The sequence below is a fragment of the Lissotriton helveticus genome, chromosome 7, assembly GCF_964261635.1.
Source record: "Lissotriton helveticus chromosome 7, aLisHel1.1, whole genome shotgun sequence".
Taxonomy (NCBI): Eukaryota; Metazoa; Chordata; class Amphibia; order Caudata; family Salamandridae; genus Lissotriton; species Lissotriton helveticus.
The window spans coordinates 174,476,780-174,548,868 of record NC_136068.1 but is presented as its reverse complement, the minus strand read 5'-3'; the positions used below and the strand labels follow the sequence as shown (position 1 = coordinate 174,548,868).

The following is a 72,089-nucleotide window of genomic DNA, read 5'->3' as shown; positions in this document are numbered from 1 at the left end:
GAACTGTTGACATGTTTACTCCAGTTTCAACGACAGTGAGGTCCTTTGATCCATCTTCATTGTGCTATGAGGTCTCAAGCTCTATTCCTGGCTCCCACAGCTTCCTATTCCCTAACTTTAGACCTGCTTTGACACTGTAAAGCTCTGTTTTACAAACTGATTCTACCACGAATAGTTTCATCAAATGGTTTTTTATTTCTGACTATTTGGCACTAGTTTGCAATTCCTTCACCTTTGTAACGCTTGTTGCTGTCAGGACTGAGAATGTATTTGCAAAGAGTCTGCTTTATTTATGAAGTTTATGGTTGACCCCATTGTCCAGTGGTTGACAAGAAGAATCATAATCTAGATCTTGTGGATCCTTTTATCCAGTTTTGACGGCCTCATAACCAGGATGTTGAAGGAGGAGCGGCAGAAAAGATTGGTCAAGATGGTCCACAGTCTGCACTCCAAATAATATTCAGACAGATGCAGGTTCCTTTGAGTGTATTCTCTTGACAAATTGATTGGAGAGCATTAAACAAGAAGGCATTGCACTGGAGCTAGTGACAGCATAGGTTATTTGACTTTGCGGTTCAATGCGCCATTGGGAATCCAGAGACCAGAAACAGGAATTAAAGGTCTTGAGCATAGGATGGCCGCTTCATTCCATTTTTTGGGCTTTAGTTAATAAGCTAATGCATTCTGTTTGTAGTCTTATGTTACTCTCTTTAACTTAATAATTCGAACACACCTGAGAGTACTGACTTGTAAGTGATAAGTCAAAAACTGGACAAAGTGTCTGTGATGACATGGAGTGAGGTGTTTCCTGTTTTGGTGTAGGAATGTTGTAAATGGAAAATTAGAGTAGTATTCTATTCCCTTGGTTTAGGATTGTGTTATGTGTTTCTCTTTCCCATGAGAGCATTGACATCCGAGAAGATTCTCTTACTCAGATTATACTAGATATAGGGATCTTGCACCACTGCACATTTTACACCTGGCCTTTTACTGATATGTATGAGGTCCTGAACTGTCCGAACATCACACTGGTGGATTTTCATTTCCCTCCATATGGTATCCTAACATTGTGGCCTAAATATCCTACAACGAAAATATAGTGTTCTGAATATTATTTGCAAAAATATTGGCAACTGGAGTCAATAGTAGAAAATCTACGCCTAAACCTATGACATTTTTTAAATACTGTTAGGGATACGATATTTAAGACAGACGATTTTTTTGACAGTGATCATTTTTATATACAACCATTTTCCTACTATTTCCCTAACGTCCAGATTACCTTCCACTCCCATATCTTTAACATGTCTGCTGACAGTGAAGATGACATCGCCCCTAAGGTTGTGCTTTGTTCAAATGGTCATTTTTTTCGTTGTTCTGCTTCATGGCATATTTGTAGTGTTCTCTGTCTATACACTCAAAATAAATTCAATAAATACATACATAAGCAAAGGAGTAGTAAGAGCACACAACTGTTTTGCAGACTGATGGCAAATGTGCAAGTCACATGGACCTGAAGGCCTTCACTTGCAGTCCAAAGCTTTGTTTCTATACAAATGTCAAAACATAATTATAGAAGGAAACAACCAAAATATTGTTTCATGTAGTGAAGCAAGGGGAACATAACTAAGATCCTTGTTTAGAGTTTAGAGCATACTTCTTCACAGTCATTGCAGATGTCCTTTCCCCATATTTCAATTGCATCATAGCACTTGTAAAATATACAGTGTATGGGATGTGCACCACGTTTTGATGGAGTATCCTGTCTGCCAAACTCTAAATGCGGTCCGAAGACTGAATCAAAGGTTTTCATTTCCAATTTGTAAGCTATTTTTTCAAGGCTGATTGTCTGGCCTGCCCTACTCTACTAGACCAATAGCAATCATGTTATAACAAGTAGTATTTAGACAAGAGATAGGGAGTGTATCATATAATATATCTGAAGAATCTGACAGGCAGAGGAAATGATTGTCAGACTGCTCTGCAAAGAAACTTAGATGTGCCAATGGACAAAAAGAATGCTGTGGCAACATTTTTTTAAAATAATTAAATCCGACATAATCCAAGAATCTAAGAGGGAAAACATTGAAAGAAAATTGTGTTGTAGAATATGTCTCAATGGAAATGCCAGCACTAGTTTTCTATTTTGCATAGATTGTTACAGAGTTAAACCACAAGGGTAAAATCAAAAATAGTAGAGAAAAAGGAAAAATAAAGCAGGCCCAATTAGTAACCACAAATAGGAAACATATTTTCTGTGATCAAAGCCAGCATTTTCCAACAGAAATACTAGGTAGAACTAAACCTTGTCATGTCATTTGTAGCTACTCTACTTTAAAGATTCACGATGAAGTGTGCCTTGTATAGTTCTCGTAGTAGTCATCCACCTTCTTGTCATCACAGTATGGACTCTAACAAGTTACCACAGTATGGACTCTAACAAGCCAATCTCCATACACAGATTTCCACTTTTCTTTCATTACCTTGGGTGAGGTATTGATGCCCAAAGAATGCATTCCTTTATAAAAGATGGCTGATGACATTGGGAGTGAATGTATGCTCAGAAGGCAGTGGTGTAAGAAAACATAGATTGGAGGTTCATCCACCATTTTTTGTTGTGGGCAGCTACACCAGCGGAGGTCACCAACAATAACCTCCTTTGTTGGGGGAGTTATATTCCCACTGCAGGGGGAAGACCCTGAACGCTCTGCTTCTGCTGTGCTGGTATTGCATGAACACTGGAACCCCAAACTACTTGTTAACCGCAAGCGCGCTAGCGGGTTTTCCCGCTGCGCGCTGAGATTTTGAAAATCGCGCGTTACGTGACAAAGTCAGCTCATCATGCGCGTAGCGCAGGTAACGCCCACGGCGAGCTGGCTTTGTCATGCGCGTCGAAGGGGTTAAAAGGGGCAGAGACCTCACCATAAAATGGTGAAAACTGTGAGAATACCCCTCCCTCCCCCCACAAAGGGGGGCTTCTCCAGATGATTAGTGGGAACCTTCTTGCTCCCTGTCAAATGGTATCATGGGGTGCACTAAGAACATCACTGATCAAGGGCGATGCGTTTTGCGCACATCCTAAGATTCTTTCTAAGGAGTTTTAGCGCCAGATTACGACCCTTTTTAGCAGTTGCAAATGGGAAATGTGCCCATTTGCGACCCCTAATAGGTCTGTGGCATGTACAAACCCTATTTTGCAAGTCGATAAATTATTAACGACTCACAAAATAGAGTTTGCGACTCACTATTAGGAAGGGCCATGCCAAGGGCTTCCCTTCCTGATAGCGACTCGCAGTGCCATGTACAAATGTTTTGCGACCGAAATGCGGTCGCAAAACATTCACATTTCACCGGCAATGGAAAGTTGGTAGTAGACCAGTTGAAAATTGGAAGGGGTGACCAAGAGACTCCTTCCCCTTTGTGAATGTGGCTGCAAATATTTTCTAAGAGCTGGCAGAGGTTTCACGGACCACTGTCTGATCTTAGAAAATTAAACTGAGGCTTTTCATTTTTATTTTTGAAACGCATCCGGTTTTCCTTTAAGGAAAACATGCTGCATATAAAAAATGCTTCATTAAAAAAGCCGTCACAGACACGGTGGTCTGCTGACCCCAGCAGACCACCATCTCTGTGAGTTCGTTCCATTCTCAATGGGTCGTAAATTGCGACCTGCCTCATGAATATTAATGAGGCCGGTCCCTTGCGACCCATTTGAGAATCACAAACAGTGTCTCAGACACTGTTGTACATTCCATTTTGCGATTCGCAAATTGGAAAGTTTTGTGACTCACAAAATGAAACGGTCGTACATCTGGTCCTTAACCGTTGTTCTGAAGTGCCAAATTCAACATCAAATCACAGTTATTGTGCTTCAAATAATATAAGATATGCACATACATGAAATATTTCTCGCAATTTAATAGATGTTAGATATTTTGAGGAACACCCATTGCCCCACGAGACGTTTGACTATTACACTCAAAACATCAAATAACATTGTAATCTGTACACAACTGTCATACAAGTATCTATTTAGCCAGAGGAAACTAAATTACTACGGCACTACTCAATTCTGCCATTAATCCCATTACGTTTAAAATGCCACTCTTTGTTTCTATTTTGTGGAAGAATTATCTCGAAGTGCTCATGTCATGAAAGTCTCAATTTATTATGTTTCATTTTATGCACAAACGAATCCAAATGCATTCATTAAAATCAAGTATTTACAACGTTTACAACAATGCAAGGAGTTCTTTGTCTACTTACACACACAACACTTTTACTAACTCTGCTCTTTTATTGTCATATGGAGGATTATTTAAGGAAAACAGAATAACACAACCATTCCCTGTAGAACTCCTGATCTATTCTCAATTAACCTCCTTTAAAGTTTCAACCTGTTTCAGTCTTTTATATTTTTTTCAGGCCTGCTCAGGACAACCAGATAAAGACCGATGATAAAATCACCTTTGTACATCTGAGATCATAAACAACATGGACAGACAGTATGTTTCAGCTAGTCATTGTTTCAACAATAACACTGCCAACTCAATTTATGAACAGACTTAAAAAATAGTTCATAGCCTTATAAATGGTTGGGCTTTGGTATTTGCAGCACCTCTCCCAATGTGTACACATCCATATTCTACCAGAGGTTCTCATTTGTATGTGGTGACTTAAAATGATCACTAGGACAAAACAGCTTTTAGATTTGACTCCTCACACCTTTCACTCCTTTTAGCAAATTTTGAGTTCATACATTGTTTTTTTTTTATTGTTTTTTTATTTTTTATTTATGGTATTTGCATATAAGTCATTAAACTGAGAGATTATATTCACTCACAATTTTAACCATTGCTGTGCCCCCCCGTAAGCACAGTGGACTCATGTTTCAGGTTGGAATCCAACACGACTTCATTCCAAAAGTTAACAATCATCTGTAAGGCTACAGTGTTATGTACATGTTAAGAAGGTGATCCATTGGATTAATGTGATCACCTTTAGTATATTCACAATTTATGTTTCCCAGTTTATATGTATAGGTGCCAATTTGCATTCAGTTTCCACAAAAGCCTCTTTTCGTGCACAACGAATGCATCAATCCCAGTTTAGCTGCTAAACAAACTTACAAATACACAAGGCAAGCCACCTTTGAACACCCACACCCACCCCTTGAGTGGGATTTACTACTTCAGATTACAAGATAGATGGATGGATGAATGGATGGATGGATGGATGGATGAATAGATGTGTGTGTCGTAGTGTATTGTGGGTGTAACTGTGTGCGTCTATGCATGCGTGGATGTGTGCACATGCGCACACATGCTTCTGTGCGCGTACACACATTCCGCTGAAATCCCATAGACTGAAACGTGCTACCTTGCCTAATCTCTGAAGGGTTGATTTTAATTCCATGAGAAATGGATAATGAACGCCTTAGCAGGAGCCTTAACACGTGCCGGATTTTCAGAAATCGAGCACTCAGGTCGGACGTATATATTACTTGAGAAAGCCTTTTATTTTAAAACAAATGATTGAAATATGGCAGTCGTTGTGAGGGTAATGGATTTACTCTGACAATGCAATCAATTGCAGGTATTAGATTTCAGAGCACTGACTATTTATCATTCTTCATGTCAGGCTGGAGCTTCATCAGTCTGGGTGGATACCAGGACCTATGTCTACCAAGGACAAAAACAGAGGCAGCAAAAAAACTAATCATGTCCTACAGGGATCTATCATCATTTCAAAAGGTTTTCCCAGTCCAGAGCCTGTGGGGGAAACACTTTAAAAATTACAGTCGAGCAGGATTAACAGGGGTACTTTCCCCGAACGAAGATCACAATGTCCATGAAAAATACAAAAATGTTTTCATTTTAAATGCCATCTCACCTAAATATCTGTGTTATATCCAGCAGCCTCTTCGTTCCTGTAAATCAATCTAATTAATAGTTTTCCTCTTTAATATATTACTCCTTTGCAATAACCTATAATTCACTAGCTGTTAACGTAGAATTTAAACTCTCATTTGAGTAGGTTTGGCTAAATGGATGCCAGCTCGGGTGCACAAGATGTTATTTAAAAATGGAAAATTAGTCTTTAAATGTGTTTTTCAAGAAACAGGGGTTCTGAAAGCAATGCCGCGGCTCTACTTCAGGTGCTTTTATAGTGAAAAATAAGAGTAAAAAAAACATGGTTCAAATGAAAAATGTTGGCTTTTGGAGTCCAGTGCACTCAATTTATACAGAGGTGGTAATAAAAGGATTAGTAAGGAGCGTAAGTGTTTTTTTACCTCATTTGCAGAGGATGTGGTGTAATGGCCAGAGCAGGCGACTTGTTTGGAGCTGAGGAACTAGGTCCCAATGTTTGAATTTGGCTCCACAACCTTTGACTCTTGGCAAATCACATAGGGGCCTATTACGATGGCAGGACGACTTGCCTCAGCTCAACACCGTCTCGGAAACGGGACCAACCGCCCTCTTGTCGGGGTTGCAACCGCCTGATTAGGGTGCGACCAAACAATGTTCAGTCGCATTCGACATTTCCCTAAGGAGCAGGTGACGGCCATAATTTGGCTGTAGTACATGCTCCTATAGGGAAATGGGAGGTGGTGTTAATCCTTGCACCCCATGGCAGGCCTTTTTCAGGTGCCTGCCACAGGTGCAGGAATAAATGCCCCCTCGGCCCCCAACCGGTGGCCGCAAGACAAAGGGGCCCTGCTAGGGGCCCCCAAACACGCTTTCTGACAGAGTTTCCCAGTTGGAAAGACCGGCATGGAATCCCTGACGGAAACCATGCATTATAATCCGCACTGCATAAACCGCAGTCCACTTGGATTATGGGCCAGCTCTGACTGGCCGACGGAGCGCGTCAGAGGACAGCCGGTAAGACCGGCCAGTTTCAATTCTGACCGGCTGAATCAAAACCATGTCGGCCGTCTCAGGTCAGAGGCCTTATCACCAACATCTAATAGGCCCCTTAATCTCGCCATGTGTACGGAAAGAAGTAAATGTGTCCTTGTGTAATGTAACTGGTGCTCATGTAAATAAAGCTAGCCAATACCTTCGGGGCGAGTTGGCGCTATATAAAACTGCGAAAAAAGATTTTTAAAAGTGCATGCACCAAGATTCTTTTTTTTTTTTTCATTTTGCACTGATGACGTGTCTGGGCAAACCTGAGGAGGTTTAGATGGAAACAGGAGACAAATGGCAAAACAAACACAATTGAGTGCTTTTAAAACCTTTTACGCATGCTCTGCATCATTTCTAAGGTAAACAACTTGGAACAGGATTCATTTGATGCACATAAAATACCACCCTTCTTAATATTGATATAGATGGGGTGAGCAAATATTTCACACGTTTCTGACATACTCGGATTATGAGCTTTTCTGTGGGGAGTTACTGCCAGTTAATATTGGTAAGTAACTGGGGGAAATGAAGTGAGAACAATCTCTTAAAAGGCCCTAGTGCTGATGAAGCCCAAACACCGTCTGTGCCCGTTTTAACCTCACGAATTAGGTCTAAGACCACCCTTTGTGTTTCCGATTGAAAATCGATTAAAAGCTTATGTTAACATAATCAGGCTAATGTGAAAGGTGTACTACACATGATGAACTGCAGATGCTCGGTGCAGTGCCGGCAGGAGAAAAGATTGAGGCACTCCAGGTAGAACTGGAATAGGAAGCAGCTTAACTATCTCCACGATTAGGTACCATTGGGCCACTTCTAAATCAACATTAATACAGCCCCATACATTTCATTAGCACAAACAGAAGCGGTTTCAAAATCTATAGGTCTCAAGAATCACATTATTCCCGTTCAAGCCCTGAATAATATGGTAAAATTACACGGTCTTGGGTTTATGGAGCATTTATAAGCCCCTACAAACATTTACAAGCCCCTACTTCACAGGAAAGATTTAATACTTGTGGATTATTTTTCATAATGTGTGGAAATCCATAATTCTTGTGAATTATGGAATCCAAACAGGGACACTATAGTATGTTTTTCTTCATGTTTTAATCTGTAATGTAAACTAATCCTCGATGTCAGAGAGGGGATATGTGCCTCACAATGAAAGACTTAGACCTCAGAAATAAAAATATAAACAAGCTTTCATCTCCCATCTTTGCCAGGAGCAGCCCAACCTCCCCGGAACTCCAACCCGGCTGAAATGGAACCTAAAGAAGACTGTCTCAGATTTTGCAAAAAACAGAAAACTTTTCTATTCAACTTTCACTTCTATCATTAGCTAGTAAGCTCCTACACCTTCCCTACTGTCTACATTCTTTTTTCCCACTTTCTCCCACTTCTTTCTTTGCCTTCTACCCTTCCTTATGCTCTGTTTCCACTTGCCTTTTCTCTGCCATGTCTCCTCTAGACTTCCCCTCCTATCTCTCTACACCCCCCACCACCCTACAACATAATTTCCTATTCCGATCAGCCCCACCATATGTGAGCACTGCAGTCCTCTGTACCCATACAATCCCGAATCAAGGGATCAGAAAATGGGCATTCCAAGACTTAGATGTTTGGCAATACTCTCAAATGTGCTTTGTGGGACATTCACAAACTCCACCCATTTCACTTTCCACCCTCCAAGTGGAAAGATTTTTACTGTACGCATTGAGTGACGTAAATCCTTTTCTCATTCCCTTTAAGACCCTGCAAATATTTGGATTTTTACTCCTATTATGGGCAAGCATAAATACCTTTCAATTGTATAAAGAAAGTTGGATCATCCCTAAATATGCTGGTGGTGTAGGAACAGGGTTTTTCCACAGGGAAAACTATTTTCTCCACACTTAAAATGTATATTTGCAAAGAGTGTCCTGCGTACAGAAAGAGCATAAACAGTTGTTTTAAGCCCAGATACATTAAGAACGACATCCCTCTTTGAAATAAATATGCTTTTATTAAATTTTACATTTTTAGGACCTGCCAGACTCGAAAATAATTTTCTTGTGTGAAATGAAGAAGAGGGGGCATTGGAGGGTGTGAGTTATGGAGAGGGGGCGGGGCTTTGAGTACATCACTGCTCTTCCAGTCATGGGGTACACCGCCCAAACCTACACAAAAATCACAAACACACTGGTGCGTCCACATAGACTGGGAGCCATCCCAGCCATCAAATGTACAACACATTTGCAAAGACCACAGACTATTATAGACTTAAGAAATTTAAAAGGGAAAACACAGGCAAAATGGCAGTAAAAAAAAAATTCTTTTTTGCTCTAGTGTAACAGCATGCAGGCCCTTTGTCAGTGACAGATCAGGGTCTTAGATCCAGCCTGGGGTTAATGACGATGACGCTTTTTATCCAGCTCAAATCATAAGGTCAGACTTCCCACATTCCCATTTGTACAAGAAACAGAGTCGGGCCTGTCAAGGTCAGACAGGGCACATGTGTTACTGACTGTCAGACACACAATGGATGCAGGCGGCGGGAAATCATTTTTTCAAAGTGTGGCAGTAAACAAAGAGTACTGCCCTGCCAAAACCTTTGACTTTGCGTGAAAACGCACGCCTGAATGCTGGAGCGTGGCAGGGTTCACATAACAATCATGAAAGACAAGAGCTTCTGTGTTGTAGATTCATGCCAGCCACCTTTCTAGAATCTTTCCTCTGCTACCCCTCCTTATGCAATCCATCTAACAGACTCACATGTTCTCTGCTCAAATTAACTCATATTTCCCTATACTATTTCCCTATACTAATCCACCACTAATCCTTTTGGGTTCTGGAGTAGCATGCCACTCACCGAGAAGTGCTTCGAAGCCTCATCAGGGGTAGTAAGCGCAATATAAATACAATTAGAGTTACAGTTGCAGTCTGGAGTGCTTGCGACTTCAGAAGAAATGCTGAGCAGCACAGCTATGTGACAATAATCCATTGCATTGATCACAGCTAGGAGACCAGGACTATGTGGGCAGGAGTGGGGGGGGGGGTCTAGTGCCAGAACTATCATACAAGTTATACTTCAGCCAGAAGGGCTCTGTAATGGCCAGCACCAAGGAACGCAGTCAGGTGGTGGGCGCTACACAATGCTGCCAGTCAATAAGTAGGTCAGCTGTAAAAACAACAGCTGGGTAAGCAGAATAACGATGGATTAAACCCAGATCTGTGACTGGGGGTGAATGTTTTGCCATTGTGCAACATTCCATCCATCATCTTGGGTGTTTTGCCAGTCAATAAGTCAGTGGCATGGTCCTGGATTATGAGTGGGTTGGATTTCTGAGTTGAGTGGTATTTACAGCACACAGTAATTTACCCTTCATTACCTTTCAGCAGGCCTACCTGCACAATGTAACAGATGGAAACAGTACATCATTTACCTGGCTTTCGGAATTAGGTATTGTAAGCACCAACATGTGCATGTTATATACCAGAAGGAATAGGCACTATTTATTGCATCTGATAAATAAGGGACATCTCGGTGTCGGATTTCATCGCATGAAATCTTGGCCACTGTTAATCAGGGCCTTCCTTATTGGCAATGTTGCGTGCAAATGGTAAAAGAAACCAAAAAATAGAAAGCAAATAGTAAGCTTGAAGAGATGGTCCTTTTATAAGACATATAAAAAGTAACTTTTAACACCCTGCCACAAAATTTAATGTGCCCAACAGGTCAAGGCAAATACATCATACAATTTAAAATGGCATTGTGAAATAATCTATTGAAGTGATATTTTGCATTTCTGTATTCTCCACATTGTTGTTGCCAAGACTTTTACAGCAGATTTGACACCTAATTAGTTATTTAGGTACTTCTAGTGAAATGTGTAGCGTCGCGCTATTAAATAACACGGACACAGTGTGCTGGTCAAGGAGCTTTATTCTCTGTCTTCTTACTCGGACCCCGTCCCTACTCTGACTGCCCTTTCCTGTCCTGTCCCCTCCTCTTCCCCTCTGCCCACCTAGCTCCGCCCACCCCAGCTACTGGACTGCTAACTTCGTTACATCTCCCCCTTTCTTAATAAAGTAACAAATGAAATAGAGATTAGTCCATCTCTGCAATCAGTCTCTTGGGAGGCCGCACGTGACGGCGGGGCCTCGCTGGTGTGGACACGATACCTTCAGGTGAGGGTTCTTCTATAGGTGAAGTAGTGTGGCTCACTGGTTAGAGGCGGCAGACCTGAGAGCAGAGGACGGCCCGGGACCAGGGTTCGATTCCCGGCGCGGCAGGTTTCTGGACCAGGGTCAGCGGACTCGATAATTCTCTCGCCTCGGTGCCCACCCTGATCAGCGTTCACACTCGGCAACTCTGGGCATTAGCTTGCCTCATCTTCACTAACGGCCCCACCAGACCGCCGGGGATGCCTGGTCTCACCCTGGAGATACCCATTAAGGGACCATCTCTCAGGGAAGCCAGGAAGGGTTTCGCAGCGGTCGAAGCGCCTTGGGACCCTACGGGTAAGTAGTGCGCTATATAAATGCCTATACATACATACATACATACAAGGTCCGGTGTCGGGTGCGACAGTCTCAGGGTTGTCCCGGCTTTCAGGTGTGAGGACCACAGGTGTACTTTCATGGACTTCAGGAGAGCACTTCTTGAAATGAGAAGCGTTGCGGGTGATTCTTCGTGTCTCTGATTCTGCGGTCACCATGGTGCCCTTTTGTTGGGTAATTGTTAGGGGCTCATCCTTGAAACGACAATCAGTCTTTTGCCGTTGTTCCTGTTTGACGACAACTCTGTCGCCTTCCTTCAGGGAGGGGGACCGTGCCCTTCGCTTGCGGTCCGCATACTCTTTCATCTTGTCTTTGCGGTGCCGATCTGTTATGGCCATTTCTCTGTGTTGTTGATCCGACGGAGGTTTTCTCAGTGCTCCGTCCCATGTGGGGATCCGATTCCTCATTGTCCTCCCGAGCATGAGAGTCGCAGGGCATTGGCCCGTTGTAGAGTGGGGAGTGGTCCTGTAGGCACTAAGGACCTCGTTCAGTGCTGACTGAAGATCTTTCTTTTCGGCCGTGGCTTGCTGGAATGTTCTCTTAATGGTGGACATGAATCTTTCCACAGTGCCGTTGGCCTGAGGCCAGAGTGGCGTGACTTTGCGATGTTGAAAGTCCATGTGTTTCGCGAAGTCGCTGAATTCATGACTATTGAATGGGGGCCCGTTGTCCGTCTTGATGACCCTGGGAACACCCCAAGTCGCGAAGACTTCTTCAAGCACCTTGAGGGTGCAGGCGGCACTGGTGGATGATATGAACTGGGCCACTGGGAACCTGGAGTATTCATCCAGGATGACGACTACATACTTCCCGGATTGCAGGGGGCCATAAAAGTCCATGGCAACTTCTTGCCATACCCCATCAGGCAATGGGGTCATCTGTAGGGGTGCAGGTGGATTACTGTGTCTGGTCAGTTGACATGGGTGGCAGTCTTTCAATGTGTCCTCAACCATCTGGTCGAGGGCTGGGAACCAGACACGTTCTCTCAGTGCTCTTTTGGTAGAGACGACTCCTCGATGGCCTTCGTGGGCCAAGTCGATTACTCCTTGTCTCAGTGTCGCTGGTATAACTAGTCTGTGGTCTCTGAGGAGGAGGTCGTCACCGGTTACAGAGAGTTCGTCGGAGACATGTCGGAATGCTTGGAGTTCTTTCTTGACAGCAGGGCTTTCCTCTTCCTCCTGCGGGTGGTATCTCCATCTGTTGGTTCGGGTACGCTTTATTACTGCTTGTAGGATGCTGTCTTGATTGGTCGCTTCCCGAATGGCGTGCATGGGGATGGCTGGTGGACGAGCATGATTAGTCACAAAGTGAATGTATTCTTCCGCAATGGAGGGCGCAGTCTCTGATGAGTCTCGGGGGTGGCGAGACATATAGTCAGCTGGATTCTCATCCTTCCCCGGTTTGTGAATGATCGAGAACGTGTACTCTTGCAGCCGCAAGCCCCATCTCTCGATCCTGGGGGGCATCTTGCACTTGGGATTCCCATAGATTGTGACAAGCGCCTGATGGTCGGTTATGAGTGTGAAGTGTTTCCCGTATATGAAGATGTGGAAGTGTTCGCACGCCCACACGACGGCCAGGCTCTCCTTCTCCGGTTGGGAGTATCGTTTCTCAGGGTCCGTTAGGCTCCGACTGGCATAGGCGATGATCCTCCTCTGATCCGACTCATGGTCGTACTGTGCCAGGATGGCCCCTAAGCCCACGGGGCTTGCGTCCACGGTGATTTCCGTTTTCCTCTTGGGATTGAAATAGGAGAGGCACTTGGCCGATTCCACGGCGCGTTTGATATCCTTGAAGGCACGCTCACACTCCGGGGTCCACACAAATTGCGCGCCAGCTTTCGTGATGAGCCTCAGAGGGTGACTTACGGTGGCGTAATCACGAATGTAGCGGGCGCAGTAGCTGGCCATCCCAAGAAAGGAACGCAGGTCGTTGACGTCCGCCGGACTCTTGGTGTTGTTGAGCGTGGCGATCTTATCCGGGTCTGGTTTCATGCCACTCGCCGAGAAGATGTGTCCGAAGAATTTCAGGGTCGTCTGATGAAATTCACATTTGTCCTTGTTGAGGGTTAACCCAGCTTCCATCAGAGCGAGGCAGACACGATCGAGGGCGGTGTCATGCTCCTGCGTGTCCGAACCGTAGACCAAGATATCATCGCTGTAATTAAGGGCGTTAGGGATGTGGTGAATGACGAGACGTATGGCCTCCTGGAAGATCTCGGCGGCTGATGAAACACCAAAACTGAGATGTTTGTAGCGGAAAAGACCAAGATGGGTGGCAAACGTCGTGATGGGGCGAGAGCTGTCGTCTAGCTCGAGCTGATGGTAGCCCTTGTTCAGGTCCAATTTAGAGAACACGGTTGCCCCGTTGAGGGCCGTGATCATGTCGCTCAGGAGTGGGCCCGGGTGTCTCTCCCTCTCAATAGCCGTGTTCGGCAGACGCATGTCCACACAGAGACGGACTTTGTTTTGGGACCCTTTCTTGGGGACAATAACCACCGGGGACACCCATGGAGTGGGGCCCGCAGTGCGCTCAATGATGTCGGCGTCCAGGAGTTCCTGCAGTTCACATTCAACCGCGGATTGCAAGTGAAATGGCACTCTTCGCGGGTGTTGAGCCACTGGTTTGATTTGCTCGTTGATATGCAGGTGGATTTGACGGCCTTTCAGTTTCCCCAAACCTCGGAAGAGGGAAGGGAATTTTCCAGCGCAGTCCGAAATGTCATGGACGTTGAAGAGGATGTGCACCAACTGAAGACGTTCAGCCGTGGGGAGGCTCAGCAGACAGTCAGCCTCAGGTCCTTTAATTACATGGATAACTGCTGGGATGGAGAGCTTGCCATGCGTGAGGGTGGTGTCAAACTTGCCCAAGCATTGGAGAGGTTTCTTCGCCATCCAGGTGTAGACGCGGACGGGCGCGAAATGCAAACGTGGTTTGGGGTCCATACGGTCATGTTCGGCAACTGATATGTAGTTGAGCGATGCTCCGCTGTCCATCATGAACTTGGCGGCATGGTTGCCCACTTTGATGTTGAGGCGTGGATAACGTTTGAACTGATCATGGTCAGCAAAGTTGACATATTCGGTGGTGTAGGAAGAATGTCTGGATGAGGACGATCTTGAGTCTCTTGATGGAGAACGACGGTCCCATCGGGAGCGCCGAGAGTCGTGACTGGAGTGTGAGGACGTGGGAGATCTAGGAGGCTCTTCTTGAACTGCTCTGATGTGATGACGCTTGGCCTCTGATCGTGAGGGCCGCTGCGACCCATCCTGTCTGTCACCGTCGTTGCGTTTTTCTTTGTGGTAATCCCCACACATGGCCTCAAAGTGGTTGGACCGTCCACATTTTCTGCACCGTTGGCCCATGGCAGGGCAGGAGTCGATGTGAGGGTAGTCGTATCCACACCTGAAACATCGTCTCGTGCGTTCAGGTCGGCGATCTCTCCTTTTGGATACTTTCCTCCTGTAGTCCGGGCGTCGCCTGGGCGAGTACTTGGAGCGCCGCGATCTGTCTCGCGGGTGACGTCTTCCACTGTCGCGCCGATCCTGTCGTCCCTGCCGTCTCTCTGTGATACAGTTGCCGTGTTCACGGCTGGTACTGGGTCCTGTTTCAATTTCCGCCGCATTTTCTTCAGCTTGATCGTACAGTCGGGAGTTTTCTTCAATCTCTGCTAGTTCCTGTGGTTTTCTCAGCAGTCGCCGTCTCAGTGACTCCGAGTGACACCCAGTGATTATTTGAGATTTGATGGCTGCATCCGGCGAGAAGTTGGTAAAATCACAATGTTGGGACTGCCGCCGCAGTCGATGTATGAAGGAGCTCAGTGGTTCTTCCTTTCCCTGGCGCTGCTGGTGGAACTTGTGTCTCTCATAGTCGACATTTCTCTTATGCAGAAAGCGGTTATTTAGAACGGTTCTTACTTTATCATAGGTATCACCATCTGTGGCTGGGATCTCCCGTACGATCTTGCTTATTTCACGCCCCCCTAGATTGCGAAGGGCTATGATCTTGTCTTTGTCTGGTTCAATTTTGGATCCCTCAATGTAGTCCTCAAAGTCCTCTAGCCATTCTTGCCACTTCAGGCCCATGCTGCTTCCTGTTGTGACTGACAGTGGCTCCGGGGCTCGCAGGTGGGTGCCTCCCTTGACTTCCTTGTGTGCGGGAGGGTTGGACATCTTGGCGGTGGGTTTTGACGCCCGCGTCTGCTTCTTGCGTCAGTGACTGGTATATGTCTCCGAGGTTTGTCTTATGTCCTCTTGTAGCTATCAATGCTTGTTGGTTTATGCTTGGTCTTTTTTGCCAGTGCTTGTTTTGCTTTCTATCACCAATGCTTGTTTCCTGCTTAATGCCTGACTTCAAGATGGCCGCCTGTATTCTGCACAGGGAGGATGTCCTTGAGGACGCCTGACTCAAAGATGGCCGCCCCCAGTCAACCACGAGGTCTGAGCTCCTCTGCACTCCCAGCCACACTCGGTCTCTTTTGGCACTCACCGAGGGTTCTTCCTCCCAGTAGCCAGGATTTGGCAGTTCCCCTTCACTTTCTGGCCACTTTCCACCGCTCAGGTAGGCCAATGCAGGTTCCCGCGTCTTGCTTGCCGCAGCGTGCCGTTCCTCACGCATCGGGGGTGAGACCCGGTGTCGGCGGCATCGGCGCTTTGTCCTGGCGCCTCCGCGAGTTCTCCTCGCTTCGCGCTGCACTCCTCACTCGTGCAGGACGCTTCAGGAGGGCTGGGGTAGGCTCCCAGACCCTTCCTTCTTGATTCCTCGTTTCAGGGCACACTCCCCAGATTTTGGCGCGAACGGAGCGCCGGACACCAGAGGGGCAGCGTCTTGTTTTCCGCTGCTCTAGCGTGGCCACACACGATCTCCTGGTCGTGAACAGTTTCTCCACCGCTGGCCTCAGGCTGGAGGCGGCGGCAATCACGGGGCACAGGCGCCGCAGGTAGCGGTCGCGTTCGGCCGGTGCTCTGGACGGGTCAGCTTCTCTTCTCGCTCTCCGGTGTCGCTGGTGGGTCACCTCATCCCATCCTCGTCGCCAGCTGTAGCGTCGCGCTACTAAATAACACGGACACAGTGTGCTGGTCAAGGAGCTTTATTCTCTGTCTTCTTACTCGGACCCCGTCCCTACTCTGACTGCCCTTTCCTGTCCTGTCCCCTCCTCTTCCCCTCTGCCCACCTAGCTCCGCCCACCCCAGCTACTGGACTGCTAACTTCGTTACATCATGTAAAACCCAACAAATAATAAGGATTATAGATTTTTTTGTAATTATTTTCTTGCTGTATCCCTGGAATTTACAAGATCTTCCACATCCGTTTTTTATTTCCTTTCTCGTACTTAAAAAAAACACCTTTATTTACCTGTTTTTTATTAATATGCGCACAAAAAAAGAAATGAAATTTCAAAGCACCATGACCGAGTTATTACAGCAATATTTGTGAAAGAATAATCCATACTTCTTGGTCTACACACCAATCACAAGAATAGATACAATCAGAAGTGCATACTTTCTCACACCTTCCAAGACTTAACCCGCCCCTTATTGGAACCTGTCAGATAACATAGTTAACACACTTTCTGCATGTTAAAAACCAAGCAGTCTGGTACAATACACATCTTTAAACATGAGCTTAACCCACACCAGTGGGAACAATACCCGCAGGTTGTGTTGTTCCCTTTCTCGTACTTCGGCAGTAAATATACTATATATTTTGTTCCAAAATATACATGTCAGTGTGAATAAATAGTGCAAATCTCGGTTGCGGCGGGAGGACGACATTGCCAGAAGTTTTCCGTTTCATGCTAGGGAAGTCTCTGACACTCCCCTGGGGGTGGTTGACTTGCTGCTTCAGGTAGAGGTAGATACCCTAAAGTAGAGCATGGAAGTTAGTGGTGTCAGTGGTGTAACGCAAAATGAGGAGCCCACCTGCAGAATAGGCTCAGTGCCCCCAACAGTTGGGCCACCCTACACTGCAAGGGGCTTTCCCGAGAATGTAACTATTTCTTAGTCCATGTCATTTCACAGATTCTGTAAGGCATGCAATGGCATGGCTTAGAGGGTGAGGGCCCCCTCCACAACACGAAACCTGACCCCCCAGCACCGCGGGGCAGGGCCGACTTTAGGGCAGTGTGACTGGTGCGCCCGCACTGGGTGCTGACCTGTGGAGGGGTGCCGACCTCAGGGGGGAGTGCTGTGTTTAGCAATAACTTATGATTGGAGAGAGAACGCCCACATATGCCCGGTGGTAGTTAGAGAATCTGAGGAGGCGGTCATGGGGTGTAGGGGCGCCAAAAATGATTGTCGCACTGGGCACCAACATTGCTAAAACCGGCCCTGCCTGATGAAAGGAGGCATAGTTGTATTGGCTGGTCCTTCAGGGTCTGAGCTGGCGGCTGCCTTTTTCTTCCCTCCCCAGTCAATAAGTAATCCAAGGGGATTGCTCCTGAAATTTCATATGGCCAAGAGCACAGAGAAGGTCCTTTAAGGATGCCTCCTCCCCCTCCATGAGGCTTGTGGAATCCAATTGATTACGTTTTGTGTAAGGCATGCGTCACTGTTGATCCCTGATATATCCCATGTTTTTCTCCCAGACCCACAGGGGTAGAATACCATGAACCAATGAGAGGGATTGGCCATAACATTCTTACTAATATTAAATAGATTGAAAACATAAGTAGGAGAGAAGCACACCAAATATTTATAATCAACCCTCACTACATCCATTATCTGTAATTACAATTTCATTTGTTCCTCTAGTGAGGGTCATAAAGTAATCTATGCTCAGTCCATCAATTAATTCCAAAAGACCATCGTGTATGGAAAACCGAGCTATTCATTTATTTTTCATTCTTCTTAATGACATTAATAAACCAATTTCCTGCTTAGCCAATGCATTTCGTCCCTTCCAGAGTGCCTTAGCATAACCTGGGTCTGGCTTACAAGAAGTGTGTGCAAGTTACAGCTACTGCACGAAAACATGCATTGTGCCCCCTTTTCATATGGTTTTTGGAGAGGTACATAATTTGCTAGTTCTACTTGGAACCTGTATATTTTGTACACTTATTGCATTTCAAAAGTAATTTTTTTGCCAAATACTTTTAATTGTGTAATTCATAAAGAGCCTCTCACCTACAAGTAATCGTTATTTGTATCTGAGCCTTGATTCTTTTTATGAATTAATCACATAAAACGTGTAATAAAAATGCTTAATTTTAATTCTGTATCCCCAAAAAGAACAGGGCAGTAATGGGGGACCAAAAGCAACCTTGGCAAAAATGCTTAAACACGACTTCCCCATTCAACTCCCACAGTCTTTCTCTTTCAATCCTTCCATTATCTCTCTCACTCCGTCCCTCTCCTCCCTTTCTGACCACTTTCTCTCCTCTATTCCCGTCCCTCCCCCTTCCCTCCCCATCTTTCTTTCTCTCTTTTTGGAAGCCTCCACTTGCCTGCTGCAGTTAACCTGAGAAAGCTGAGGAAAGTGACTCAGGCAACAGCAGGGCCCTCGGATTCAAAATCAGCCTTCAGGGCTCCAGCCTAACGGGGAAATGTTTTATGGACTAAACAGCCTGTCCAGTCGTAAAAAAGAGATAACTTCCGGTTCACAATCCAGGCAAAGTAACACAAAATAAAACTAATTTAATTAAATAATGCTGCAAAACAGGCCAATGAGTTGAGCACTCTTTGTTGAACATTGTTAATAACCAGCAGGTAGATGGGGGCATGGCTAAGCGGAGCAGTATGGCAGATACATAAACCCAGATCTCCACATCGGCCCGCATAAAACATGACTGAAGCACATCAAATCGGAGGCAACGGATGGCAGTGGCCACCATTTACCTCTACATGGACAAGCATTGGTGCCAACGATCACTGATGTGGGAAGGAGGACCTGAGCGGAATGGACGTGCTGAGAAAGGAGATTCTGCAGGTCCTCACAGGTAGGTCATTCGGGGTGGGGGCCTTCCTGCCAGGTCCTGAGTGTGGTCGCCATGGCTGCGGGGGCACCCCCGCGAGAAGCCATTGTTAGTCGGCATTGGAGTGAGCTCCCCACCTGGCACAGTGGCCTCCCCCGATGGAAGACTGCGCGGGAATATGTGAGTGGGCCCGGAGACTGGATGCATCGAGCGGGGCCACCGTAGAGGTATCCAGAAATCCTGAAGGAGCCCACAGTGAGATCTTGGGGTGCCTGTTGTCATCCCTTTACCCATCTAGGGTCACACGACCAAACTCAATGTAAGTGAAGACTTGGCATTGGGAAGTAGTGGTAAGACTGCGTGAGGGCCAGAGAGACAGACAGAGTGCAGTAGACAGATCAGACCCTGGAGAGTGCAGTAGACTGCCGGGTGCAGCACATGAACGGCTCCTATAGAGCAGGACTGATGGAGGAGATGCCTGGAAACAGGGTCCACTGGGTGAAGCAGCAGGAGAGACCAATTTTCAGGAGAGGCCCGGGGAGGGTTAGTTTGGCCCGTGAGCATATACAGTCTGAAAAGTCCCCCAGACGGGAGCCTGATGAACTTTTGGCTCTGGTCCTATCCACACGCCTGGAGTCAGAGATGGGCAAACTAAAGAACAGGGCTCAGGGTCCACCACATGGTGCACAGGAAATACATCCCAACACACACAGAAGGGGAGAGAGGCACAAGTTCCTTCCTGTATGCATGAACTAAGCCTGGGCTGAGTTCGCAGAGTTCCACGTAGCGCAAAACAAACTTTGACGGGCAACAAGGAGCTCCGCAAGCGGAGGAGTGGTTAGATAAATGCTGTTTGCAGTGATTTTCAGTGCCGGGTGCTTGTCCGCAGTGTGCCTCATCGTGAACGGCACCATGCACGGTGCAAGCAATTGCGGTTTCCTTTCTACTGCTCGAGTAGATTTTTTACTCGAGCAGCAGCTTTCTCAACGCGAATGGACGGTTTCTCAACGCCAGGGGTCAAGAGCATATGGGACCACTCGCAATGAGAAATCCGACCACCCGAATTGAGAAATGTCGCCGGGAGGTTGATTTTCCATGTTCGTCCTCGCCAACTTGTCGTTGATGATGGCGAAACAGAAAAAATATCACCGGGAGGTGGATTTTCCTCGTACGCCAACTTAATGTTGACGAGTGCGAGCAAGGTAAAAAAACTCCGCTACACGGAGCACAGTTTTTTGGAACTCCGCAAGTTCTGGGTAATGCGGAGTGCAGAAAACTCTGCAAACTCCGCGAGCGGAGTTCACCACCCAGGGTTAGTATGAACTGTATACCTGTTATAACAATGTTATACCACTACGCTGCTACTGAGCAGGGTAAAGCAGTAAGCCATTAGAGGTTATTAAGTTGATGCCGAGGAATGTCATCATTTAAGCCATCCTCATGGCTACGGATCCTATAAATCCATTTTGGTTCCCTTTTTAACAAAAAGGTCTTAGTATACATGGTGTTTTGGCAATAGTGGGCTTATCTAGTACAGTCTAATGGATGTCTTTCACTGGGTGATTCATTTCAGCAAAGTGTGGTGTGAGCTTGGTCATGTTTTTTTTGTACTTCACATAACTTTTATGCTTTATTATTCTCACCTTCCGAGTCATCATTGCTATATTGAGAAGATTGCAGGGGCACCGGATCAGATAAATGACATTCTCCGAGTTGCAATTAGTGTGAGACGGCAGATGGCATGAGAGTCTGGATGGCACACTGGGAAATGGAGGTTGTCTGGTGCACACAACATGCTTTAGACAGAGACTACTCATATTACCGCAACATGTACGTGGTCCACACACTTTTGGACTGTTAAATCTGCTTGAGGGAGCTGAGCAATTTTGTAACCCACACTGAATGCCTAGAATGCACTCTATCGGATCACTGCCCACTCCTACTGTCGTTTTAACCGATAGATGAATGCTCCACGATCCCAACATGGCAAATGCGCACAGCAGCCCTTAAAGATGTCCCCTATGGGCACTTTGCAGAAACAGAAAGTGCAATACTTTTCTATGAATCTTGGGTCAGCCTTAAACTGTCTGGCAGAGTGGGAGGCATTGAAGGCAGTGGTGCGAGGGCACTGCCTGATTTAGACAGTGAGGATCCACCGGAAGCTTGACTAAGAATACACACTCCTAGATGACACCCTCCATAGGCAAGATAATGAGCAGGCCCAACCCTTTGCCCTTCAATGGTTGTTGGAAGCCAAGGAACAATATAATATGGCCCTGGAGTGCCATAGAGGCCATAATTATGAAGAGTATATTAATTGCACTCACAAAGACAAGCAGAGGCCACGGTGACTTCTGGCCTGGAACATTCACCCAGAGGGCAGAAGCACCCCTATCACCTGATTGCTGATCCTGAGGTGAAAAGTGTTCTATTCTCCTTAACTCAGCATTCCGGGACTATTATGTCTCCCTCTACCACTGGACGATAACCTACCGGGCGCTTGATGGCCTCTTGAACCGACTGCTGCTCCAACGCCTCTCCGAAGATGTGTCAGAACACCTGGGGGTCTGATTACAGTCCAGGAAAAAAAATACCATTACATCAATGGCTACTGTTAAGTCCCTGGGACCAGGCGGACTCCCCCTAGAGTTCTACACAGCATATATTGGAGTGATGGCTCTGAGCCTTGAGGTGCTGTAAGCTGGGGTGCTTGCACTGGGGCATCTCCCAGACATGGCAAGGGAAGCATTTGTTTGTTCCGTTGCACAAATCCAGCTTCCCAGGGGCCAAGGCCTTGGACTTCCAACCCCTCTCCATGCTCAATAGTAACTTTAAGGCCCTTAGCGAGGTGCTATCCACCAGGTTACAGTCGTATATGCAAGAGCTGATCCTGGTGGTATGGAATCATATACAGTAGCAAGATGTGAGACAGCCCGCAGGCCATGATCATGTCAGTGGACCTGGAGAAGGTCTTTGATACAGTGCAGTGGGACTTCCTGCAGGTGGCCATGCTCCATGTGGGTCTGGAGGGTGAGGCTGTGGTACGTGTATCCCACGGAAAGGGTCAAAACAGGGCGCACTATCTTAGAATCATATGACACATTCCTATGCATGAGTCAGGGTTGCCCATTGTTGCCCCTCCTTTTTGCCATTGCAATTGAGCCACTGGCATAGTGGTTCTGAATGGTGTGCAGAGGTAAAGCATTCACAGTGGAGGGAAGAGAGCATGTTATCTCCCTCTACACAGGTAATCTGCTGAGTTACCTGCAGGATGGTGAGGTGGACATACCGCATGCATTGCAACTCCTCGAGGAGTTCGGAACTTACTTGGGCATCTGGGTTAACCGTGCAAAGATGTGTGTCTACCCGGTGGTTCACGATACCCCTCGGTCCATTGGCTGTCTACCTGACATTCTCTGGGCACCACAGACCTTCCAATACCTGGGCATCTAGATCTTCCATGAGGCCGATGATTTGCGGGAGGGAAACCTGGAAAAGGCGATCGGTTCCCTCTAGACCTATGTCCCTTTCTGGCGATCGCTCAGACTGTCCATAATGGCATGTATAGCGCTCTCCAAGATGGTTATGCTCCCATGGTTGCTCTACTACTTCCCAAATCTCTTAGTTAGGGTTCCGGCACCCTGGTTCAGACAACTGGGCTCTCTCCTGTGGTAATTCATCTGGGACGAGAGCCACCAAAGGGTATCACTTGCCGCTTGTCACCGCGCACCACTCGAGGGCGAACTGGGAGTTCAAGATTTTGAGTTATATTTCAGAATGGCAGAATTCGAGTGAATCACCAAGTAGCTGGATGGGGCAGGTCTAGTGGAACATGGCCCGATCGGCTCTGGACCAAACCAGGGGACCCTGCTGGTGAAACTACTCCTGCCGGCACTGAAGAACTCTGGGCAGGTCTGTCTGTAGTCCTGCACTGCTGGTTGCGCTGTGTTAGGCGAGTGGGCTGCTCAGTGCTTTATGTCCCTGTGCTCCCATTTGTAGGGTTACCACATAGGGATCCAATAACTCTCTTACAGGCAGGACAGATGAGTGCTTAGACGGAAGCAGGTATAGTGACGGTGAGTTTCTGTTATCACCTGGGCACCTTTTTGGATTATCTAGTCCTTATTGTCAAAACAGCAAAAAGACTCTCTGGTAGACTTTTGAAAGAAATTGATGAGTGCGAAAAGGAATTAAAGAAAGGTATCAACCCCTCAATTTATAAAAAAAGATTGGAAGAAATCAATAAAGAAATGGAGGAAACCCGTGAGTTTATCATGCAGAGTAAATTGCAAAAACTTGGTAAAGACCTAAAAAAGTTTAGCCAAGAAAAAATGCACCCCTATACATCAGATGAATACACTCCGCAGGAAACAGGTTCTGATAATGATTCAATAGGGAACAACTCCTCAAACAACTCTGTCAATAGCTCAGATGATTATATTCCGAAAAGAGGCCGTAATAACTATAGGTACCAGCGCCCTAGAAGAGGAAACAGATGGCAGAGACCTTACTATCCAGGTTTCAACATGCCGTTCTACCAACCGTTTGTTCCCCCATATGGAGGATGGATGGATCCTTTTAACCCAGGAATGCAACATATGCCACAAATGGGAGAACAACAAATGGCAGCCAACATGAATGTAAACCAACAAGAACTGCCTTTTTTTATCCAGAGGCCACAATCAATCAAGAGACAGAAAAAAGTCACTCAAGTGGCAAGACCAACAGAGGAATGTACAAACCCGCAGCATGGTAGCAATACAACCCTTTACCAGCAAGACCAATCCCTCGTAGTCAACCTCTCTGGAGTACAATTGCCAGAAGAGCAAATTGAAATCCTCAATAAAGGATTAGGATTTGTGCCTACACCTCGACTCGACACTTTTAAATTGAAATGCGAATTGGCAGAATTTTGCAGAACGTTGAAACTGAAAGCCTATTTTGCGAACAACACTTCTACTAGGCAAGAGGGTGATACCTCCTTACGTAAAAGATCAACTTTCAATCTTCCAAACTCAAGTGTCCCTCCAGAATTACAGACCTTCGAACAAGCCCTGTTGAATGGAGTAGACAGATTAGAAAAGAATAAAAAAGTTTATCACAATCTCAGTAAAAAGGAACACACAGCCCTGGAGTCTCTTCGGCTGAATGACGAAATCGTGATCAAACCAGCAGACAAGGGGGGAGGCACAGTAATTTTGAGTAAAAATGGATATAACTAACAATGCCTTGCCCTCCTGTCTGATACAAGATTCTACCAAAGGATCACTATTGATCCAACTGAAAGACTTAAGAACACCATCTCCATCATGGTATATGAAGCAGAGACAAAGGGGTGGATTACACGAAAAGAAGCCGAATACTTGATTACAAAAGAGCCTAGAACACCCTATTTCTATTCACTGCCAAAAACACACAAGAATAGGTCCCCACCACCTGGCCGACCGATAGTTTCTGGTATCGGATCAGTACTAGAGCCCCTTTCAAAATTTGCGGACGAATACCTTAAACCATTAGTCCAACAAACACCTGCATCCCTAAAAGATACCCGAGACCTTTTGGTGCAGATCCAAGATAAAGTATTTGACCCTAGCAACATGCTTTTGGTGGGCCTAGATGTGGAAGCTTTATTTACTAGTCTCCCACAGGATGATACCCTCCATGTTCTGGAAGACGTCCTTTATATGGAAGAGTGGCAATACAACACACCGAGACACTTCGTCCTCGAATGCTGCAAACTAGCATTAAAAGAACATTTTTTTGCTTATGAGGACAATCTATATCTCCAAACCCATGGCACCTCTATGGGCAGTGCTTTTGCCCCTTCGGTGGCAGGACTTTATGTAAGTCATTTTGAAAGCCAATATATCGACAACGAATCTAACTCCTTCTCTTCCAGTATTTTATACTGGAAGAGATATATTGACGATATAATATTGATTTGGAACACTGAACTTGACTTGAATGTGTTCATGAACTGGCTGAATCAGTTGGATCCTTGGCTAAAGTTTACATACACTGCCAACAACAGTAGCCTTGACTTCCTGGACCTCACAATCTTTGTGAAAGATAATGTCCTGCATACAAAGACCTATACAAAGCCGACGGCCAAGAATAGCCTCCTATCGTATAAAAGCTACCACCCGAAGCCACTTAGGGACAATCTCCCTTTTAGCCAGTTCCTGCGCCTGAAGAGAAATTGTAGCAGGAATGAAGACTACCACTCTCAGGCAAAAGAATTGAGTGACACACTGAGAAAAAGGGATTACACGGAGAAGACTATCAGGTATTGCAAAAAAAGAGCAAACAACCAACCTAGGGAATGCCTTTTACAAAATTTCCCTAAAACTCCAATACAAGATTTGACTACGTGTGTAACAACATTTTGCCACTCTTCATACGACATCAAGAAAATGATAAACAAGAACTGGCACATCTTGAATACTGGGGTTTTCAATTGGCCGAAACCAAGATTTGCCAATCGCAGAACAAAGAACATTAAAGATGTTCTAGTACATACACGCCCAGTGAAAAAACACCAACAGGACACAGCGAGAGATGCAATGATGACACCAGTAACTGGGCATTATCCGTGTGGTTCTTGTGTTGCTTGCAAAACAACAACAGTGTCAAAAACATTACAACTTTCAGAGACGCTAGTATGGACACAGCGCCAACACACCAATTGTAATTCCACACATGTCATCTATATGGTAAGCTGCCCCTGTGGAAAGAAATACATTGGGATGACGTGCCGGAAAATAAAAGTCAGAATTGGCGAACACAAAAGTAATATCAAACTCAAAAAGAACACGACCAAACTATGTTCCCACTTCATTGAGGCAGGGCATTCTTGTGACGAACTTCGTTGGACTGTAATTGAAATGCTCATTGACAAAACGTCTAATTGTGAAAAAACATTGTTTGAAAAGGAGCAGAGGTGGGTAGACCGCCTCAAGACTTGTGAGCAAGGATTAAACGATTTTATGCCCTGGCACCAGTTTGCAAATTAAATACCATAATGAGCCTGAACGATGCAATTGTTTTCCACCATTAATTTTTGCGAACACTGAGATGCCTCCCTGCCTCCCAAGTTTACTACTTCCTTTAAACGGATGAAATCATCTTTCCGTTTTTCAGTGGTGTTCGTCTATATGTAAAAGCCTTCAAAATCTGTTGGTTGTTCCCTTCTATGAGTCCCCATCGTAACGCATAAAGTTATATTGAACTTCTCCACTTCAACAAAAGACAGCCCGCCTTTGCAGAGCCTGGCCCCTTTAAATATGAGTGTGCCTTGGAGAAGACACATCCGGGGGCAGAGTCAGCACAAGGCAGAAACCTATCCACACGCGGGTAATGGCGGCGATATTCCCCGAGTCACATCACCTCGGTAAGACGCTTGAGCCGCGGTAAACTAATGCGGTAATCACTCTCTCAAACAGCTCTGGGCTTACTAATAACGGGACCCCGAGGAAGTAGAAGGTACCTCCAGAACAGGTAGGACAGAACTTAATTATCATTACAAACGCTGCACTGCCTGGTAACTGTGTTGTTATTTTGACTTTAAAAGCTGTTTGCATGTTTAAATGCCAAAATAGAATTTTTGGAAAGTAATCCACAATTGTATAACAATCTAATGACTGGTGGCCCCCTGTACGTACGATAATGAATACCACTTCCAATATCAGGGTTTGAACGCTATAAATCTGAACACTGTGCCCAAAAATAGGTTTTTGTAGCCTCAGCTTGATGTCTATAATTACGCGCTTGTACTTAACCAGGCGCTTAACCTTGTGATCCCAGAGCGCAGGCAACAGATTAATGCTTAGGGTTACTTTAGAATGATCTCCCCACGGTTAACCTGTGAGAGATATACCCTATATGTACAAGTAAAATATTTGTAAGTTCGTTACTTTACATATATATCGAGGTGAGGTGATCACACCCCATTTTGAATTAGCAGATTTAATTTTGCTTTTTATCCTTTTAGATCCCGTTAAGGATGGTCATAGCATTAGTTTCTCCTTCTCAATCCACAAGAATCCCCTTCCTTAGTTATGTCTCTAATGTGAATAAAATGTTATTCCACTGTATATCAACCCGATTTTGAATACATTTGTAAAGTGTGTATTTCTCTATGTACTTTCCCCATTCCATTGCAGAATTTGGAGGATTTGTTTTCCAGATATATAAATCAGAAAACAACCAAAATAATACTACACAAATGGTGTGAGTATAAAATTCTTTGTTTGTGAGTCCTGACGAAAGCTCCATGGACCCCTACTGCCCAGAGAGCTGAAACATGTTGACGCTTTATATAATATACTGCTAGATCAAGTAACTCGATCTAATGAGTAGTATCTAATTTTTTAACATCACTGGAAATCACGCCAATATTAAATTTCCCCACGGGTGATTTACCAGCTTTTAATATTTTTTCCTTTTTTGAGAATTTATTTTTCACACTTTTCTATTTCACTTCTCTGGACACTGCACCCAAGACCAGAGGTGCCTCGGGTTGAGGCTGGCAAAATCACTATTTTGGAGTATTCAATGATAACTGCCACAAACATCATTGCGGGGCGGATGAAACAGATATACCGCACTACCACTAAAGCATTGAGTTTTTTGAGGTTACTCTAATATACCCACTTTTTACCAAAGGTCAAAAGGTGTAACTAGTGTCTGTTTCTCATTTGATAAACCATAAGCTTACCCCGGGGAATGAAACAGACGTTCCAATCCCTTATCCCTCCTTTTTGATTAGTCACTGCCTTACCAGTGTGCCAGTTCCTCACTTATGAGGCGCTCTAACTAACATTTTGCAAACTAGGGGGAGTGGGAGATAAAGCCAATGACTCACATTGTTCTCTGACTTTTACTGACGATGGGCTCTGGAGGTCACCTGATTACATGGTTCAACACAGCACTGAACACTATGGTCAGGAAACCCCTGGATGCCCTTAGGACACATTGGATCGCAGAGCTGGGGCAAGACATAGCTGGGGGAGAATACTGGCATACCCACAGAAGGTGTTTCGCAACATACGCTTCAAGTACATTCCATTCAACTGCACGCACAGGACATATTTGACCCCACACATGATCAGGACCTTTTACAGGAGTGAACCTAGACCTTGCACCGCTGCGCAACTCTAGACGCAGACTTCAGACATGTGACGTGGGGGTGCACCTAGCTTCAGGTTTACTGGGTGATGGTGCGGTCAAAGCTAAATGCGACACTGGAAAATAACACAGAGGTATGCATTTTAGGGGCCTTCCCTAGACTCATACCCAAGAGGGTTGGGAACAGGTTCCTTGACCTAGCATTAACACCAGCTAAGAGACAAATAGCAAAGGTTTTGGAAGTCAACTGCGAGGCTTAAGGTGGAAACCTTTATCAGAGATGTGACTTTGTGGGCTCGAGCAGAGGCGAGCGCTCTACAGAGGGAGGAGGCCCTTGGGGCATGCAGGAGACCGATAGTGGACCTGTGGTTGGAGGTGGTGGATTAATTGGAACCGCCCTCGGATGCCGAGGTCCAGACTGACGACCCTCGAGAAGAGGATGGGCGCAAACAAACCAGCCCCAACTGAATGACTGGGAGACCACACTGGGATGACCTAGGAGAGAGGGATGATTAGACCGAATGACTGATGGGTGTGTGCCCAGGTGGGCGCCTCAGTCTACTTGGTGGAAGCGGGTGCCAGTAGACTACTCAATGAGGAGCCGGGAGGGTGCAAGTGAGTGAAGATGGACCCCGTTTATGTGGAGGAGGACCCCACAACCCCCTACCGCAGAATTAGAGAATCATATTCCCCCGAGACAGAAGTTTGAAAGTTGTGGGTTTGGTCAGTTTTATCACATGGTATACCCGGTATACCCGACCAACAAGCAGTCACGGATAGACGATGCAAATCACCATGTGGGCTCAAGTCCATTGGATAATAACTAAGCCCCGATATCTGGTGGCTAGGCACAAGGGTCGCCCTAGCCAGATCGATCTCACACTCAATTCATCTGGTTGATGGGAATGCCACGAACACACCAGTGAGATCAGTAGACATTAAACTGTGGGCTGTGCTGCCGGGTGAAGTCACGGTATCACAGTAGACAAGTGTTTGAAAGATAACGTAATGTACAATTGTGCAATGTATCAAAAAACTAGCAGGTCGAGATTTCGAAATCCCAAGATGCTGCCTCGAACTTTTATTTTTCCAAATTAGACACATTGATTAGCATTCAGTTGCACATTACCTTAACTTACTGCAATATGAAACAGAGAATATGCAGTACCATGTCCCATATATTACATATTTATGACTGGATAAGTCAATAAACTGACTTCTGCTCTGTGTGGTGGGCAGATATTAACAACCTAATTTCTATAAAACCTTTTGTTATGCAGTTTTGTGGTATTTTTAAGTGCTATAAATAGCTGGTGTTACTATTAATCATTTAAAGGTACTCACTTTATCGACCTCAGAAAGCTGACGTGCCAAATTGGTCTTGTCATGATTTAAGCTTGTGATCCTCAGCTCAAACTAAACATCAGCAACAAGCGATTAATTGGTGAGTGATCCAGCAGGTTGAAAGATGTGTAACCTTGGGCTCGACCTTACATAACTCCAGTCTATCACCCCACTACCCATTCCTTAGGCCTATCTTTACAATAAGGTATATTGAGATGAAGGCTTTTAGCAACCAACCTTTCAAAGGGAAATACTTGCAACCTCTTGTTGCACGTGTTTGTTTGAGCCGAGATAGAAAGTTTTGTGCTGTGGATGTATCTGATTCTCTAAGAGCTAAAAACAAGAGGGCTACATAGAAGCAACCTGCTTGAATTTAACATCAAATAAGAACGTCTTATGTTCTTCACTAACAGGAAAAATTATGACACCTCCCTTTTTTTCCACACCCTTTACGTTACAGAAATTACACAGAAAATAAACAGCACGTTTCTTTGAAGCACTCTAGCAGCGATTGGACATACACAGGAATGAGGCTTTACAGTCGGAGAACTGACAGGCTGTCTAAAAACTAGAGGACTTTCAGTCAAGCTTAGAGAGGTCAAAGGGAGGTGTGTTTGTTTTCAAGCAGTTATTAAGTTAGTCACTCAAAATGAAATGCCCCTCTGCAGAATTGTTACTGCAGTCTTATCTCATCAGAAAAGAAAATACTCAGTGATGTGCTGTCTGAGGAATGGAATCCTGGCCAAAGTTCACCAGAAAGGGAAGAGTACGTGTGAGGAGTCTACATGACCTTGTCACTCTGCCTCATTTTACCATTTTTTTATGTGCGATTTTAACCTAAATGAGAGCAGCACTTTACTTCAGAAGAGTAGTGCCTTCAGTTTTTGTGTAATTGTACCTGTCAAAGTCCCAGACTGTATGTCAAACCTACAGGAATTTCATTTAATGTCCTTTGTGAATATATATTTACATAGTTTCCATTATTTCTATGTAGAGATTTGGGATTACTTGTGTGTGGGTGGGGCCTGGGGCGGATAGTGCCTGTAAAGGCATGTCTTATTGCTTTTGTAACCAGACTCCCTTCTTCGCTTCCTCATCATCTCCTCCATGCCATCTTTTCCCTGTTGTCAGATGAGACTAGACATGAATCTTTAGTGGATTTTGTATTGCAGATCTCTTCTCGGCCACTAGACTGTGCCAGTACTGTACATCCTTCCAATTTACGTTCTCCAAGATCAGAGGAGAATATATACGTTTGTGTCACCCTGGCACGGGAGAAGTTTGGGAAGGAGAGTGCTACTCTAGGTGCAATCCTTGTCTCTCTTCCCCTTTCAGTAACTTGACCAAAGGATCAATGCCTCATGGGCTGTACAGTCATTGTCGTTTAGAATACCTATTTCCATACACGATGTTACGATTTTGGGAAGGTTTAGCAAGGCTGTCATAGATGAGCTGAGTGATCCAGCCATGAAGAGTGAAGACCTCTTCGGGCCTTCTCTGACAGCACATGCATGATCACCTCACTCTTTCTCTGGATCCAAGGAGATGCCTTTTCTTGCTTTCAGGATTCCTCATTAGTGAAAATCGTGAGCAGACTTCCTTGGCAAGACAAACACAAGGAGACGATGGACGGAGCGCTGAAACTTTTCAGACACACACCGCCAGTCACAGATCTGGGTTGAATGCATCATCGTTCATTAGCTCACTTCACCACCCCAGTTCAGACCCAGCCATATGCACATTAGTCTTGACCCTGTTCCTCATGGGAACAGTCCAGCCCGAAATGCCAAACCAGGTCTTCCCTGGACCGGAAACAAGCATCCTGGGACCAGTTTCGGGGTAACACCCCTCATCAGACAGGCTAGCTTGAATCTAGTGGCAAAGAGAGCAAGGGACCCACGTCTGGGCAAACCCTGCCAACCTAGGGCAAAAAAAGCAAGGAGATGATGGAGGGAGTGCTGAAACATTTCAGACACTCACCCCCAGTCACAGTTCTGGGGTAACACCCCTCATCAGCCAGGCTACCTTGAATACAGTGGAAAACTTAGCTTAAAGAACAATGATGCATTAAACCTAGATCTGTGACTGGGGGTGAGTGTCTAAAAAGTTTCAGTGCTCCGTCCATCATCTCCTTGTGTCTCCTTGGCAAGACACACTGGTTTTAGCACTGCTGACAAGTAAATCAGTTGAGAAGTTGCATTTGCTTTATTGGAGTCTTTGTCCTCATGGAATATGCCATATTTTCAGGATTCAGTCCTGCATGAGTTAGACCAAATCCTAAATGAAATGACCATGAGGATCATCAAAGGTAATCAGCTGATGGATTGTCCCTTGAAGTATTTTACCTGATGGTTGATTTTCTTGGATATGAATTCAACCCTCAACCAGTGCTTATTTGGTAATCCAGGAGAAATCGGAAAGTACTAGTGTTCAGGTTCAACTAGCAAAACATATGTATGTGTTCCTGTAGCAGAGAACCCAGTGTATCCGAATTCAGGGCAATATAGGCCTGACTCCAGGAGGAATTCGGAATGATTATATTTAATGTAACCTTTTCTGGATGAGAATCCTCAACTTTGCATCATAGACTTTATTGTGAAGACCAACCACCTTATCATTAATTAGCTTTCTTCACTGACTAAATACCAATAGAGGAGAGGGTCCATTGATCTGCCTAAATTAAACTTTAGACCTGTCTAACTTAGAAGTTCATCTCAGTCAGCAATTTAATTCTCACTCGCTTGTTCCATTCTGTCAAAATGTCCCTTTTACTTTGTCCTTGCAATTTAATTCTGAGGTCACAATTTTCATTTTCACAGTGCTTTGGGGTTGTCCGAGAATTGCAGTCTTTTGATAATAACCACTCATAACGATATACTTTACTTGCCCAATGGTCCTCATTTTACTTCTCTGCTATTTGAATATTATTGTTTTATCTCATCCCTTTCTCCTCCGAAGGGAAGCCCTAAGCTTAGCCCTACCATTAAAGTAGTGGTAAAAGAACGAAATAATGTCTGCCTTCTGGAATTGTATTGTTGACTGAGTCTGTGAAGTTGAGTACTGTTTGGGCAAAGAGTATGTGGAGTGCCGTGAGCTATAGAGGAGCTATAATTCTTAAGGAGCCTACACTTAATGCACATTGTGTTCTCACACTGAATCAGTCTTCATTTGAATTTGTCATTTCTTTCTGTTGTAGGGTTGTTTATTTTCTCATCTGCCACAGCTACCTTGTTAAAAGAAGCCACTGGAGGACTGAACAGTTGCATTGAACTATTAAAGGTACATTTACAACACGATTCAACTTAGTTGGCTCACTGGATAGTGTCTGACATCAAACAGGATAATTCCATTAAAACATTCAAGTTTCATGAGAGCTTCTATAAGAGTCACAAGTATAGTACTATTCTAGGCTAAAGTAAATGATTTGCATTAAATGTTTGATGTTATAGACCAACATTGAAATTGTGTATTTTGTGCTTCCTAAGAATTGTCCCAGAAAGGATGTTGGCTCCAAAATGCTAAGCAATCGTTTACATCCAGGATATTCCATACTTCGGTAGGACCTGCTTGATTGATGTTTTTCCATCAGCATTCATGTGACACGGGCACTCATGATGGTCCCGATTCAGAAAAGTAATCTGAGACAAAATCCTAACTCTACAACTTTTGGTATTCAGAAAAGGCATTTAGTAGTGAAGAACCGGGTTATTTAAGACCCGGCGGCACCAGGGGCACGCCCAAAGTCTTCGGGTATCACCTGCCCTAGACCACAGAGACACGGAAACGTCTTGGTGACGTCAAAGATCGAATTTATTGGCTGCAGCCAGTAACAGAAGTCCTAGAAGTCAACACGGTATGAGTTCTCAGGAGACTGCTCAATTTTACAAAGCAAGCCCTCCCTTTTTATGCCAGAAATCACATTCCAGACAAATACCTTACATTTACAAACTGTCCAATCACATGCCTCCAGATCAGAGGTATCGTATGACGGTAAAACCCACTTTTCAGTTGCCCAGCCCATGATCAATTATTGGTCGAACCCAACATTCTTCATCAGACAGGTCGATCGAACCCATAATAAAAACGGGCACATCCCCATCGTAAACATACCATAAAGAAAGGAGCAGAGACAGGTGTGAGTAAGATAAGACATATTTGCGTGTAATAAAGGTTTATGATGTCCTGTGCCTTGATCCTCAATCTTGATCAGCTACTGGGAAAGGAACTGGCCTAACAAGTTTGGCTTCAGACAAGAGGGTCGTTCGCTCAGGTCATTCAGAAGTCAGCTAAGATGTACGTGTGCTAAAGACTCGTTCGGCCGCAGTCATCGGCCTATGTGAGGGCAACTACAAAATGGCTGCCATACACAAAATGGAACCCGAGGGTTCAGAACGAATCCCTAAATACGAAGTGTATCCATCGGTGTAACGTGATGAAAACACTCATGCTTGCCGTACTAACTGGTTAAGGTTCGCTAATACCAAATTCGTAATGAAAGCATGACCTTTTATGAAATGAGTTCAGGATTCACGGAACCTCAGACCCTCCTTTTGCCCTTACATAGGCAATAACCTACACTCACGTCAATCTGAGTACAGGTCTATATTCATCAGATCATCAAGATGTTGCTGAAGCATGATCCTATTACTTAGTACCTCCCTTGGGACAGGGCTCCTTGTACACGTAGTAGCACAGAGGCCCCATATGGCAGGAGCGCACTGTACACAAAGACAGAACAGGAAAAGAATCGCTAAAGCCATCCCAATGATCATCAGAATCTTCCATCCCCAGGTGGATAACAGTTCCCAGAACCATCCCATCAACGACCAATCTCCTTTATCCATGTGTATAGATTCGGAGATCTTATGTAACTTGGAAATGGCCTGGTATACTGTCGGAGCATTGTCTGGAATGAAAACGCAGCAGCTCGATTGAATCAATTTACATACCCCTCCTCTATCTGCAAGTATGACATCTAATGCAACTCTGTTCTGGAGAGTCATAAGACGATCCGACTGGAGCTCAGCAGTCAAGTTACTAAGGGCACCGGCAGTTTCAACTACGGTGGACTCAACCACTCTCGTCAATTGCCGTATGTTCCTGCTGTTAACCATCGGTCCCCAAAACGTCAGAAAACCCTTCAAGAAATCTCCTAATTCTTGTCCTGCAGTATCTTCCTTACTGAAGACACCTCTAAAAACTTTCGTCTTGTGGTAATCTGCCGCAGCTGTGTAGGTGGGAGGCAACAGGAACGAGACAAAACATGTGCCCGAGAAATCAGGGGGCAACCATGTGTACGCTCTATCGTAACAGACAAAATAGGTACCCTTAGCTGCTAGAAACTATGGGGAAGTCTGGGACGCAAAAACATACGTCTCAGTGCAGATACTCTTCCCTAACTGAGCTCTTGGATTCTTGCCATTACCTTGCAGACAAAGATGACCCTGATGGGGTACGATCCAAATCGGGGAGGATCTTTTCGCTCGCTGGTTCTCACTCAGACTAACTCCATATCCAGTCATGTTCCATCCAATATATGCTAGTGTCTCATCTTTCGGGATTGTCTCATAGGAACTAACTCCTCTAATCATATCGACTTTACCCTTAACTAGAGCACTATTCTTTGCATTGTCCTTCACAGAACGTAGGGGGTAGACTTCACGAGCATAGATGAACATCGTTCTGTATGCCCACACAGAACCATTATAGCTGAATGGCAGGACCAGGTAAGGAATACCTTTATCAGTAGTATGAGGCATAAGGCCACACACCCAACAGTTAGTCGTGTTCACTACTAGTTGGTGTTAGTGCAGAAGCTGAACAAAGGAGTTATTAACGAATTCCAATCTTCTAATGGATTCATGTTCAGGCAAAGGATGAAAAGAATGCAAAGAAACAGTAGAAGAAGGTATGGGCTGTGTAGTGGGTGCAAACGTCACTTGAAAAGAGAATACAATATATCCCATTAAAAACATCATTAAGCTAAGTAACATAAAAAGACATAATATTAAAAAACACTTTCTACTCATAATTCGAAACATTTTGCTCTTAAAACTTAATTGTTCAACAGGTCTCTCCATCTTGAAAAACTCCATCCTCTAACCGTGCTGTTCGCGGCTGTTGGTTCTTCCTGTGCTAAGGAATGCGTCTGTCAGTCCAGGGAACGCCCTAGGACCAACCAAAACCGTCGACCTAACGTCTTCGGCTTGCACTCCAAAGACTTGACACCGCTACCTTACAGCTGAACCCGGATGGCGGTTCGAAAAACAAAAATCGGCCAAAACAGTTTCTCAGATGGGAGATCCAAATTTAAAAAAAAATAGCAAAAAGGAAAGTTTCTTATTTTAATTGTCCCATGACTCTTGGTCGCAAATTATAACGGCCTTTATCAGGCAATGTCTGGTCGCGGAATAAAAGTTCAGGCTCAGTAGTGTCCAATCGAACTGACGGTGGCACAGCTTCTTGCAGAAGATCGTCGCTTTCACGCTCAGAACTTGTCCCAATTAAACGTGCATCGCTAAAAGGCAGAAAATGAGGCACAGTGTCAGTTTCTGAATCAGGAATACCCTCCTGGACCCACCGGTCGTACGGCAGAGGCAAAGGAACCCTCTTACAATGTACGCCGTGGATCCAGTTCTTCTTTCCTTGCACTCGCACTGCAGATCGCGTAGATAGCAGCACCAAGTAAGGACCAATCCAACGAGGCTGATCGTTCTTTTTCCGCTGAAAATTCCTGATTAGAACCCAGGTGCCAGGATCGATGGCGTGTCCTGGATCTTCAGAAGCCTGAGGCAATGTATCATGAACCTGTTGGTGTAACACACGCAATTTAGCCGTCAGATCATACAGATAGTCAAGCAATACAGGGTGTTCAATCTCGCTGTCGGCCTCGGCACTCCCAATATGTTTGCCGGGCGACCAAAAATTATTTCATAGGGACTAAGTCCCACTCGAGAATGTACAGTCATCCTAGTTGACAAAAGTGCTAATGGCAACGCATCAGGCCATTTAAGACCAGAGCTCGCCTGTATCTTGGTAAATTTTAACTTAAGAGTGCCATTATAACACTCCACTAGACCAGCTGATTGTGGGTGATTTGGAGCGTGGAACTTTTGTCGGATTCCTAAACGCTCACACACTCTCTTCATCACTTGACCCAAAAATTCACTCCCATTGTCACTCCAGACCATTCTCGGTAAACCATACCTAGGGAAAAACTCCTTAACAAGGGCTTTAGCTGTGGACAAGGCAGTATTATCTTTTAGGGGATATGCTTCTACCCATCTCGAAAAGGCACACACAACCACGAGTACATACTTCAAGTTGTTGCACCTCTCCATGTGGATGAAATCTAGCTGCAAAACCTCGAACGGATACGTTGGAGGCGCAAAATGACCAGCTGGAGTTGGAGTTCCCTTACCAGGATTGTACTTCAGACAAACCATACAATACTTGACCACATTCTCTGCGCACTTAGGAATTCCAGTATTTTGCCATACTGGAGCCAACAACTTACAAATCCCTTTCACACTGATATGAGCCATTACATGCGCCATCGTAACCACTGCAAGCACGTATGCATCGGGTAACAACCATCGCTGATGCTCTGACAACTCAACCCAACAACCATTCGCGTCCAATTTACCCGTACTCTCTCTCCACACGCTCAACTCTGTCTGTGTAGCTTCAGCTTGAATAGACTTCACACTTTCTATCGTATCCTCACACATTCCAACATCACCAATCCATCTTGCAGGGCCTGAGACATACATTCGACTCATCACATCCCTCGCCACATCTTTCGCAACTTCATCTGCAAACGCGTTACCGCGACCAACGTCATCGGTAACCTTCTTGTGTGCACTGCATTTCACAATCGCAACTTGCAATGGCAAGGTAAGTGACTCAAGAAGCTCATTCACCAACTGACCATTCTGAATCTTCGTTCCATGAGACGTGAGGAACCCACGTTCCTTCCACAAGCGTCCAAAACTATGAGCCACACCAAACGCATACTGGCTGTCGGTTTATATGGTCAGTCTCTTCCCTTTCGATAACACACACGCTCTCATAAGTGCAATCAACTCTGCTGCTTGAGCTGAATTATGTGGAATACGTGCAGCTTCAACAATCGTATGCAAAGTCGTAACAGCATATGCCGCAGTCGTATCACCATTTGGAAGCTTGAAGCATGAACCATCCACCCATAAGGTACCGTCACACTTCACAAGAGGAGTGTCCCTAAGATCTACTCTCCCTTTCGTTTCCTCTTCTGTCCTGAGAAAGCCATCATGTTGTTCAGAAACATCTGTCTCTACTGAAATCGGAAACAACGTAGCTGGATTCAACGTGTTGCATCTCTTTATGTGCACATGACTCGCTAGAAGTGTCAACTCATAATCTGACAATCAAGCACTAGTTAAGTGCTGTGTCTTGGTACTGTTTAACTGTTTAATAAGTATCGACTGCATGTGGAACCATCACAATTAATGTATTATTCATCACCAAACCAGCAGACTGTCGAATAGAAACAGCTGCTGCTGCTGTGGCTCTCAAACAACTCGGCAACGCTCTAACTACCGGGTCCAAGGTCGACGAGAAATACGCACATGGACGCTGCTTGTCCCCAAAAGATTGTGCCAACACTGACAACGCACATCCCTCTCTCTCGTGGACATAAAGCGTGAAGGGCTTACTGTAGTCGGGGGTACCCAACACAGGAGCCTAACATAATGCATTGCGCAATTCAGAAAAACTTGTCTGGCATTCATTGGTCCAAGGAATAGGGTTTGGAGTATCCTTAACAGTAAGAGCTATTAAAGGTTTTGCAAGAAGCGAAAAATTCGGAATCCACTGTCGACAATACGACGTAATACCCAGAAAAGCACGCACTTCTCTCTGTGTAATTGGCACACTCATTTTTGCAATCGCTTGAATTCATTCTGGGGTCAATCTTCTTCCCTCCTTCGATAAGAGATGACCTAGGTAGGTCACTTCTTGTCGACAATACTGTAACTTCGAAAGAGACACCTTGTGATGGAAGTCAGACAAATGACGCAACAACGACAAAGTAGCTTCTTTACAAATCTCCTCAGTATCGGCAGCTACTAACAAATCGGCAACGTACTGAAGAAGAGCAGCACCATCAGGTAAAACAATCGTATCAAGCTGTGTTTTCAAAGCCTGACTGTATATTGACGGACTCTCACAATAGCCTTGAGAAGCGCGCTTGAACCGGAAACTTCGACCTCCTAAAGAGAAGCCAAAGATATCCCTACTCTCCTCGGCAATCGGGATGCTGAAGAAAGCATTCTTCAAATCAATCACCGAAAACCAAGTGGCCGAAGCTGGAATCATGGTCAATAAGGCAGTGATATCTGGAACAACAGGAAATTGCGGAACTACTATCTTGTTAACCTCTCTAAGATCGATCACAAACCTGTAAACGGGTGGCTGAGAAGAGTCAGTGCGTTTCAAGACAGGCAAAACAGGACTATGGCACACATTACCTCTTGTTTCCTCAATCACATCTTTCTCAATTAAATCTTGGATAATCGCTAGCAACGCCCTTTCACCATCACTAGAGATCCTATATTGGGGAATACGTGGCATTTTAACGTTCGCTTTCAGCGTCACAACATATGGCGGAATTTCCAAAAGACCCACATCATTAGGACCAGTAGCCCAAATAGTATCAGGAAGAGAAGACAATTCTGTCGGAAATTGATCCTTCGACAAATACATCGGAGAGACCACTTTCTTACCCAATGTAAGTTGTACTCCCGAAGGAGAACAATACAACGTTGCATACAATCTTTTCAACAGATCCAATCCCAACAAGTTCTCACCACAACCTGACGTCAGAATAAGGGGTGCTTCGAATTCACGAGGTCCAACAGAAAGAGACAAAGGACTAGAAATCGGGTTTCTAACTGGGGCGCCAGAAAAACCTACGGAAACATTCGTTAAGCCAGACAAAGGTGCGCCTGGGAGTCTAGAGTGCATAATAGAACTCTTCGCAGCACCAGTAGCCAACAGAAAAGGCTCTGACACACCTGATGTAATCACTTCAACATAAGGTCCAATCTGATCCACTGGAACTGAAACCACTCCCTCTCTTTGTCCATGGCTGTCCTAGCAATCATTACCATCCATATTCTCACCTTCGACATAGTAGTCGCCAGCATAGTACTGAGTCGTTCTACCAGACGCATTATTCTGCTGGTCAAAACAATTCATTGAATTTTGTTGAGGAAAGGAACGCGCGTTCTGGGGGAACCCTCCACGTCCCCTACCTCTAGAAGCTTGCGGAACACCTCGACCTCTTGTGCCAGAAACACCATTCATACGCTGTAACAAAACAGGGCAGCTATGTTTAAAATGACCCTCTTCTTTGCAATATGCACATTGATTAGGACCTACAGGAAAACGCGGTTGAGAGGGCTCAAACCTTTGCGAGTTCCGCTAAAACTGCTGAGGTTGCTGATATTCACGTTGGTTATTACGAGGCGGGTACGCTTGCTGTAAAAGAACCTTCGTCTTCAAATCTTTAGTCTTCTTGTCTGCTGTATCCTTCTCATCCTTATCCCTATATTCGTAGTATTGTGCAGTAGCCAATATCTGTGCTGATGAGGAAACAGCCCAAGAACTCTCTGAATCTTTTAACTTGGTACATAACTCGGGAAGTACATTATGCACAAACTTATCAACAAACAACCGTTGACCACCCTCGGTACTCATGTCTTGACCACTATGGTCAATGAACGTTTCTTCAAACCTGGTGAAGAAATCAGATACAGTTTCATCCTTCTTCTGCTTACACGCAGACAATTTGTCCCAATTTACTCGCATAGCAGGCATTAAAGTTTTCATGTAAGTAATGATCTTACCAGGAAGATCTGCAACTAAAGGCTCAGGTTTAGCACCACCAACTTGTCGCGCATCTGCAGCACCAATATTAACCCATGTATCACCTAACTCCGGTGCATGATCAGTATGACGAATCAATCCCCATAAAGGTTGTGGGACCACATTTCCAAACAACATGTATATATCAGCTAGGTTCATAACACATGAGTCTGCGGTCTGTGATAATTCCTTATAATATCCTGCAGGATTTTTACGGGGGTCAGGCAAAGTTTGCTTAAGAGCCAAAACTTCAGCACGTTTCCACGGAACATGTACCCACACACGCTGAAAATGAGCCGGTACGGCATCAATGTTATTAGGGGCATCAGCCTGAACTGCTTCCTTCCATACAGGAGGAACTTCTCTCATGGGGTACTGTCTCACTTTCCTCCTAACAGAAGGGTCAGGCTCAAACAACGACAGAGAAGGAGACTCGCTCCTGAACGAAAGCAGTGTCGCTATCGCTCTTTCGACGTCAAGACCCACAATCGTGCCTTTCGCAAATTCGGACTGTACATGGAACAACTCAGACGGAGTCTGCTCCAGATCACCATCTTCCCATTCTTCACAAAGGAACACACACATCTTGTCAAAAACATATCTCTGCTTCGGTGCTTCCCATTGGCGGAAGACATCCATAACAGACTCTAAATCATATCTTGCAGAATCAGTAACCCATTTACGCGCTAAATGATCTAGTACTGTTCTCTCAGTGGGACCAGGTATTTGGCTACGCAATTGCTTACGTTCAGAAACGGGGGTCGCGCTCAATGACCCAAAGAAAGGAGACAAAAGACTAGTAACAGTATCCTTCATTCTCTGACGAACAGAAAGAGAAGTTGACAGGACAGGAGATAAAGCAGACTGAGAGAAAGTTAATGTAGGAGCAGTAGCAGAGGAGGCAGCGAGAACAGGCGGAAAAGTCGTAGGAATTAAAGACGGAGCAGGTAGCAAAGTCGGCAGCCCTTGAGAAGGCTGCACCAGAGGAGTAGGAGCCAACTGAAGAGGAGCTGGCGGCTGTGCAATAGCAAGAGGCAAAGCAACCGGAGGTTGCGCAACTAAAGGTTGCAGAGGTGCCGTAGCACTCTGTGCATAAGGGGGTGGTGAAGTCAACAAATGTGACATCAAAGGATCTTTCACAAGGTCCTTCATCGCATCTTGCTGAAGAGGCGGCAGAACTGGGTAGCATTTATCAATTTCCATTTTACGTTGCCTGTGCAACTGCTCACTCCCTTGTTCTTCTTCGTTATCTTTAAACTGTATAGCAGCTTGCATTATCGAAATACCCTTTTCTCTTTTATTCCTCTTTGCTAATTTAATTTCTTTCTGTTTGGCTTCCTTTCGCCACAGGCGGAAAGAGTCAAACATCGCCGGCCGGGCTTTCTTCTTAAAAAGTCTAACCTCTAGATTATCTAAAACTTCCGTGTCAAAACGACCATATTGGGGCTATTTGAGGACACCATCCTTTCTAGTGTACCGCATCCACACTTCATTATACGTGATGGGGCCAACGCCATGTTTCACATAGAGCTCATAGGTTGGAGTTCCAATCGGAGGAACCGGACACGAGTCCTCCAATCGGGAATCCCTATTTCGACCACAACAAAATATCCTTCCAAGTCTGCTAAGACCAGGCATCTTCGCCCTCTAGTCTAGCTTAAAACTTCAAGGGAGTATCGAATACGATAGTCTCGTGAATACACAAGTCCCTCGGCTTTGGAGCTTGCAAGTTCCAAATCAAAGATCCCAAGGGATACCCAAAAACGAAGGACTGGGAGACGCTCCACTCAGACTTAACTGAAGTATCGATGACGTTGCCAGAAGATCCGTCTATCGTCTCACTCTACAAATCATCAAAAGGCTCCAAAACAGGGTGAAAGTCAGGGCAGCAGTCCTTCGTAGCCGTCGGAAAGCGGGGAACCTCGCAGCAAAGACTTTCGGACCACGATGACATACAGGGGTCAATGAAGTGGCAGGCCTTCCTCCAGAATTTCCACACGAAGCTCCTCACAATCTTCATGCTTGGACCGGTACCGCTGAAGTCGCCCCACGTGGGCGCCAACTGAAGAACCGGGTTATTTAAGACCCGGCGGCGCCAGGGGCACGCCCAAAGTCTTCGGGTATCACCTGTCCTAGACCACAGAGACACGGAAACTTCTTGGTGACGTCAAAGATTGAATTTTTTGGCTGCAGCCAGTAACAGAAGTCCTAGAAATCAACACGGTATGAGTTCTCAGGAGACTGCTCAATTTTACAAAGCAAGCCATCCCTTTTTATGCCAAAAATCACATTCCAGACAAATACCTTACATTTACAAACTGTCCAATCACATGCCTCCAGATCAGAGGTATCGTATGACGGTAAAACCCACTTTTCAGTTGCCCAGCCCATGATCAATTATTGGTCGAACCCAACATTCTTCATCAGACAGGTCGATCGAACCCATAATAAAAACGGGCACATCCCCATCGTAAACGGACCATAAAGAAAGGAGCAGAGACAGATGTGAGTAAGATAAGACATATTTGCGTGTAATAAAGGTTTATGATGTCCTGTGCCATGATCCTCAATCTTGATCAGCTACTGGGAAAGGAACTGGCCTAACAAGTTTGGCTTCAGGCAAGAGGGTAGTTCGCTCAGGTCATTCAGAAGTCAGCTAAGATGTACGTGTGCTAAAGACTCGTTCGGCCGCAGTCATCGGCCTATGTGAGGGCAACCACAAAATGGCTGCCATACACAAAATGGAACCCGAGGGTTCAGAATGAAGCCCTAAATACGTAGTGAATCCATCGTGTAACGTGACGAAAACACTCATGCTTGCCGTACTAACTGGTTACGGTTCGCTAATACCAAATTCGTAATGAAAGCATGACCTTTTATGAAACTGGTTCAGGATTCACGGAACCTCAGTAGTAGTAAAGTTAGGATTCCTAACTTTACTACTATTATAAGCCTTTTGTGAATACCGAAAGTCGTAAAGTCAGAATTTTTCTCAGTTTAGTAGTAGTAGAGTTAGAAATCCTAACTTTACTACTACTAAATGCCTTTTGTAAATACCGAAAGGCGTAAAGTTAGGAATTTGTCTCAGTTTAGTAGTAGTAATGTTAGGAATCCTAACTTTACTACTTTTAAATGCCTTTTGTGAATACCGGAAGTCGTAAAGTTAGGATTTTTCTCAGTTTAGTAGTAGCAAAAGTTAGGAATCCTAACTTTACTACTACTAAATGCCTTTTGTGAATACCGAAAGTCGTAAAGTTAGGATTTTTTCTCAGATTACTTTTGTGAATTGGGCCCACAGTCTTTACTTCCTACAGTGATAAGGATTTGGAGATCCACACTCAGCACTAAAGCTGGAGTGCTGATGACTTGACCTCCTAACCTTACCATTGAGGGGGAGGCAAATCCCTGGTGCTTGCAGCTCAGATTTCCTCACTGGGTCTTTCCATCCTTGGCTACACTGGAAATGCTTTCGTGCAGCCTCCAGGTCCTTCCACAATGGATTGAAGATTTCATTGTTCCCCTTGTGTAGATATATCACCAGTCCAGAAACCGTGTTTTATCGTTGTGAACCTTGGAAACACAGTCATACAGAAGTAGCTCTTAGGACCATAACTCTGCTTTCTGAAATCTAAATTCCATGTCAGAGGTACTGTTTGAAAAGAGATATTCTACCCTTTCCAACAGTGCCTCTTTGAAATGCATTCCTGTTCAGGTCAGGGCAAGAACACAATCAATGATCAGTAATCTGAATACTCAACTGCAGGAAAAACAGTGACACCTGACATTGGGGGGCGACTACCCCAAGGGCCAAAATTACTGCCAACTTTTCCTGCCCACAGTGGGCAATTGTGGTTACCACTCCTTTTCTATGCCTAAACAAGAATGATCCCTTGCTTTCCAGGGGTATTTCGCATTCCCCAAAGGGGAACAGCTTAGAGGAAGTTCCCTGATATGCTTTCCTTTGGGAGATGAATTGCAGATGGAGGTAGAAGCTAGAGGTAGAGGCATGTCTTGGCCAGGAAGCCAACCTTCTCACTCAGTGTCTTTTTTTAGTTGACCAAAAATGATCCTGTATGTCCTAGTTGACCACGAAAGGTCCTTATAAGGCCTAGTTGATAAAAACTGGGCCCCTATGTGCATTTGAGGGCACCCAAGGCGGAAGTATTTTAAGTAGCGTGATTAAGGGCATAGAAGTATGGTAAAAGTAGGATGCAGTCTTCATAGATTAGCCCAACAATACCTAATTCAAGCATGATTGACCACACAGATAAGTTTTTCCTCAACGCCAGGTATGCTTTCCATAATTGATTTTCCCGTTTATCTGAAAGATCTAATAGCTTTATGGTAGTGCATTGTAAACGACACAAATAAATAGCTGGTATTTTAGCAGCATACACACCATTCTTAGGGCGATCACGTTTCTGCTACCCATTTCAGTAAAGAAGTGTAACAGGCCCTTCTTAAAAGAGGTTGCCTTTGATATTTGACTTTTGATTTCTAATATGACTTAATAAGGCTAGGTAATTTTGAAATGTTATCCCAATATAAACATATTCCTTTACCATTTGAAAATTGCACATGTGCACTAACCCATTCTCTGCAACCATAGGTTTTCCTTCATTGAAGATCATTAGCTTTGTCTTCATTCAAATTTATTTGTAATTGGTGTGGTCGCAATGAAGAAATAGGTAGCTGTTAACTGATGCTGCAATCCCAAATGGAGTAGTGAAAGTGGATCGATCCACTCCTCATCAATTGTATTAGCTGCAAAGACTGAAATTAACTGCTGAATTTCCATCAATAAAAGAAGCAGAAGCAGAGTTTTCAGTTGTGACCAAAGTTTTTTTCCCTCCGGGAGTCAAACGTTGTTGAAATACATATCGGCGTGGTTCTGCCGAAGGTCAAACACCGCCACAAGAGCGCTTCAGCTCTCCCGCCTTGAACCATCTGGTTGGACTCGGAAAATCCGAAAATAGGGAGAGTGGTGCCGCCGAGGACTGGATCTCGGTATTGGATTTGGTGTCAGTTTCGAAAGCAGACTGACCGGGGAAAACTCTCTGCCTAATTGATGGACAAATGTGCAAACAAGCGCCGATAAGGACGACAGCAATATGCTCTACCCACTGGAGAGCAATTACCAAACAGCCTTTTGAATCACAGGTCCGAGTAGGTGTCCAAAAATAAAAGTCATCAAGAACAAAGAACGCCATGGGAGACACACGAAATAAAGGAGAAGAGACTTGGAAAAAATCGGACTGTGAAACAAAATGACTGGGACAAATGTACAACCACAAGTCCCACAATACATTTCAAAATGGAAGTGATTCCATAAAAGAATGCCATTGGAGGCAAACGAAATGAATTCAAAACACTGGACTGTGGTTGGTTTTAGAGCGAGGCATACCTTTGAAGAAGTTCCAGGGTGGAACGAAACATGTTGGGATTGTGCCATAAGCTGCTGAATTTCCATCAATAAAAGAAGCAGAAGCAGGAAAAAAAAAGGGATTGTGCCATAAGCTGCTGAATTTCCATCAATAAAAGAAGCAGAAGCAGAGTTTTCAGGTGTGACCAAAGTTTTTTTCCCTCCGGGAGTCAAACGTTGTTGAAATATATATATATATATATATATATATATATATATATATATATATATATATATATATATATATATATATATATATATATATATATATATATATATATATATATAAATTCAAAATCCAATAACGTACGCTCTTGGGCAAACAGGCAGCACACCAATATTTAGTCCAAGTTTATTCACACAACGTGTTTCGTCAGGAAGCCTTGATCACGTGTAAAAGTGCTCATTACAGGCAGTGACTGATAAAGTTTCACACGAGCACCAAGATAATGAAAGGACTATGCCTGCTAACTAAAAACCATGGCGGCCATGATGTAATGGTGAAATACATGTACAATTCTTATTCTTTGCAGAAATACCATGATATTATACAGAAATAATGTACAATAACTGTGCCCTACTAAACATCATCGTCTAATGCGTATGTGCACATGAGTAAAAAAATAAGGTGTTCAATATAACAAAAATTCTGGTATCAACTAGACAAACCACAGCATTATACGCCATTAGTGACCAAAATGTCCAGGTTATTTGTGCCATGAAACTCATGAATGAAGTATATTTTCCGATGGAAAAAAGAGGCACTGCACATATTTCCGTGAACAACAAAGATGTTACGTATGGTGGGCAAGTGTCAAGTAGGAAGAGTCAAGTAGGAAACTATAGTGAACTCTTAGCGCATATGCGCATTCCGCCAGAGTTTAACCAAGGGGGACACAATGGTGATAGGGATATCAATATTCAAGAACATCATTTAGGATAGTGCATTGAAGGGCAATATAGGGCAAGTGCCCTTACACAATAGGCATCTGCCGAGGTAATAGAAAAAGTGGCACGTGCACCTACCAGTTAGCTGCTGGTGAATAGATCTACTATATTATGATGTGACAGGTGTGTAGAAAGTTGGGGGGAAAAGGGTAGGATGCTCTTGCAAGTGAATACATGTGAATAGGCCCGTTCCTTTTCTCCTGTAAAGGAAACACAAAAAAGAAGAAAGAAAATGGTTAAAAATCATGTAACAACATCTGATTACAGTCAGTTCTTTTGAATGAAGAGCAAATTAAAAACGTCCTAAAGCACACACAAAACGAGTTGAAAACAAAGTTACAAGAAGGGCATAATTATAAGAACATACTAATAATAGACACAGTTCACAATACCGTAATGGCCTGTGTTTGAGAAAGTCTTCACATGCTTCCAGACCTTGCTGGTGGTCTATTATAGTATATAAAGAGTGTACGTCTAGGACAATGAAGCTAAGCAATGAAGGATTTTAGTGTGTATGTGATACAGCAATGTATAATGCTAGTATAACCACTACTTGGAGAAAATTGACTGAATGACAAGAACAAGGCATTATCTCATGGCATGAATATTTCTTTCTCAAACGGGATTTTCCAAAGCTACCGATCTTATATCTCCTTCCCAAGCTTCACAAACATCCCACTATTCCACCAGGGAGACCTATAGTGTCCTGAATGGGCAATGTGAATGAAAATATATCCAAGTACCTGGATTATTTTCTTAAAGAATATGTTATGGAATTGCCTTCCTATGTGAAGGATGCCAAGGATTTTTAAAATAAAATCCAAGATCTCATTTGGGAGGAGAAGTATTATCTCATCACCCTGGACGTGAATTCATTATACACTATAATAGACCACGTCCAGGGGGTAGGAGCCTGCATGCACTATCTGGGAACCCGAGATATGATGTACCTAGAGCATACACGCATGTTGGCTGACATGATGTTATTATGTCTAAAAAACAATATATTCATGTTTAATGGGGTACTTTACAGACAGGTGCGAGGCACGGCAATGGGAACGTGCTTTGCACCTGGCTTGGTGAACCTATTCCTAGGCAGATGGGAGGAGGAGATTCATGGAGAGGCAGCATTCGTCAAATACTTGGAGTCACTAGTTTTATGGCTCAGGTATATTGACGATTTGTTCATTGTATGGGCAGGGAGTGGCGAACAAGCGATTGCCTTTATAGGTAAACTCAATACCAACCCTTACAATATTGAATATTGAACTCACACATACCATAAGCAAAGACAGGGTAGTGTTTTTGGATACCTGCGTAGAGGTAATTGATAACAAATTGGCTACCAGCCTTTACAGAAAAGAGACAGCAGGTAACAGTTTACTTCATGCCCTCAGCGGCCATCCAGAGCCCCTTAAATGGAGTATTCCATATGGAGAGCTGCTGAGGGCAAGGAGAAACTGTAGTACCGAAGAGAAATTCCTAAAGGAACCAGAAATTATGCTTTTCAGATTCCGCCAAAGAGGATACCCTGAGTGGGTACTCAGTAAAGCAGTGGAAAAAGTAAAAAATGTAAGCAGAGTAAAATCTTTGGAGGAGAACAGGGAAGGGAATGAGGTAACTGAAAGTAGAATCAGACTAGTAACTACATATAACAATAGATCACGGAAGGTCCGGAAAATACTTTCTGATAATTGGAAGATCCTCCAAACTGACACCATTGTAGGGAAGGATAAAGGAGAAAGACCCCTCATTACCTATCGAAAAGGAAAAAATCTACGAGATATATTAATGAGAGGGGATATAACTGATGTTAGAAGCAACAGTTTTCATGAGCTCAAATGATTCTTTCCCTGTGAACACTGCAGGGCGGGCAAATTTAGCCATTCAGTGAAGGAATTTAGTATCACTGGTAGACTGAAATAATGGAAATTGAATACATTTTTGACATGTAGTAGCAGCTTCATTGTGTACATACTGGAGTGAAAAACACGAGAGGTACTAAAAGTCTAGAAATCAGAGAACTACTGGAACCTAATTGTGTCCCATATTAATGTTCAGACCACACTGTTAATCTAAACAAGTGACAATGTCATGCCAGAGAAGTGAGACAGAGAAGATACAAAGTCTGAAAGACTAGAAAAAGTACCCATCAGCCCACTCAAAAGTGGAATCTCGTCATCTGGGTTGTTCAGTGTTGGAGACAGGTGTCCTGTAGGCTCCTCCTCAGGGAGAGTCTGAGGTTGCCTAATGATGGACCCTGGGATCAAGCATCCAACCAACAGAAGACAGTCTGTGAGCGGAAGGGGCAAAAGTGCAGTGCTCAAAAGAAGAACAGAAAAGGAAAATAATCCTAGTGATTTAAAAATACCTACTTTGATGACATAAAGAAACTTTATTGGGTCTGACCATCAAAGTGGTATTATTAAAAGCAGTATGCTGATAGCGTGCAAGGAATTGCTATCTACCATGAATGTTAGTTGGTCGACATGTTTCAGCCTAGAGCGGCTTTCTTCAGGACCTATGATTTGCTACTGCAACACTTACTTATCGTGTTATAAGACGTGATTTACAACCATTCTCCAATTGATTAAGAGGAAAGATGGTATATCTTCTCCTGTGTATACAAATGTGGGAGACAAAAGTAAAACAGTATTAGAAATATGCATATCTGTAGCATACACTTCACAACTCTGTACAAGTGAAAAAAATAATATGAAAAATGTAGTTCTCACTCACCCTCATTGTGGGGAGAAAAAACCTCACCTCACCTGGCGACAGCTCAGGTTGGAAGGAGGCCACGCACTGTAAATAAGCGCATGGATCTGAAGTTAATTTCAGGGCAACTATTATAGTCACACAAAACATTTAAAACATTTCATTAGTGATACTCTTGAGGCAAAAAGGCAGAACTAGATTTAGAATGTACACAGCTATGGAGAGCGTCCAACTGGAATGTTCCATTAGGCCACCTCGCTAGCTGGTCAAAGTAACCAAGTGGCCATAACACAAGGGAACCAAGACGCTTTTCCATTAGTGCTTGGGTGAATAATTAGTACTCAATGAAAAAGTACCACACCTCCAGTACTCTGTCAAAGACAGAGAACAACCGCATAGTAAACCGCCATGACTCACCTCTCCGTCGTTGCCTCGGATTGAAAACTGAGCCGAGGGGGAGGTGAAGTACTGAGTTGTAAGCGGTGTTTTATTAGTAGGTGGCGGACCTTAGAGGGAACTCTCAATGCGAGCGTTTCTATTGGCTTGCTATCTGCACATAACATGAGCCAATGGTGGCAGTTCGGGCCTCCGTGCTGGGCTATAGGAAGCGAAGAACTGTCGGCCAATGGAGGGCCATAACGACAAAGTTAAGTCCGTTAGGGTGGCGGACCTTGTTGGAAGCTCATACGCGGAGTATTCCCATAGGCTGGCTGTCCCGACCAATAGGAAGTCTCAGAGCAGAATACCACTCGAATTCAGTGATTGGTTAAATGTAGACCAATTAGTAGGTGGCGGACCTTAGAGGGAACTCTCAATGCGAGCGTTTCTATTGGCTTGCTATCTGCACATAACATGAGCCAATGGTGGCAGTTTGGGCCTCCGTGCTGGGCTATAGGAAGCGTTGAACTGTCGGCCAATGGAGGGTCATAACGACAAAGTTAAGTCCGTTAGGGTGGCGGACCTTGTTGGAAGCTCATACGCGGAGTATTCCCATAGGCTGGCTGTCCCGACCAATAGGAAGTCTCAGAGCAGAATACCACTCGAATTCAGTGATTGGTTAAATGTAGACCAATCACGGAAGAGCTCAACTTCCGTGGTTCTGTCCAAGGGGATGGCGGACTGTGTAAAAGACTGGTTTCAGAAGTGTTGTTATGCGTGCAAAACCAGGGTGACGTCTGCGGTATTGCGCGGACCAATTGGGAAGGTGAATGGGAAGGAGAGTTTAATGCCGCCTTTCCATTCGTAGGAGAGCTGCATTCCCATAGTCATTTCCGAAGAAATAGCGCATTATGTAGCAAATTAATAGCAGAATTGTAGTAAATCCTTCGCTTGCAAATGTGGGTCACAGGCTAGCGCACAGACTCAAGAATGTGGTTAAATTTGAGCCAATGCCAAACAGCAATAACGTCAAAGGTTGGACGCGGACCAATAGGGAAAACAGTTGAAAGAATGGTATAATACGGCCAAAACAGAGTTCATTTTGACTAAAGGCATGTACTGGTCAGCCTGAATGCTAAACAGCTACCTTAACATTCAATATGTCAGTGCAAAGGGCAGTCGATCCTTCGTACAACATCGATCTTGCCGACAACGGAAGGCAGACCCGAAGTACGATGAAGAGAAACTCAGACAGAATCAAATGACCACACGATCTAATGCGACATGCATATGATGCAGTGTGGATTCGATATATCGAAAGACCAACGCGACCAAAGTAGATAGTGAGGCCAATGTACATTTGGAAACAACATTAGAGAAAACATTTAGAAATGGCTCGCGAAAAAGGCAGTGCCTATCGGTCAACATGGTATGTGGAGCCAGGTGGTTTATCTAATGCATGGGCATGTGTCAGTAGTATATAACATTATAGCCAAACAATCAGGAGCATCAATACTTATATGCCAGGTGTGTCATTCAATAATGTCAATTGGGTGATACAGCTTATCAGCTAAGTCATACTGAGTTCAGGCTCACAACTGCATCCACGGGATGTCGTCGTTCAAACCTTCTGTGTCACTGCGTAATTTATAGACCCATCTTTGTTCTTTCCTGAGGAGAAACAGTGGAATATCTGTAACATGACTGGGTATATGTGGTTGCTCAAGGATTAACCACTTCAAATCATCGGGATTGTGTTTTTTGTCTAAAAAATGCGAGGTGAGGCGGGTAGCCTGCTTATTGCGTCTAATTGTGCTCTTATGCTCTTGTATGCGCAATTTGATTTTCCTCGTCGTCATCCCTATGTACCTCAGACCACAAGGACAGGTGATTTGATAGATGACTTTGTCACTGTTGCAATTCGTGTGGCGTTTAAGTAGCCAAGGTCTGGTAGTGCCAATGTCTACTGCAAGGGTCTTACTGGTTTGTGCACACACTGAGCAGTTCCCGCAGGGATGATGTCCCTGCACCGGAGGAAGGTTCCACAGGTTGGAAGTGGATTCTACAACTTCTTCTCGAGGTCTCGTGTGGACCAGTGCATCTCTCAAATTAGTACCTCTCTTGAAAGAGAACAATGGCAAAGGAATATGTTCTCCTGAGCTATTCAGAATCCGCCATTTCTGTCTAATGATTTTCTGAATTTTAGACGAAGAGGTGTTGTATGTGGTCACACACACCAACCTCCCAAGAGGTGGTTTCTCAACTGGAGGCTCCAGTAGGGCCTCTCGATGATTGTTCGCAGCGCGTTTTAAAGATTTGCGAACTAGAGTGTGCGGGTAGCGCCGCATTCTCAACTTCGTGGAGAGATATTTGGCTTTAGTATGGAAATCTGTAGGGTTGGAACAATTCCTCCGTACCCTCAGGAACTGCCCAAACGGGAGGTTCTCTCTGAGGGAACGGGGATGATGGCTATCAAATCTCAGCAATGAGTTTCGTGCCATTGGCTTTCGATATAAGGAACTGGCCAGATGTCCTTCTTGTGGGAAAATTACCAAGTCCAAAAAAGGGAGTTCAGTTCTACTGTACTCCAATGTGAACCTGAGATAGGGGTTCTGTCCATTCAGCCATTCTTGAAAAAGCAAGAGGGATTGTATGTCCCCTCGCCAAACAACTAGAATGTCGTCAATGTACCGCTTCCACATCATCAGTTGTTGATGATGTGGGTTGGTGTTATTAAGTACATGTTGGGTCTCAAAATGGTGGACATATAAATTCGCCAAGCTCGGGGCAAATTTGCTGCCCATTGATGTCCCCGATACCTGTAAGTACAGAGATTCCTCAAAGGCGAAAAAGTTCTCCGTCATGGCAATTCTTGCCAGTTCCATTATAAAATGAATAGGGGTCACAGTGTCAACAGAGAAGTCCTCTAGAAGTGTTTGTACCGTTTCTAGTGTCTCAATTTGAGGTATACAGGTATACAATGATTCGACATCAAAGCTAGCTAATATGTCAGTGTTGATGTTGAAATGAACCTCAGGTAGTGTACGTAGAACATCCTTTGTATCCTGAAGATATGTTGGCATGGTTTTCACAATGGGACTGAGAAAGACATCAACAAAAGTTGATAGCGGTTCCAACAAAGATCCAATTCCTGAAATGATTGGACGACCGGGCGGTGGTCTGACCGGTTTATGAATCTTTGGAAGAGTATAGAAATATGGAATGATAGGACATTTAGTCACCAAAAAAGTAGCCTCTTGTGGAGTGATCCATCCCTCAGCGCTTGCTTCTTCCACTAGATGTTTAATCTCGTTGGTGAGTCTAGCGGTGGGATTTTCAGCAAGGGGGGTGTAGAACTGAGTATTGCCTAGTTGTTTGAGACATTCAGTGCGGTATGCATTGGTGTCCTGAACGACTATAGCTCCCCCCTTGTCCGCCGGTTTGATCACTATTGCAGTGTCCTTGGAAAGGGTGTTAAGAGCGGCTCTGTCGTTCTTTGAGAGGTTCTGGTAGTTGCCTTCTTTAGAGAAATCAATAGATTTCAAATCTTGCAGTACTGCTGCCTCAAAAGTACCAACCTTGGATGGTACTTGTTGGAGTAGGGGCATGAAGGTGGATTTAACTCTTAGCCCTGTACTGATATCTTCAATTGATGTATCTGGCTCTTTCTCCTTAAAGAAATAGTGTAGCCTTATTGTCCTGAAAAATCGTTCGATTTCTCCTCGTAACAGAAAAGGTTCTCCGCTGTTAGTAGGAACAAAACCGAGACCTCTATTGAGAACCTCCTGTTCACTGGGGGTAATGACCCGGCTGCTCAAGTTTACAACCAAGTCTTCAGTGGGCTGGGGTCTAATGTCTATTGGCCTCGTTTGTTGTGGGTCATTGGGGGATCTTGATCGGCTGCCCATTGTACTTGGCCTTGACCCTGACCTCTCCGTCTGCCTCGGTTCCAACCTCGGCCCTGTCCCAAAAAAGCCTGGTTGTCAAAGTACTGAGGCTGCATAGGGTAATGAGACATGGGTGGGGGAAATTGCGGAGAACCCCATGGCGCTGGTGGCCACCATGATCCTGTCTGGTACATGTTCCCACGTCCATTGTATCTCCTGTTAGATCGGTTGTTCCGTCCTCTGCCCCTCGGTTGACTGATGTCTCCGCTGTCTGAGTCGGTGTCTGAGGATGTGGCATAGGAGGAGCCTTGAGTGTTTTTCTGTTTATTAGAATCAGTGGGAGTGTAATTGTCACTGGTGTAGGGGTACACTTTCTCATGTGAGAATTTAGCCAAGTCTTTTTTAAACTTCTCTATTTTGGCAAAGAAGATAGGTTCTTTATACTCCTTGTTGGCCTTATTAGAGTCCTCTTGCTGTTTCTCAAATCTTTTAGTTGTTAAGGTGGTTTTGATTTGTCCTTCAAGAACCTGTATTTCAACTAGAATGGCATCTGCAATTCTTTTGGCTGTAGTGATAATTAAAATAAGCCAGTCTCTGGTGCAGCGCCAGGCTATCAGGGACCAGTCCTTAATGAAGGCCTTGTCTGTGAGGAATAGCCTAGGCGCATTAGTCACTATGAGACCTGTAGGTGAACATTTTCCATGCAAATACTCCGCCATGATCTGTCCATGTATAATGGTGCGTGAATGGCTCTTTTTGAGATTGAGTACTGTCTCCCAATCCCCCACTATAGTTGGTGCCGGGGTTGGAATTTGGTCTAACATACTCGGGTTTTCTAACAGAATAGATGAAAGGATTTCATCGTCAAAACCTAGGCCGCCAAAGTCTGCCATAGTATCACTCAATGAAAATGTCAAAAAGCACTTACAATGTGGTGCATTGATTTTGTAAATAGGGACCCGCAGCCTCAGCTGCACAAGTAAACAAAAAGACAAAAGGAGTGGTGGAGGGTCCTAGGGGAGTTTGTTTGTAGACCGTGAGAGTACCTAGTCCCCCAACTTGACAGCAAAAAACACGAGAGGTACTAAAAGTCTAGAAATCAGAGAACTACTGGAACCTAATTGTGTCCCATATTAATGTTCAGACCACACTGTTAATCTAAACAAGTGACAATGTCATGCCAGAGAAGTGAGACAGAGAAGATACAAAGTCTGAAAGACTAGAAAAAGTACCCATCAGCCCACTCAAAAGTGGAATCTCGTCATCTGGGTTGTTCAGTGTTGGAGACAGGTGTCCTGTAGGCTCCTCCTCAGGGAGAGTCTGAGGTTGCCTAATGATGGACCCTGGGATCAAGCATCCAACCAACAGAAGACAGTCTGTGAGCGGAAGGGGCAAAAGTTGCAGTGCTCAAAAGAAGAACAGAAAAGGAAAATAATCCTAGTGATTTAAAAATACCTACTTTGATGACATAAAGAAACTTTATTGGGTCTGACCATCAAAGTGGTATTATTAAAAGCAGTATGCTGATAGCTGAAAGATGGTATATCTTCTCCTGTGTATACATTTGTATACACAGGAGAAGATATACCATCTTTCCTCTTAATCAATTGGAGAATGGTTGTAAATCACGTCTTATAACACGATAAGTAAGTGTTGCAGTAGCAAATCATAGGTCCTGAAGAAAGCCGCTCTAGGCTGAAACATGTCGACCAACTAACATTCATGGTAGATAGCAATTCCTTGCACGCTATCAGCATACTGCTTTTAATAATACCACTTTGATGGTCAGACCCAATAAAGTTTCTTTATGTCATCAAAGTAGGTATTTTTAAATCACTAGGATTATTTTCCTTTTCTGTTCTTCTTTTGAGCACTGCAACTTTTGCCCCTTCCGCTCACAGACTGTCTTCTGTTGGTTGGATGCTTGATCCCAGGGTCCATCATTAGGCAACCTCAGACTCTCCCTGAGGAGGAGCCTACAGGACACCTGTCTCCAACACTGAACAACCCAGATGACGAGATTCCACTTTTGAGTGGGCTGATGGGTACTTTTTCTAGTCTTTCAGACTTTGTATCTTCTCTGTCTCACTTCTCTGGCATGACATTGTCACTTGTTTAGATTAACAGTGTGGTCTGAACATTAATATGGGACACAATTAGGTTCCAGTAGTTCTCTGATTTCTAGACTTTTAGTACCTCTCGTGTTTTTTGCTGTCAAGTTGGGGGACTAGGTACTCTCACGGTCTACAAACAAACTCCCCTAGGACCCTCCACCACTCCTTTTGTCTTTTTGTTTACTTGTGCAGCTGAGGCTGCGGGTCCCTATTTACAAAATCAATGCACCACATTGTAAGTGCTTTTTGACATTTTCATTGAGTGATACTATGGCAGACTTTGGCGGCCTAGGTTTTGACGATGAAATCCTTTCATCTATTCTGTTAGAAAACCCGAGTATGTTAGACCAAATTCCAACCCCGGCACCAACTATAGTGGGGGATTGGGAGACAGTACTCAATCTCAAAAAGAGCCATTCACGCACCATTATACATGGACAGATCATGGCGGAGTATTTGCATGGAAAATGTTCACCTACAGGTCTCATAGTGACTAATGCGCCTAGGCTATTCCTCACAGACAAGGCCTTCATTAAGGACTGGTCCCTGATAGCCTGGCGCTGCACCAGAGACTGGCTTATTTTAATTATCACTACAGCCAAAAGAATTGCAGATGCCATTCTAGTTGAAATACAGGTTCTTGAAGGACAAATCAAAACCACCTTAACAACTAAAAGATTTGAGAAACAGCAAGAGGACTCTAATAAGGCCAACAAGGAGTATAAAGAACCTATCTTCTTTGCCAAAATAGAGAAGTTTAAAAAAGACTTGGCTAAATTCTCACATGAGAAAGTGTACCCCTACACCAGTGACAATTACACTCCCACTGATTCTAATAAACAGAAAAACACTCAAGGCTCCTCCTATGCCACATCCTCAGACACCGACTCGTCCGGCTCAGACAGCGGAGACATCAGTCAACCGAGGGGCAGAGGACGGAACAACCGATCTAACAGGAGATACAATGGACGTGGGAACATGTACCAGACAGGATCATGGTGGCCACCAGCGCCATGGGGTTATCCGCAATTTCCCCCACCCATGTCTCATTACCCTATGCAGCCTCAGTACTTTGACAACCAGGCTTTTTTGGGATAGGGCCGAGGTTGGAACCGAGGCAGACGGAGAGGTCAGGGTCAAGGCCAAGTACAATGGGCAGCCGATCAAGATCCCCCAATGACCCACAACAAACGAGGCCAATAGACATTAGACCCCAGCCCACTGAAGACTTGGTTGTAAACTTGAGCAGCCGGGTCATTACCCCCAGTGAACAGGTGGTTCTCAATAGAGGTCTCGGTTTTGTTCCTACTAACAGCGGAGAACCTTTTCTGTTACGAGGAGAAATCGAACGATTTTTCAGGGCAATAAGGCTACACTATTTCTTTAAGGAGAAAGAGCCAGATACATCAATTGAAGATATCAGTACAGGGCTAAGAGTTAAATCCACCTTCATGCCCCTACTCCAACAAGTACCATCCAAGGTTGGTACTTTTGAGGCAGCAGTACTGCAAGATTTGAAATCTATTGATTTCTCTAAAGAAGGCAACTACCAGAACCTCTCAAAGAACGACAGAGCCGCTCTTAACACCCTTTCCAAGGACACTGCAATAGTGATCAAACCGGCGGACAAGGGGGGAGCTATAGTCGTTCAGGACACCAATGCATACCGCACTGAATGTCTCAAACAACTAGGCAATACTCAGTTCTACACCCCCCTTGCTGAAAATCCCACCGCTAGACTCACCAACGAGATTAAACATCTAGTGGAAGAAGCAAGCGCTGAGGGATGGATCACTCCACAAGAGGCTACTTTTTTGGTGACTAAATGTCCTATCATTCCATATTTCTATACTCTTCCAAAGATTCATAAACCGGTCAGACCACCGCCCGGTCGTCCAATCATTTCAGGAATTGGATCTTTGTTGGAACCGCTATCAACTTTTGTTGATGTCTTTCTCAGTCCCATTGTGAAAACCATGCCAACATATCTTCAGGATACAAAGGATGTTCTACGTACACTACCTGAGGTTCATTTCGACATCAACACTGACATATTAGCTAGCTTTGATGTCGAATCATTGTATACCTGTATACCTCAAATTGAGACACTAGAAACGGTACAAACACTTCTAGAGGACTTCTCTGTTGACACTGTGACCCCTATTCATTTTATAATGGAACTGGCAAGAATTGCCATGACGGAGAACTTTTTCGCCTTTGAGGAATCTCTGTACTTACAGGTATCGGGGACATCAATGGGCAGCAAATTTGCCCCGAGCTTGGCGAATTTATATGTCCACCATTTTGAGACCCAACATGTACTTAATAACACCAACCCACATCATCAACAACTGATGATGTGGAAGCGGTACATTGACGACATTCTAGTTGTTTGGCGAGGGGACATACAATCCCTCTTGCTTTTTCAAGAATGGCTGAATGGACAGAACCCCTATCTCAGGTTCACATTGGAGTACAGTAGAACTGAACTCCCTTTTTTGGACTTGGTAATTTTCCCACAAGAAGGACATCTGGCCAGTTCCTTATATCGAAAGCCAATGGCACGAAACTCATTGCTGAGATTTGATAGCCATCATCCCCGTTCCCTCAGAGAGAACCTCCCATTTGGGCAGTTCCTGAGGGTACGGAGGAATTGTTCCAACCCTACAGATTTCCATACTAAAGCCAAAGATCTCTCCACGAAGTTGAGAATGCGGCGCTACCCGCACACTCTAGTTCGCAAATCTTTAAAACGCGCTGCGAACAATCATCGAGAGGCCCTACTGGAGCCTCCAGTTGAGAAACCACCTCTTGGGAGGTTGGTGTGTGTGACCACATACAACACCTCTTCGTCTAAAATTAAGAAAATCATTAGACAGAAATGGCGGATTCTGAATAGCTCAGGAGAACATATTCCTTTGCCATTGTTCTCTTTCAAGAGAGGTACTAATTTGAGAGACGCACTGGTCCACACGAGACCTCGAGAAGAAGTTGTAGAATCCACTTCCAACCTGTGGAACCTTCCTCCGGTGCAGGGACATCATCCCTGCGGGAACTGCTCAGTGTGTGCACAAACCAGTAAGACCCTTGCAGTAGACATTGGCACTACCAGACCTTGGCTACTTAAACGCCACACAAATTGCAACAGTGACAAAGTCATCTATCAAATCACCTGTCCTTGTGGTCTGAGGTACATAGGGATGACGACGAGGAAAATCAAATTGCGCATACAAGAGCATAAGAGCACAATTAGACGCAATAAGCAGGCTACCCGCCTCACCTCGCATTTTTTAGACAAAAAACACAATCCCGATGATTTGAAGTGGTTAATCCTTGAGCAACCACATATACCCAGTCACGTTACAGATATTCCACTGTTTCTCCTCAGGAAAGAACAAAGATGGGTCTATAAATTACGCAGTGACACAGAAGGTTTGAACGACGACATCCCGTGGATGCAGTTGTGAGCCTGAACTCAGTATGACTTAGCTGATAAGCTGTATCACCCAATTGACATTATTGAATGACACACCTGGCATATAAGTATTGATGCTCCTGATTGTTTGGCTATAATGTCATATACTACTGACACATGCCCTTGCATTAGATAAACCACCTGGCTCCACATACCATGTTGACCGATAGGCACTGCCTTTTTCGCGAGCCATTTCTAAATGTTTTCTCTAATGTTGTTTCCAAATGTACATTGGCCTCACTATCTACTTTGGTCGCGTTGGTCTTTCGATATATCGAATCCACACTGCATCATATGCATGTCGCATTAGATCGTGTGGTCATTTGATTCTGTCTGAGTTTCTCTTCATCGTACTTCGGGTCTGCCTTCCGTTGTCGGCAAGATCGATGTTGTACGAAGGATCGACTGCCCTTTGCACTGACATATTGAATGTTAAGGTAGCTGTTTAGCATTCAGGCTGACCAGTACATGCCTTTAGTCAAAATGAACTCTGTTTTGGCCGTATTATACCATTCTTTCAACTGTTTTCCCTATTGGTCCGCGTCCAACCTTTGACGTTATTGCTGTTTGGCATTGGCTCAAATTTAACCACATTCTTGAGTCTGTGCGCTAGCCTGTGACCCACATTTGCAAGCGAAGGATTTACTACAATTCTGCTATTAATTTTCTACATAATGCGCTATTTCTTCGGAAATGACTATGGGAATGCAGCTCTCTTACGAATGGAAAGGCGGCATTAAACTCTCCTTCCCATTCACCTTCCCAATTGGTCCGCGCAATACCGCAGACGTCACCCTGGTTTTGCACGCATAACAACACTTCTGAAACCAGTCTTTTACACAGTCCGCCATCCCCTTGGACAGAACCACGGAAGTTGAGCTCTTCCGTGATTGGTCTACATTTAACCAATCACTGAATTCGAGTGATATTCTGCTCTGAGACTTCCTATTGGTCGGGACAGCCAGCCTATGGGAATACTCCGCGTATGAGCTTCCAACAAGGTCCGCCACCCTAACGGACTTAACTTTGTCGTTATGACCCTCCATTGGCCGACAGTTCATCGCTTCCTATAGCCCAGCACGGAGGCCCGAACTGCCACCATTGGCTCATGTTATGTGCAGATAGCAAGCCAATAGAAACGCTCGCATTGAGAGTTCCCTCTAAGGTCCGCCACCTACTAATTGGTCTACATTTAACCAATCACTAAATTCGAGTGGTATTCTGCTCTGAGACTTCCTATTGGTCGGGACAGCCAGCCTATGGGAATACTCCGCGTATGAGCTTCCAACAAGGTCCGCCACCCTAACGGACTTAACTTTGTCGTTATGGCCCTCCATTGGCCGACAGTTCATCGCTTCCTATAGCCCAGCACGGAGGCCCGAACTGCCACCATTGGCTCATGTTATGTGCAGATAGCAAGCCAATAGAAACGCTCGCATTGAGAGTTCCCTCTAAGGTCCGCCACCTACTAATAAAACACCGCTTACAACTCAGTACTTCACCTCCCCCTCGGCTCAGTTTTCAATCCGAGGCAACGACGGAGAGGTGAGTCATGGCGGTTTACTATGCGGTTGTTCTCTGTCTTTGACAGAGTACTGGAGGTGTGGTACTTTTTCATTGAGTACTAATTATTCACCCAAGCACTAATGGAAAAGCGTCTTGGTTCCCTTGTGTTATGGCCACTTGGTTACTTTGACCAGCTAGCGAGGTGGCCTAATGGAACATTCCAGTTGGACGCTCTCCATAGCTGTGTACATTCTAAATCTAGTTCTGCCTTTTTGCCTCAAGAGTATCACTAATGAAATGTTTTAAATGTTTTGTGTGACTATAATAGTTGCCCTGAAATTAACTTCAGATCCATGCGCTTATTTACAGTGCGTGGCCTCCTTCCAACCTGAGCTGTCGCCAGGTGAGGTGAGGTTTTTTCTCCCCACAATGAGGGTGAGTGAGAACTACATTTTTCATATTATTTTTTTCACTTGTACAGAGTTGTGAAGTGTATGCTACAGATATGCATATTTCTAATACTGTTTTACTTTTGTCTCCCACATTTGTATACACAGGAGAAGATATACCATCTTTCCTCTTAATCAATTGGAGAATGGTTGTAAATCACGTCTTATAACACGATAAGTAAGTGTTGCAGTAGCAAATCATAGGTCCTGAAGAAAGCCGCTCTAGGCTGAAACATGTCGACCAACTAACATTCATGGTAGATAGCAATTCCTTGCACGCTATCAGCATACTGCTTTTAATAATACCACTTTGATGGTCAGACCCAATAAAGTTTCTTTATGTCATCAAAGTAGGTATTTTTAAATCACTAGGATTATTTTCCTTTTCTGTTCTTCTTTTGAGCACTGCAACTTTTGCCCCTTCCGCTCACAGACTGTCTTCTGTTGGTTGGATGCTTGATCCCAGGGTCCATCATTAGGCAACCTCAGACTCTCCCTGAGGAGGAGCCTACAGGACACCTGTCTCCAACACTGAACAACCCAGATGACGAGATTCCACTTTTGAGTGGGCTGATGGGTACTTTTTCTAGTCTTTCAGACTTTGTATCTTCTCTGTCTCACTTCTCTGGCATGACATTGTCACTTGTTTAGATTAACAGTGTGGTCTGAACATTAATATGGGACACAATTAGGTTCCAGTAGTTCTCTGATTTCTAGACTTTTAGTACCTCTCGTGTTTTTTGCTGTCAAGTTGGGGGACTAGGTACTCTCACGGTCTACAAACAAACTCCCCTAGGACCCTCCACCACTCCTTTTGTCTTTTTGTACATACTGGAGTGTCCTTGCCAACTGAGATATGTGGGAAGCACCACATGTATGGTAAAGAAAAGAGTTATGGAGCATCTGAGAGCCATAACTAACGTGAACACACAGTACCCCATTGCCAGACATTTTCTCGAGTTCCACCATTCAAATAATTCTCTGCTCAGATTTTTTGCCATCGAACAGATTGCTGTAGGTGTAAGAGGAGGGAATCGAGAAATGTCTTTAAGACAGAAAGAATCAAAATGGATACTTGAGTTAGAAACAATATTTCCGGGGGGCCACAACATTGATGAGGACCTAGCGTCACACCTCCATACTGAGTAATATTCCTAGAATCTATAAAATCTGTTTAGGGATTAGGTGCTATAACTGAATTGATTATAATGAGAAGTATAGATTTAAATATAAAAAATAACTTTAAGAAAGACATCCCCTTTTAAATGTATCTCTTATCTGTGGTTTCTTATTCACAGGAGGAAAGGAAGGGGCCCACCAGATATGTGGTCACGTCACAGGTTGCTTATCCTTTTCTTCCCCGGGCTCGGGTCAACACTGAGTGCAGATAAGAGACTTTTACATGTTTTCATGTCTGATTCCATTGTATACTATGAAAGCCAAATTAATTTGTTTTATCTAGTTTGTTCTCTTTAATTTTTTCACGTATTAGAGAATTATCACTAAATTGATTTGGGAAGCACTGTGTAACGTTATATAAGATAGTAACTGGAGACTGAATTGGAATATAAAATACTATTTTAGAATGATCAATAGTGGCAATAACCGTACATATAGCATAAAGTTGAAGCGTTATCTAATTGTGGGCAAAAGGAAGCATGTCACATGATAGGCACTAGACCGAATATTTGGTGAAAGGAAGCTACTAATGCAATTGTAGTATTGTATGTAATCTATGTGTTAAAGCCACTAGCGCAATTATACAAGCGTATAGATGCTAAACACATTGTTGTGCATCTAATATTTGGAACAACCATAAGATGCAAAAAAATTACCCATGCTAAGAAATGTGCTTGTCTCTAAAGTATCTACTATTAGAATACTTTGAGGGCACGACAGGGTAAGATACATCTACAGAAGCCACATTGTTTTGTAGCAATATACAACTACATGGTGTAAGTGACCAAATCAAATAAGATGGAACAATGCTTTATTATAAAAAGTGAGAAAATGATCCAAGTGTAACATATTGCCCATGTTAAATGTGCCTCACGTTGCATATTACAAAATGTCTGCCGTGTTACCTAAGGTATAGTCCTTTGTTGCTTTCCATGCACTTCAATGAACTTTATTTAATATCACGTGAGAAGCTTTGTTGTTTGTGTGAACAAGTTGTTCTGACGAAACACGTAATGAGCAAGCAATAAACAGCTACTAAAAACTTACCTGGGATTCCGAGTGTGCATTTACTATGCAAAATTGGATAGAATATATATATATATATATATATATATATATATATATATATATATATATATATATATATATATATATATATGAAGCAGCTTTCAAACTTGTATCTCTTTGATTGACTTATTGTCTGGAAAGCAGTTATAATTATAGCCAGAAGAATGTTGACATATTCAAGTTTAGTAGGAAATTCAAACTTATCAAATATCATCAACCAAGGCAACATCCTGTTGAAACGACAACGGAAATATTAGTAAATGAAGCCGGTCCTTGTAAATAATGCCCCCTTTTCATGCTTCACTTAGCGTGAAAGGGGCGTGCCATGGGTGTTGCAGTGGGCGTTCTGCCGCTACACTCATTGCTTTTATAATGCTGCCTCATATTTACAAGGCTCAGGCAGCACCAAAAACTAAGATTAGGCCTTAGACTGGTCATATGAGGAGAAATTATTCGTTTCTCCTAGTTTTTTGTTCTTTCCACTTGTGCTGCATTCTGCAGAACACATAGAAACAGCAAATCGCCTTTCAAGATTGACATAAGCAATCAGAGTGCCATCGTACCTCCGCTAGTGGTAGGCAGCATTCCTAGCGGCAGCACTAGGGGAAACTCAGGGAGTGCCATGTTTTTATAAATAAGACGCACTTCTACATTTTAAAAATGCGTGGCATTACCGATTTTGGCGTAACACAGTGCTCTGACATTTTGTTGTAAATATCCCCCTATGTTTTGTGTTTGGTGTAAATACATTAAGTAGCTTTTGAGTTGAGAAAAGGAGTTGTGCAGGATTTATAGAGTACGTTTTTTAATTATATGTGTAGTCAGTTGAATTTGTGCAAATTAAACTTACACGATCTGCCAACCAAGTTAAACTTTTTAAGGTTAAGTGATCGGTTTAGGAAAAGTGGAACATTATTTTTCTGCTGTATTAAAACCAAGGACTTTCATAAACTCACACATTAGGCAAGCTGGAAAAATATATTGTAGGCGAATGGGGAGGCATGATGTGCATTGTTGAAGTACAGAGGGAAAGAGGCCTTCCCCAGATGCATGCAAATGCATAATAATGCATACTTATTTTTTTTAAAATAATAATAATTTCCGAAGCATTGTATTCATAAATTCCCACACTTGTTGAAAAACAAAAAAACTTTTCAGAGCAGGGATATCATACATGGTGCATGCTGGCAAAAGTGTAGTGCCCGTAATGATGTATTGTCATGCTAGCTCTGAAGAAGACACAGAGATTCCCATCTGCCTGATGGAAATCTCAAAATATGGCGGGCACTCTCCGACATAGTAGGAGAGCCAATAGCATCTGTTGACCCGATGGACTTGCTAGCCAACCGCCATACTGTAAAAAAAAGCTTACGTCCTTAGGGCCTGATTAAGAGTTTGGCGGACAGGTTACTCCATCACAAGTACAGCAGATATCCAGTCTTCTTTATTACTAAGGCATTACATGCTGTGATTACATGCTGTGACACTTGTAATACGATGGACAAAATATCCTTCATGTTTGGGATGACGTAACCCGTTTGTCAAACTCTAAATCAGGCCCTTAGCTATTCTCTCCCCCAAGAAAAATAACTACAAGTTTGGACCACACTGCAGACTTGCCATTGGATGAAAGAACATTTTTTTGGGGGGAGGGGGCAGGTCGGGGAGGTCCTAAATGGCAAGCTCATCATTTTACCCATTTCATGCTTAGTAACCACCTTGAAAAAATTCCCATCAAAATGTGTTACTGCAGGCATTACAGCATGTAATACTCTGGTTACTGCTTTTCGTGAACTTTGGTATGTTTGTGTGACGAAATAATAATCTCACCTCTTTAGCAATCACCAACTGCAACCAACACCCAGCCCATCACCTGTGGCGTCAATTTAAATTCTTGCCCCATTTTAAGAGTAAAGGTTCACGTGCCTTTATCAAGCTTTAAAAGCTTTTTGACATGATGATGCTAAATTAAAAAGAAAATGAATTGTTATTCTTGGCCCGCGAAGGAGAAAAATCAAGTGCAGCGGTACGTTTTTCTGATTTTGTGATAACAGTCAACCAGTCCGTTTAAGGATTTGTCCGGCTTTTCACAAGCTATGACAGCCTGAACTTTTCATCTTTCAGGTCTTATCTTTCCAGTTCTTGACACATACCTTTAAGACGTTTTGTATGTTTTAATCAGTCGAGCTGGTGAGACATCCTGAAGCCATATCTAATCGTTCTGTCTTTACCAGCTGAACAATTACATGGTGGATTACCTGAAAAATGGGAATTACACAACATTATATCTGCGATCATTGTGCAATATGGCCGCGATGCACACAGACTTTTCCACAAGTATGAGTGGCGTCCACAAGGAAAAAGATGTAACAACTTATAGGTGATACACAAAGTCAGAAATGCTCGGGAAAACATATGCAAGGTGTAATGTGCATGTGTGCTACATATGCAAAGCATGCGTAAATCAGACACGTGGATGTTTCATGTGGATGTGTTTCCAGCGTCGTTTCTGAATAAATGGTAAGTAAAAATGAGTGAAGCAGACATGGATATGCTCATGGTGATAAATATGAGGGTATTCCAAAACATTTTGCTCTTGCCTTCACTGTCTACAAATGCAACTTATACCTACAAGACAGCAGTATAAAAAGTGATGAAAAAGTGTGGTGAAGGCCATCACTGTTCCACTATTTCGCGCGGTGAATGTGGAAAGGAAAGATAATGCAAGAAAATAATGTCAGGTCCCCTGCTCACCGGTGTTGTGAAGTTCTAAAAACGGTCAGGAGATATCTTGCTCAATAACTTAAAGATATCACTGTAGCCTGTGGTTAGTTTTGTTTTTTTATGGCATTGAATGCACTACTAACTGATGTAACTGTAACTGATTTAACGCTGTAACACTGTTTAATCCTCATGTAAAGCGCTCTGATACCTCCGGGTCTAGCCAGCGCTATATACAACTCAACAAATAATTAAATAAATAGAAAAAATAAGTGCTGGGGCTCTCGCCAGGAGGCAGCTTGTACAAGCCCATTTCTCCTGTAAACGCCACCTAAAACAGAACCAACTACTAACCATAAAAGTGGGGAGGTATGTGGTGTAATGGCCACAGCTGCTGACTACAGAGCTGGGGAACCAGGTTCAAGTCTCGGCGGCAAGCTCAACATCCTAGGATTCAGGGCAAATCACTTAGGGCCATATGTAGGTAATCTCAATTTAATTTTCAATACCAAATTTTACAGATTCGGTATTTAAGAACAGGTAAATGGGATGTAGATAATTATTCTGTAAATTTTACCGAATCGGTAGGATTCGGTAATTAAGAATCGGTATTTACCGATTCGGTAATTCCCATTCATTCCTATGGGCCTGGAGACCCATAGGAATGAATGGGAAGCCATTCAGTATTACCAATTCGGTAAATACCGAATCAGTAATAGGGGGGACATTTTCAAGGGTGGCAGGGTGTCACATTGACACCCTAGTTGCACCACTGAATAGTGTATGGGTGCACATGTGGCACACATACATCGCACTGTTGTAAAAGCAATATAATTGCTTTTTCAAAGGTTTTCGATATTTACCACCAACTTGTAGTTGGTGGTAAATAACGAATCCCTAAGGAATGCACTAACTTGAGTGCTCCCTACATTACGGATTCGGTACCGAATCGGTATGTTAAGAATTTGGTAATTTACCGGTTCCTTAAATTACCGATTCTGTAAAATACTGAATCCAGGAATCATGCTACCTACATCTCAAAAGCCAAATACCGGTCGGTATCGGCCGAAATTCGGTAATTTCGGCCGTTATCGACCGGTATTGGGCGACCTACATCTGGCCCCTAATCTCCTCATGCCTAACAGGAGGCAGACATCTTACCCTGGGCCAAGGGTCTCGGTAGACACAACCCACCCACCTATCTAAGGCCTGAACATGGCGGTCGCACAAGGCACAGCCTGAACCTGTGCACAGGTGCACCATGCCTCAGACTGGGGCTGTGCACCTGTTCCACAATGATATCAGTATGTACGCAGTGCCTGCACTTGCTACCCACTCTACAATATAGCACACTCACAGCTGATGATGCGACAAGGAAATACTGAGTACACACACCGCTCTTATGTTGCTATGATGCCCTGCCTAAAGCACCTGTGCCTACTGAAGTAGTAAATGAGTTAGTGTGGGTGCTATAGACAGTGTGGTTTGATTGTTGAACAGGGGCACAGCCAAGGTCTGAGGCACACACACTTGTGCACAGGTGTAGACCTGAGTAGTGCCCCTACCATGAACCTTCCTCAGGTTTACAAAGGCATGTCGAGCCAGAGAATGGAAAAATATGCTTCCTGTGTTCAAAAGTTTTGACATTCTGCCATTTTCCAGCTTCAGTTCATGGACCCTGGGCACCCCCAGTCCTTCCTCCACGTGACCTCTCATGAAATGGATGTAACACGATTTTCTCTTCTGGTTTGTCCAAGTGTTCAGTTGTTGCTACCTTCTGTGACATCATTTATACATTCAATATTCTTTTGCTGATGTAACAGAGGGACCATCCCTGCCCTCTTCAGTCTATTCACATTCAGCGCCCATGTGAGGGCAATGTCCTCAGCAGTTCAGATGAGGGCCTGTCCCCCAATAGTGCCTTCAATCATTCCTCATTTGGTTTTATTGTGTCTTGGGTGTTTGAAGGCTGCCTCCTTCCTTTCTTCTGTAGAGGAGGCAACTACCCCCAGCTATTCTTAACTTAGGATGATGCTCAAGGCAGTAATAGTACTGAAATCCAGCAGAGAACATCTTCTAGATTCCCATGCGGCTTCAATTTCTCTCCGGCTGTCATCCTACATCCCCATAATCTATATTTTGACTTCTTCACAAAAATATTACAGGAGGAATCTGAGAATCACAGTAGTAGAGCAACAACCCTTGCATCTTTAGCTACTATAAAGGTGCAGGAATCCTTATTGCAGACTCCGCTCCTATTAATTATTTTTCTCCTTCATTCTGATGTCTTAGTAGACATAGATTGTATGACGTTACAACGAATTCCGTTGCAACGCATGCCTTCACCACGCATGCGTTACAACGGAATTAGTTTTCCATGCAAAGCCTTTACCTCGAATACTTGCGTGGTGACGTCAGACGTCGTTAAGAGGAAGCGGAAGTTTTTTTTCCGATTTCTCTTAAACAACGCTGATTATCTGCATATCCCGACGTGACTTCTAGTGAGTTTTTTTTTTGGGGGGGAGACCCCCCCAACCCCCCCTTTTTTTACTTTTTACCTTCACCACATATGCCTTTACTACAAAACTCGTAGTAAAGGTATGCGTGGTAAAGGCTTTCGTGGTAACCATGCATGCGTTGTACTGCATGCGTGGTTAAGGATTTCGTGGAAACGGCTTCGTTGTAGTGGCCGTTTCCCGTAGACATACGGTATGTGAACTGCTTCCAGAGGAATATGAGAGGCTTATCCACTGGGACATGAGCTGCCACCCATGGAGCGGTTTCCTTTTGGAATAAATGCTCAAGTTTTGAAACCGGTAGCTCAGGGATTTTCTGTTGCCCGCTTGTCTTGGAGGTGGTATTGACCCTAGGATGACTAATCACAAAGGGGTAGAGGGGTAAATTAGAATCAATCGTGGTTCTTCTCTCCTAACAAATTCCAAAAGGGTAACCTGTGGTTTGAGAAGACTGATTTTGTTTTGCACAGGGACCTACATGGACACTTGACAGTGTCTTTTGCTGGTTGCCAGGTTTAGGAGCTGCTTGTGAGCCTGACATAGTAGCGTTTTTGTTCTTGATTCTTTTGGACCCCGTTAGGAGCTGCACAACTGTATTTGCTGCCATTAAAGTGACAATTGTGGGGAAACTCCTTGCACACTGTGAATCACGCCCCCTGAGCTATCTGTACTCCTGTGCTTTGTGAAAGGTAGCCCCTGAGGCACTGGTAGATCATGTAAGATGCTTCTGTATACAACATGGTAACTAAACCTCCCGAAGCAAGAAAATCCCTACACACAGAGACAGAAATGTCTGGGAATCTTTTGTCCCAAACCTACCTGGAAAGCTATATTTGATAGGAACTGCAGCAGGTGCTAAATCCCTCCGGTGCTTTCTGTTTTTCCTTCACAAAGAGAATGGCATCCTTGGACATTCCTACTTTCCTACAACCTGCTACATCATTCCCATAAACGAATGACTTGTTATTGTGCGTGCCCCCGTGCACTACGCAACACAAACATTTCCAAGTTTTGAATGAGACCAAACACCTTGCAACAATGTCCAGACTCTATGTAAATCATACCAAATTGAACATAACACAGTCTGAATCACTGAGCAATCAAGATATGCTTTATATTTTTGCTAGACCCCAGATGTCACATTGTCCTTCTATTACGACTGCAACACAGTGCTAGATTCAATACGATCTCCACTCCGAACTTTACAAGTTTAGAACCACCAACACCCAGCTCCCTAATGAACACACGTTCTATTCCCACTAACTTGCACGGTAATTCCCAGAATCTCATTCGTATCTCTGTCATTCTGACTCACTATCCTATCACTATCAGTCTTCACTCTCCTACACACCCTATATGATCAGTCCCCCCTTGACCCTTTGACTTGGCTGCTCTTAGTTAAAAAGAAAACACTCATCGGTTGCAACCACTCAATATCTGTGCAAATGTATTATGACCCAGATCCATTTTTCAACTCCACCATTGATGACTCTTTTAAAAAAGCCATACATTCATCTTTCCCCCACATTATTCACTCCCTAAATTCACCTGCACTGCCTACGTAATGATCTCTTCATCAATCAAACCTCCTGCTTCTAGAAAACACAAATTCACACTTGTCTCCACAGACCAAAGAAACTCTGGACTCTCAGGCATGCTAATTAATATACAAGCCCTCACTGCCCTCATGAAAAAGATCATACATCATAACATCAAAACGTCTAGGGACACCTAAATACACAGCTAAGGAACAATCCACACAATTATTTACCTAGCCCCACATTATGATAAAACATCCTCCTCATTCCATTTCTGAGTTTGGTTCTTCTCTGGCCCTCAATAGAAATACCATTCACGCACTTGCCACTGTCCCACAAGTTGAACACACATGTAGCTACTCTTCTTCACCATTCTATGCAACTCACCTAATGTTATCTTACAGTAAGAATTGAGTTAGATGCCATAATTATTTCAAGAAAACTCTCATTTGATTTGTCAACCTCAGTAACCCTCAGACTGTCAATCACCTTTCTCTCTACTTTTTAGTTGTTTCCCACCTCACTGGACTATTATAAAACAATGTTTATCTAACACCTCCCCACAATGTTTCAAATCAAGAGTTAATCCCTCTTCAAGAGACCACTAGTGTACGCCTAATCTTCATGCAACACCTGTCCTGCTTCCCAGCTCCTCTTCCTTGCTACGTTAAATGAATGACTTTAACCCCCTCCTCCCAAATCCAGAATTTTTATGGTAACTGAGACTGCTACTACAATCATGTATATAGCTTTCTAAAATCTGACCACAACATTTATCCATAAGTTATCCTCATTCATCAAAATGTCCCATCACGATTCAATATAGTTAACACCCAGTAGGCAAACATCTCTTGATTCACAAGACATTATTGACACTGCACTGGGCTAGCTTGTATATCTCATCTCAATCACTCCTGTGTCTCTTTGTAGTCCTTTGACACTGCTTGCACAATTACCTGTAACTGCCTTACAAGGATGTGTTCTAGGTCCCCTTATCTTGTCTCCACATACCTTCATCCGTGGAGACGCCATCTCACCCTTCTAGCATCTCACCTTACCATAAAGAGAATGGCATGCATGATGAGTTCTCGATAGGGTGAGGGAATGAGTAAACTGATGTAAGGTTTTATCAAAGTGAAGGGCATTTGCAGTGGTGACCCAATTCCTCTGACAATTAACTGAGGGATCAAACTGCAGGAGATAAAAGTAGATTCTAGTTACACCCACTGTATATGCAATACCTTCCCACTAGCACTACAAACTCCAGAAGTTACATTGGACATGAAAGGCTCCAATGATGTCTTAGACAAACACCTCTCGCCCCATGTACTATCTTGCATTGGTCCTGAATGACCTGAGTGCCATCTACATCCCAGGTTAACCAACATGCATCTCCTGCCAATCTCCATGCTGAATACAAAGCTTGT

At 44.0% G+C, this 72,089-nt stretch overlaps 1 long non-coding RNA gene across 1 annotated transcript; it reads left to right on the top strand.

Annotated features, from left to right (window-relative positions):
* The first annotated feature begins 26,725 nt into the window (after positions 1-26,725).
* Positions 26,726-63,793, top strand: LOC144766685 (uncharacterized). Its single transcript, XR_013597880.1, has 3 exons — positions 26,726-26,862; positions 33,032-33,114; positions 62,939-63,793. It is a non-coding gene; the product is annotated as an uncharacterized LOC144766685 (long non-coding RNA).
* Positions 63,794-72,089: the final 8,296 nt, after the last annotated feature.